The sequence below is a fragment of the Fistularia commersonii genome, chromosome 18 (genome assembly GCF_037954325.1).
Source record: "Fistularia commersonii isolate RoL2024-O1a breed Wild chromosome 18, RoL_Fcom_v1.0, whole genome shotgun sequence".
Classification (NCBI taxonomy): Eukaryota; Metazoa; Chordata; class Actinopteri; order Syngnathiformes; family Fistulariidae; genus Fistularia; species Fistularia commersonii.
The window spans coordinates 2935086-3006127 of NC_141301.1; the positions used below are offsets into that span (position 1 = coordinate 2935086).

At 45.8% G+C, this 71042-nt stretch overlaps 4 protein-coding genes across 5 annotated transcripts in view; 2 read left to right on the plus strand and 2 right to left on the minus strand.

The window, feature by feature from the left end:
* Positions 1-4673: 4673 nt before the first annotated feature.
* foxo1a (forkhead box O1 a) lies at positions 4674-28977 on the minus strand. The gene is made up of 3 exons (XM_086164548.1): positions 28009-28977; positions 7189-7380; positions 4674-7106 (listed from the first exon to the last, which is right to left on the minus strand). The coding sequence occupies exons 1-3, from the start codon at positions 28702-28704 to the stop codon at positions 5916-5918; spliced, it is 2079 nt and encodes a 692-aa protein (XP_086020674.1). The 5' UTR covers positions 28705-28977; the 3' UTR covers positions 4674-5915.
* Positions 28978-34633: 5656 nt separating this feature from the next.
* slc25a15a (solute carrier family 25 member 15a) lies at positions 34634-45206 on the plus strand. Its single transcript, XM_086164826.1, has 6 exons — positions 34634-34720; positions 38425-38683; positions 38801-38941; positions 40352-40527; positions 40596-40754; positions 43239-45206. The coding sequence occupies exons 2-6, from the start codon at positions 38478-38480 to the stop codon at positions 43358-43360; spliced, it is 804 nt and encodes a 267-aa protein (XP_086020952.1). The 5' UTR covers positions 34634-34720; positions 38425-38477; the 3' UTR covers positions 43361-45206.
* On the plus strand, positions 44372-49117 carry stoml3a (stomatin (EPB72)-like 3a). Its single transcript, XM_086164825.1, has 7 exons — positions 44372-44482; positions 45563-45666; positions 45815-45887; positions 46679-46761; positions 46835-47038; positions 48374-48508; positions 48592-49117. The coding sequence occupies exons 1-7, from the start codon at positions 44434-44436 to the stop codon at positions 48781-48783; spliced, it is 840 nt and encodes a 279-aa protein (XP_086020951.1). The 5' UTR covers positions 44372-44433; the 3' UTR covers positions 48784-49117.
* A 346-nt stretch (positions 49118-49463) lies between these two features.
* The window catches only part of mtus2b (microtubule associated tumor suppressor candidate 2b), a 25536-nt gene continuing 3957 nt past the window's right edge, over positions 49464-71042 (minus strand). The window contains exons 2-16 of one of the 2 annotated variants that reach the window (XM_086164522.1): positions 70309-70386; positions 68630-70230; positions 67554-67722; positions 67288-67485; positions 64254-64397; positions 63293-63391; positions 61042-61238; positions 57656-57722; positions 55112-55326; positions 54924-55029; positions 54769-54842; positions 54596-54694; positions 54402-54521; positions 51825-51925; positions 49464-51753 (exon numbers count right to left, since the gene is read on the minus strand). In XM_086164522.1, coding sequence (XP_086020648.1) covers positions 51546-51753; positions 51825-51925; positions 54402-54521; positions 54596-54694; positions 54769-54842; positions 54924-55029; positions 55112-55326; positions 57656-57722; positions 61042-61238; positions 63293-63391; positions 64254-64397; positions 67288-67485; positions 67554-67722; positions 68630-70201 — 3369 coding nt within the window. In that variant the 5' untranslated portion in view covers positions 70202-70230; positions 70309-70386 and the 3' untranslated portion in view covers positions 49464-51545. Of the gene's footprint in view, positions 51754-51824; positions 51926-54401; positions 54522-54595; positions 54695-54768; positions 54843-54923; positions 55030-55111; positions 55327-57655; positions 57723-61041; positions 61239-63292; positions 63392-64253; positions 64398-67287; positions 67486-67553; positions 67723-68629; positions 70499-71042 lie in introns of those variants that run through there. The other variant, XM_086164523.1, reaches the window with a different exon arrangement.

The window sequence follows — 71042 nt, forward strand, 5'->3', positions numbered from 1 at the left end:
TGCAGGAAAATGGCCTTTTTTTTTTTCCCCGCAACGCTTTTACGTCTCGCAAACCTCCTCCGTGAACACACTCCGTTTACAGAACCGAGGCCTTCTCACACTTTATTTGTGTCACCTGTGGGACACACACACACACACACACACACACACACACTGCATTCAGACTTTCTTGCAAGTCGAAACCTCCCTCCCTCCCTCTCTCTCTCCATGGCCCCGATACACAAGATGGAAATTCCGATTGGAAAATTTTTTGATCCGAGTCGCGCGATTTGATTTTTTTTTTTTTTTTTTTTTTTTTATCTGGCGAGGGCCTTCTGTGTGGCGTCAGCAGCCGGGTCGCCGGTAAAAAGAAAAAAAAAAAAAAAAGGCACGGACGGGGGGGGGGGGGAAGTAGGGGATGTGTAATAGCAGTCGGGAGCTTGAACTCAGTGGCTTATTACCGCGTCCTTACGCTGCATCTGCGTCCCGACATGGCCCCGACGCTCTGCCTCCTCTCACCCGGGGGAACATAAGGATCGCATATGGCTTTGGCGGCCTTCCACACCCACATTCCTAAGCTATGCGCTCACACACACACACACACACACACCCGTCCCTTCATCCCCATGACTTTGCCCTGACACCGAAAACCTTGGCCCACATCGCCGCGGAGGAATACAAACACACTATTTCTTCCTGGACATGGTTGGTAGGGTGTGTGTGTGGGAGTGTGTGAAACGCTCCTTGAACTGAGATGAACCCGGCCTTGTCGTGTGTGTGTCGGCGTCCGTGTCGGCTCCCCGCAGGTGGTGATTTACTTTATAGGGAAAATAGTCCCCCTTTCCTCCCCGCACACCCAGGTGGGGTCGACTAGTTAAAGGTTATCTTTCTCCGGGAACTCAAAGTCCGGGTACGGCGAGGGGGTTGGGGGGGGGGAGGCGGCTGCCGCGGCACCGCCGTTTGCTTTTCTGGGGGTGAGTGGGTTCATTGGCGGGGGTGGGGGGTGTGTGTGGGGGGGTTGGGTCGGGGGGGTGCACGGTGAGGAATGTGGCTGTAAGGAAAAGCCAGAAGGAATCATTATAGGGAAGAGAGGAGATGCCAGAACTGAGAGTGCTGAACAAGAGGATTTTCAGCCTTTTATAAGACGAACTCGGCACATGGAATGAATCTTCTGTTCTCTTCCCTTTCTTTATTCCTCCCCTCCTTACCCCCGTCCCCCCCGTCCCGCTCTTGTCCCCTCGTCGCGTCTTTGCGGCGAACCGAACGATCGCCCAGCCCTCCGCCTGAACATCCTCTCCTCCTCGTGTGTTACTACGCTTTTCTGTTTTTGTTTTTGTTTTTGTTTTTGTTTTTGTTTTTGTTTTTCATGGCGGCGGCGGCGGTAGCGGTGGCGCGCTCTCACGTGAGTCAGCTTGACCTGGAAATATCACCAGGGTGTTTTGTTGCTGGAAATAAGACCTCAGGTTAGCTTTTATGGATGGCCGAGGGTGTTCCTGTCGAGACTGAAACACACACACACACACACACACACACACACACACACACACGCGCGCATATACGTGCACTCTCCAGCCAAAATGAGTGTTTTCTCATTTTTAAGCCGGAGTCCCAGAATTGGTAGTTGGGACAGTGGGTGTGGCTAGCTAGACCAGCAGGCACGGCTAGTTGTGACAGTAGGCGTGGCTAGTTTGCGCAGCGGGCGTGGCTAGTTTGGATAGTGGGCGTGGCTAGTTGGCACAGAAACACTGTCATTGTGTGACCCGGCCCGACCTCAACTGCGGCCATCAAACGGTGTTTATCAAACACGTGTTTCTGAGCCAACTCAGCGCTACAGCTAGCTCGTGTCGCTAGCAGCCAATGAGTGAGAGGGGGCGGGACACAGGAAGTAGCCTCAGAGGAAAACAGGAATTATCGTGAATCAATGCGGCGATGGCGACCGGAAAGAGCTACGCTAACAGCAACTGTAATCCGTTTGTCGGCCATGTTTGTTTAAAGTCCGTGCCGTGGCTGTAGACAAGGTTGTCCTCGTGATGCGTTCAAGCGTCTTTACCTGGTTCGACCGATCATGTCATCTAACCAGCGGGTTAAATCTGCAACCATGGTGACAGTTGTGTAGCGTCCTGTCAGAATTTCACGTGGAGAGTTTGGGATCTTGCACGATCACAGCAAGATGTCCTCGGTCAAACTCCACAGGGATGCCTTTCGACGTGGAGTCTCCATGTTCTCCGGGTGTCTTCGTAGGGTTCCTCAGGGTTCTCCGGGTTCCTCCCGCAGTCTAAAAACCTGTATCGGAGACCCTAAATTGCCCAGATGTGTGAATGAAAGTCAGTGGTTTTATGTTTATAGGACTTCTGATTGAGAGGGTGAACGTTTTTATGACGATTTTGATTTTTTGAAGGAGAGGGTGAACGTCTCTATACGTGGCCCTGTGAACGGGGTGAACCCCGCCTCTCGGCCAATCACAGCCGGGACAGCTTCCTGTCCCTGCGTGCAATAGATAATGAATAAATGAAAAACAACAAACCTAGCAAATGAGCTATGCTAGCTGTCGCAATTAGCATCGCACTCAAGAATTACCGTTGGGATTGTATGTGCGGTAAAGTTTATAGACGGTATAATATTTGCAATGATCTTCTCAATGTGTCCGTGTTTTCAATTCAAGAAGCTCCGCCCCCTTTTCCCCGCCATCATCACGACACACACTTCACATACGTTCAACACATAAGTACATTTATTCAGGCCTTAATACATTAATATTGAACAAGTTACATATTCGCGTTGGTCTGCAAATGACACGGCACAGATTGGACACACTCCCGGTGTATAAGTTAAACGTAACAGAGTTCTATTTTCAAAAACAAGCGGGATTTTTTTTTTTTTCCACTTTGTTATAAAACCCTCGGCGAAAGTGCAGTTTATCTACTCGTAGAATTACAAAAAGATGAATTGGTCCAGTATCTGCGTCCTGAGCAGGTCCCCCTCCGACTGACCGCACCTTTTATTTATTCATTTTTAAAAACACAACGTAGCTTCCGCGTTAAAAGTAATCTGATTATCTTTTTTTTTCCGTTTAACTTTCGTTATTTTTCGACGCTCCGTGCTAAAAAAAAAACAAGCTAAATACGAGAAATACGACGTTGTCAGTTTTACGAAAAAAAGCTCAGCGCGTCGATCGCCTAGTTTCTAAATAAACGTATTTCCCCCCCACCCCCCACCCCGGCCGTACGACAATCCCCGACAACGACAACACCATAGTATCTCACAGCGCTATGTTACAATAAAAATCTCTCTATAGGAACTCTGAAAGGAAACCATAGCAACGAGAACCGAAGGAAATACTATGCATAGATCGGATCATTTCAAAATGTCGATATAAGTTAGAGCGAGTCCCCCGTGACGCCCACGACTTGGATTCATTACAGTTTATCCTGACTTGAGTGACCGGCACGAATATATATTTATATTTATATATTTATATATATATATGTGTGTGTTTATCACATGATAAAAACGCTAAACGCTAATGGCGTAAGGCGAACTTGGCTCGATCGCGCCGCCGAGTGTCGCCTCGCACGTGCACTGAAAACACGCCGCGGCGCCAGAGACCAGCAGCAGCTTCCTGGAGGAGCCCCCACTCCCCCCCCCCCCCATCCCTCGCCATCGCCGACCCCCCAATCGTAAGGCCCCCCCCTTTAAGAAACTGTCGATTTCGCCCGTTCAGACCTGCTTCCTTTACCAAGAAATAAGAATAAGAATAATAATAATAAACAATAGTCAGTCTGCGGTGTCAGATCCTGCCCGATCTGGAGTGTGCAAATTAATAATTCAATCAATCCCAACCCCTCAATTGAGTCTCCTTAAGGATATTTCTGTGTTTTGTTTTGTTTTAAAGCCTGACTTAAGGCTATTTTACGCTCACGCTACGTCCGTAAACACGCGATCACTGCCCGCGTACTTCTTGTTTGTGCTTTATGTCGCCACGGTTGTCACGCGGTGCATCCGCTAGAGGGCATGGCAGAGTTCACTCCCGTATTCCTAAACGCCGCCGGTCTGTGCGGCCGCTAAACATCCTTCTCCCCGGTTACGCTAACGGCATGTTCTCTTCTTCTTCTCCGCTACTTTCGCCTCCTACGTCTTCCGGTGGAACCGCTCCATTTTTGCGGTGGTGGGCTACGTGTCCGTGAGCTTCCCAAGAGGGTACAAGATCCCGCAGGAAGTGAAGGCAGAGGTCGGATGCGTATTTCAAGTTGAGCGTGAGTGAGCCCTTGAATTAAAACTCTGGCAACGACCCCATGACCTGGAACCCGCGGTTTTTACTCCCTCTTGGCTAAGCTAACAGCTAACTGCTAACAGCGAACTGCACGGCCGTTTCCGGAAACCCGACGGGACGACCCCGGGCGCTCGTGACACTCATTGGCCCTCTTCGGGGTCGGAATTCTCATCCCAGCCTCGAATCTAATTGGACGCGCTCGGCGAGATTGAAGAAGAATAAACAAGTGGATCACAAGACGCGCCGGTAACCCAGGGACAGACGCGCCAATGGCGGCGGGCGGTGCGACCTCGGACCTCTTTAAACCTGTGGCGGATTGAACGTCGCCGTCTCCCACCGATGAAATGATAAATTTGCGTCTGCAGTTGCAGGGAAACTGAATTAAATATATTTTAAAAACAACACACGCAAAAACCGGGCCGTCGGGAAGCGAAACGAAAGATTATTCCTACGTTGCCGGGGGGGGACGTGAAGATCCAGCGATCGGTTTGAAATACTCAAGGAAGAGGAGGCCGGAACGAGTTTGAATTTTAGTAATCGGCGAGCAATGAGCGGATTCTTCCATGGCGGGCGTTTCTTTCTGGCGCCCGGGAGCCGAATTCACCCGACTCGTTCCCACCCGGGTCATTTCCGTGCAATGCCCCCCACGAACTATGCCCCGAATTTCACCCGAAACGTCCGTTCTTGAACACTCCCTTCTAGAAGAAAAACAAGAACTCCTCAGAGAGGAATAAGAAGAAGAAGAAGAAGAAGAAGAAGAAGCGAAAGCGGGGATAGGGGAACCAATAGGAAACCTCCGGCTCGGGCGACTCCGGGAGCGTTTTTCAAAATAAAAGACCCTCCTGGTTTTACTTTGTCAGGCACGATAAGTAGGCCCCTGTGGTGTTTAAGGTTCAGAGTACAGTTCTGATGGTCTGAGCGCAGGTAACGCACCTGGATAGATCTACATTAACTTCCAATAATTTAGCTCTCAAATATATATATATTTATATATATATATGTACTAAATCTAGTAAACGTGTACTACATTACTTTTTAAAATACATTCTTAATGTATGTACAGGAAACTGAGAGCGGCGCCGGCGGCCGTGAACTACAAAAATACCTTCCATCTTCGATATCGGCTGCCTCCGTTTTAAAATTTCTATTTGTTTTTTGCTTCAGAAAGATGTGATTGGCGGCCCCGTGGAGGGCGAGCGGCGAGACGCGGCCCCATCCCCGTCTCCATCCCCCAAACCCCGCGCCGGCCGCGCGGCGCCGTTATGTACATTCAGACAACCGTCAGAGTGAGTTATTGTGTAACCTCGTCGGCGGGTAACCATGGCGACCACCCGCGGCGGACGAGCCTTGTGGCGGGAACGCGGCGTCGCCGCGTTTCTGCTGGCTGTTTTCTGTTAAGGCAAAGTATTTGGCACTTTTGTTTGTGTAGCTGGATATTTGCAAATATTTCACCTGGAAACCGGCGGCGTCGGGCGGTCCCGTCCGACAGACAGACAGACAGACAGACGCGAGCGGAGAAGAGTTTCTTTAAATAAATATCCCGAACGTAGAAAATCTGCCCTTAATCTCAGAATGAAGATGATCTCTGATTTTGAGTTTCACCGGACGGCCCCGAGAAGGAGCCCTTCCTTCTTCTATGTACAAGGTTCGGCGCGGCCGGCGGCCTCTAGCCCGACACCCAGCTGTGGGTGGTGGTCTTCACCCCGTGGGCGAAGCCCTGCTGGGTCACCATCGGCTCGAAGTTGAAGTCCAGCGAGTCGCCGTCCATCAGCGTGTCGTGGAGGACCGTCTCCATGTCGAACTCGAACTTCTCGATGGACATGTCGTCCAGGTCGCTGGGCAGCTTCTCCAGGTGCGAGGGCGCGGCGAAGCCCTGTCGTCCGTACCCGTTGGTGCTGAGCGGGCAGAAGCCCCCGGGCATTCCCACGCCGCTCAGGTTGCCGGAGAGGCCGTAGGGCATCTGCATGGGGGTTTTGGCGGCGGGCGGCCGCGCGTTGCCCCCGCCGTGGCTGAGGGACATCAGCAAACGGCCGTTCATGGCCAGGGAGGAAGGCGGGGCTTGAACGTGCACGTTGTGGGGGTGCGGGTGGGAGAGGCCGCGCGGGTGACCGTTCCCCGACCCCATGAGTTTGGGCACGTGCTGCCCGCCGCCCCCGTATTGAGGCAACATGCAGCCGCCGGCCGACTGAGACACCACGGTGTCCACGGGAGGGAGGAGATCTCCGTGCTGGTCCGTGTCCGAGGTCAGCAGCTCCTTCAGGAGCCCGGCGGCGCAGCCGTACTGCCCCAGACCGGGGCCGAAGCCCGGCTTGGTCTCCGGCAGCGTCTGCAGCGGCAGGGACGACATGGCGTTCATGGCCGCCTGGCCGTACACGCACTTGCGGTACTCCTGCGGGGGCTGCGGCGCCATGCTGGGGGAGCTGTACGCCGGGTACGCCGGGCTGGGCTGCATCATGGGGGACGGCGAGGACTGAGAGGAACCCGGCGTGGTCGCCCCTCCGCCGACCTGAGAGTTGTTGGGCGACAGCAGGTTCAGATTGTCCAGCAGGTTCTCCATGACGTTCTCGGAGCTGTTCCCCAGCGAGCCGGTCATCTCGGTGAGGCTGGGCAAGGTGGCCGTCATCTTGGGCCCGGGCGCCCCCGGGTAGCCCATGTGCACGTCGCCCTCGCCGAGGTCGTCCTCGGGCATGAACGGCGACAGACGCCCGCTGACGGTGCTGGCGTTGGAGCTGGTCCGCGGCCTGAAGCTGCTCCAGGCGTCAAAGTCGTCGTTGCTGTGGGAGTTGGGGCTCCCGGGCCACTTGGAGTAGGAACCCGGGCTGTCGGCGCCGCCGTCAGGGCCGCCCTGCAGGGACAGCTGTGGTGGGACACACGCGGTTTGACGCACAGTTAGCAACCCGTCGTCTCCGGACAAACCCCGCCCGACCTCGTCCTCCTACCTTTTTCTTGGCGGCCCGTCCTCTGCTCTTGGTGAACTTGCTGTTGTTGTCCATGGACGCCGCCCGGCGCCGCGGGGACTTGCCGCTCTTCCCGCCCTCCGGGTTGAGCATCCACCACGAGCTCTTCCCCGTGCCCTCGTTCTGCACTCGGACGAAGCGGCTGTGCAGCGACAGGTTGTGCCTGATGGAGTTCTGGAACGTCGGGAAAGAAGAGGAGAAAAACCGTGAGGGGAGGCGCCGCCAAACGCTCGGACCGCACGCCAAACGAACGCGCTTTCAGCGGGGGGGGGATTACTGAAAAGCCGGCGTTTAAATATTGGATGTCTGCTGGGAAAGAAAGCAGGAATAGAGACGTCAGTCAGCTCGGTCCTTCAATAAACTACTGTGTGTGTGTGTGTGTGTGTGTGCATGTACGCATGTGTGTGTGTGTGTGTGTGTGCTCTGAACTGTTGTTTGACTGGCGAGCCTCGGTGGGTAATTTACACCGTTGCTGAGTCGCTCTCGTGTTTTCCGGCCCATAACGTGAGGTAATGGGCCTGGGCCAGACGGCGCGGTGCATGCGTGAAGCCTGTTGTTTTGGAAGAATCGCAGGATCTCCCGGCGCTTGCGCGCACAAACACACACACACACACGCACGCACACACGCAGCTCCTGGCGTGCGTAGCAGCTAACATCATCAAGCCTGTTCCTGCAGTGAGTCACTGCCTCACATCTGGTGCGCAGCCCGCCCTCCGCGGCTCGGCTTTCCACCCGCCGGCTTCGCCGCCCTTTACCCGCACCGCAGAAGAAGACAAATAATAACCCCATCGTAGGAAAACGACCTTTTCTCCTATTGGTCTATTCGTCCCCCTGTAGCTGCCGAACGTCTGCCGCCTTCTACCTGCATCCGCCCGTTTCCTTCACCCACTTCCTGGTTCTACTCGTAGCTCCGCCCCCTCGCCCCGGCCTGCAGTTTTTTTTCCCCCTTAAATGAAACGGCCTCTCTGCTTAATTAAGAGCCATCACCTTCAATTTCTCCTCCTCATCTTCTCCTACGACGTCACCGCCCTCGGCCGGCCCTCGGGGGCGCACGAGGCTCCGAATGACAAATGAATGAAATTATCTCAGAATCAAATGATCCGTCTGCCTCGGGCTAATAGTCTCGGGCTAGTTTGCATGATCAGAGGGACGTGACGGCTCTTTCCCCCGATTCGCCGAGCAACCCTCGAACCCCCCCCTTCCTCCTTAAATCTCCCGCACATCAGTTGCTATGACAAAAGATAGGGAGTGGAGTCTGGTCATGAGCCTGGCTTTCCCATGACCGCTGGGAGAGAGACGCTAATTTCAGCCGAGCGGAGACGCCGGGACGTCCCGTCCGTGGCTCTGGGTCGCCACGGCGACGGGGAAGCGAGGGGGTGGAGGAGCGGTGATAACCGAAGGGAAAGCTGCACCGGTGAAGTAAAATAGAAGGTTTTAATAGGAAACATTGGAACTGGGCAGAACTCAGTGTGCTGAGGGTGTCTGGTTGGGCCAGTGGAAAAGACTCATCCCCTGCTTGGTGTGTGTGTGTGATTGTGTGTGTGTGTGTGTGTGTGTGTGTGAGTGCGTGCGAGTCGGCTCATGTTTTCTGCGGAATGGCAGTACGACAAACAGCAGCGGCGCAGTATGGTTTTGATTTTGTTGCATCCAGCGATACGGTGGTTTTTTGAAAAGTCACGCGACCTCAGAGGAAAACACGCACACACACACACACACACACACACACACAATCAGGGACACGTACTTTTCTCATGAGCAACCATAAAAAAGTGGGAAGAAGTAACCGCGGCGTGAGTGTGTTTCAACCCCAGAACACCAGGTGGCGCTGCAGGTCATCTACCCAGAAGGTTTGCACAAGAACAACAAAGGAGTTGTTATTTTCAGATTACATAAGAATTATTTATAAAAAAAAAAAAAGAAAAAAAACACAAAGAGAAAGAAGGGAGGAGCCTGAAATGGAACAAACAAGGAAAATAATAAAATAAAAATGATCTTATATTCATTCATTCATCCTTTATCCATGGTGCGTATCTTTTGCTGGAGCTTAACCCGACTGTGATTGGGCGAGAGGCGGGATGCACCCTTGGCCGGCCAATCACGGGGCCACATATAGAAACACACATCCATTCGCGTCTGATACAGACGTGCAACCACTCACTCTCTCATGCACACCCATATAGAACCACGCAACCATTCATTCACCCATTCACACATCATATGGTAACCAAGCATTCATTCTTTTATTCAGACATATAGTCTTACACTCGTTTACATACAGAGACATGCAACCATTCATTCACTCGTTCACAAATCTTATATTTCATTAGTGTGGGGTTCCTTCTTGTTTTTGGACCGGGGATCTTCTCACTGTGAGGCGATGCAGCGTGATTATTTTATAGAAAATATAGCTCTGCACTTAAACCAAGACTTTTCACGAACCGCGTGACGCCGGTTTTATCTCCGGCCGCCGCAGGAACCCCTGCGTTCCGGCTAATCACAGCGCGCAAAGTTCACGCCGCAATCAGCGCCGACTCCCTGGTATCTCTGAGGAAGCGGCGAGGACGGGAGGACACATTCCTGGGCCGGGTCACGGAACCCGCCGGGGTAAAGCCGGGGTTTCTGAGCCGTCGCTGGGACCTGAGAAGGCCCCCCCCCCCCCCCCCCGCCCCTCCTCCGGCCAGCGTCAACAGAGCGGAGCGGTCGCTGGCAGAACACCAGGAAGTGACCACATGAAAGAAGCCTGTGACAGGAAACGGAGTCGACTTCCTGCCTCGCAGGAAACGCGGCGGTGGTGAGGCCCAGAAAAAAAAAGGCATGGAATGCGAAGCCTCGGCGTCGCGTGCCAAAAAAGCCACAAGTAAGATCCTCACACACACACATACACACACATACACTCCCGGTGCCAGCGAGTTTATGCTCAGCTGCAGGCGTTAATCCACCCCGACGTCACACTTTTGTTTTGCTAAGAGAAAAAAAATGGCGCCGACGCCGTCACGTGACTGAAACTGACGTGATTCACTGCGCGGGCGTGTGTTTTTTTTTTGTTTTTTTTTTGTGAAAAAAGAGAAAAACTTTGCGTAAAGAACACGCCGTGCTGGTTTCCGCTCCTCTTCCCCTGCGCGCCTTCTTTCGGGCCGCCACCTTCTCGCCACTTTTCTCTTCGCCGGGCTTTTTTTTTCCCCCGCCTGCCACCTCCTTCTCACCGCTTCTGTTTCCATTCCCCCCCACGGCTACTTTAATTCATTCACTCCCCTGTTTTCTCTCCCCTCTTCCTCGCCTCTTCGCTTCCTGTCTCCTCTCCTGCTGTCTTTGGACGGACGGTGGCCAAGTGGCGGCGGCGGCGGCGGCGAGCCCCGGTGCCAGACAGATGCTGGCACGCCGACCGACGGGGCTTTTGAGGGAAGGGGGAAGGGGGGGGCGTCTCGAATGTCACCGGGAAAAAAAAAAAAAAAGAAAATCTCGCCGCTCCCAGTCGCCGCCGCCGGCGAAACCTCGACAGGGGGATCTGCGTGTGAAGGCGCCCGCGTGCGAGGCTCCGCCCCCCTTCTCCTCGGCGGCGGCAGGTGCGAACACGCAGCCCTCCGGGCGTGAGAGAAATGTGGTTCCCCCGCATTTCTTGCGCCGAACTCACCCGCGAGTGGCGCGCTTCACCTCCAGTCACCCTCGGCCCAGGAAGGCGGGCGCGTCCTCCGCCTACAACCGACTATTTTGTGTGTCACGTCTGCGGCCGCCGGGGGGGAACCTGATAATTCAGGCCGCCTCCACGCTTTTCTGCTGAGTTTGAGCCGCGCGGTCCAGACTGGAGATCTGCAGAACTGTTATTAGACCGATGGCGGGGGCCCACGTCAGGAGATCGGGGGGAGTTGACGTACTTCGCGGGTGAAACGAGATACTACGACGGCAGTATTCCACCCGGTGGAACTGCTTTTTTAAAACATGCATTTTATTAGCGTCACTGTTTATATTGTTGTTTAGTTCCGGTTGTGTATTCCTTGATGTCGCTCATCGTCATCCCTGATGTTGTCGTTGTCTGCCGTCTATTATTTATTTATTCGTTATTTTTCGTTATTATTCGTTATGACTTCTGCCCTTGCATTTATATTTATAGTCATATTTATTTTCCTTTCTTTTTTTTTTGACATAACTATTACGCTGGTGTGACAAGGGTATTTCCCCTATGGGGATCAATGAAGCTTATCTTATCTTATCTTATCTTATGAGATGAGATGAAAACAACTTTATTTATTCCGAAGGAAATTGTTGTGCCAGAGTTTCAAGTAAAAACATAACAGTAATCGATAATAGTAGAAAGGAGGAAGAATAAGAAATACAATGAAATATAAAGTGTCTTAACTGTTAACTGTTAACTACAAAGATTTGAAGATTCCCTGCGGCTGAGGGAGGAGGAATTAAAAATTTATAAAAAAATTATAAAAATTATCTTATCTTATCTTATCTTATCTTATCTTATCTTATCTTATCTTATCTTATCTTGTCTTATCTTATCTTATTTTTTCCGTGGTGTTCCTGAGGAGGCGCTGTTTGGTTCATTTTAAATGCTGGTTTCCGAGGCTCAAACAGGAAGTCATTCCTTCATTCGTCATGTTACGCGGCGAAGCCTCTACTCAGGGTCGCTTATCTCGGCTGTGATTGGACGAGAGGACATACAAGCGTTCACGCTCTCAGTCTTACGTCACATCGGTAAGAGAGTGACTCCAGAGTGAAAGATTTGAATTTGAAAACTTTGAAAACAGGTATGCGGCCAAAGGTTACACTTAGTTGCTACGTGCGGTCGTCAATAACGACAATTTCCGACTCCGGAGTTCCGCTCTTCACGCTATTCAATCTTTCTTTGGCAAAGATTTCCTGCACCACCCTGTACTTCCTGGTCTATTCATGCTAGCGTTAGCTACGTCTGTTTGAAAGGCCTGCACACTTCTGATGCCTGTTACACGCCGTCTGCTAGAGGGCGGTGTTGAGTTCAGGGTTCTGCTTCAGGACGCGACAAACATGGCGAGGGGAGAAGGCGCCGTTTTGTGCAGCACACTGATTGGGCCGTGTGGCTGGAGAATTTTGATTGGTTGTGCCGATGTCATGTTCTTCTTTCGCACTCGGGCCGCGCGAGACGTCAGAGAACGTCCATGCAGGAAATGAACGCAGAGCCCATGTTTAACACCGATCATAATAATAATACATACAATTTGTATAGCGCTTTTCAAGGTACACAAAGACGCTTTACAAGTTGACGACAGAAAACATAGAACATACACTTAGTAAATGGGAAGAGCTGTAGGTGTTGTAGGTGGACCTACAACCAATAAGACCAATTAGCCAACAAAGCTAATTCAGATGTTAAATCCAAAAAGTTTTACAATGGCGTACAGTTTTTTGAGCTCAAGTGAAACGTCTCTCAATTGTGCCTTAATTGACTGGGTCATGACTCTTTATTGCACACACACACACACACACACACACACACACACACACACACACACACACACAAACAAATGAAAAAAAAACAGAGCAGTACAGCTTCTTATTGCTACACGCGTGAGGCGACCTGAATAGAGCGCGGTGACTTCATGTGTTTGCAGTCTGATAGGTTATCATCGGCGCCAATATTGAACCGGCTGGTGATAAATGGCCGACCTTTCGACTAAAGTCAATACGCGGTGATCGTAAACGGCGGTGGAAATAAAAACAGCGCGGCTGGAAACGTAAAGACCCCTCTGTTTCCGTGAAAAAGGGAAACAGATTATGGTGTTGTTGACGTTGCGTAGCAGCGAGCGCCGCCTCCCTCCGGCCCCCGGGGAGCACAGACGCGTCCCTGTTAACCTACATTATAAAAAGAAACAAACACACACACAAAAAAAAAAAAAGTTTTAAAACGGCGGCGGGTTTAAAAATGGCAGCTGACCCGCGGGGTACGGGCGCGGGACAGAAATAGGCAGCCTTTTTCCTCGCTCTGTATTCCCCGTCCGTCCCGCCGCCGCCGCGACGTGCAGGACCCGGACGATCGCACGCCGGCGTCGGAGCAGAAAGGATCCCTTTTCTCCCGCCGCTGATGTCAACGCCCGGTGATTTAATTTGCCGAGGAGGGACGGGGAGGACAGACTCTGCAGTGTGGGACTCCTTCAATTCACTTACGGGTTCTGTGAACCTCCGGCGGCGGCGGCGGCGGCGGGCCGGGAGGTTCTCCTCTTCCGAGCCTCGGCGAGGAGGTGGGGGGGGGTTAAAGGCAGAAAATGCAAGTCATGCAGAAGCAAATCTGTCTGCAAATGTATTTACTGACCCCCCCACCACCACTCCTCGCCCCTCCCTCCTTGGCAGGATCTCCTTTTCACAATCCTCTGCGAGGAATCTGAGCTCAAGTGACCTCCAGGCACGCTCACACACAAACACACTCCAAACACACTTGACCGGGAGGTGATCGGTTGAGCGCCAGGATTGATCGGCGCTGCCGCTGGCGAATGATAAACACTTAGCAGAGCGGTTCCCCCGCGCTCCGTTCAGAGGAGCTGTATAAACCGCCGGGACGACGAGGGGTGAGCGGCTATTAGCGCACTTCCTGCCGGCGTTGTATCCGCACAGGAAGAGCTGGACGCTCCTGATACCGACCCCGCTGAAACTCCGGGCTTCTCCGTGAAGCGGTGGCGGGTTCAAGAACCGGCGCTTCCTAATCAGAACTGGGCCGTCTGACCGGGCACAAACAAAGGGGAAAGAGGAAAAGGGGGGGGCGTCCAGGTGGATAATTCCCCTCGCCGGGCATCCGAGAAACCGTTGGCCGCTCGGCTTGACCTCGATTACGGATCCAAATGAATTCGGAAAATGACAAATCGTTTCCTTGGGAACGGTTGATTCCAGTTTGCGCCGTTCGAAGACGCGCAAACGTTGAAATAACCTTTAGCTTTTTTTCTGGATGACGTCAATAAAGCATTAAAACAAAACAAAAAATTGAATTCATGTCAGGGTGGTACATTCCTCCACGAAGTTCCACGAAGTTCCTCCAAAAGAAAAGGCACGTGGACTTTATTACCTCCCCTGTCATTCGGGGCTGGGCAATAATTCAATCTCGCCATCAGATAATTTTCATGAGGCATCAGAAAGCAGGAAAAATTTTCGTATTTTCTCGCCAGTAACCCGATGTCTTCGTCAACCTCGCCCGCGACGTTTTCCGAAGTCCCGCACTTCATCGAGACTCCATCCGCGCGGGATATCTCCATCTTCTTCCGCCATTTTTTTTTGTATTTATTATTTATTGTGAATCTGCAGGTTAATGTTCAGGTAAAAAAAAAAAAAACAAAAAAAAACGCGGCGCAGCTGAAAACCCATGTTTTCCACGTTCCCATGCTCCCTTGTGCTCGGCGATTTCCTGACTAAGGCTGGAACAGCGTGCGGCTCATGCGCGCGGACAGGGGCCGTGTTGTGCCGGCTAAGCTTGCCATGCTAAAATATGTGCATGTGTTGCTATATGCAACACAATGCCGGTCTGTGAATGGACAGAGCTGTGTCTGTGGAGCGTGTGGATATTTTTTCGTCTCTGATCGCCGGGGCGACCGGGCTGGGCCGCCGCCCGTCCGCCCCCGGCCCGGGCCCGGATAAAGATGCAGTGTCTGGGCGGCTGCGGGGTGCCTGTGCTGCGGCCTCCGTCCAGAGGCCTGACCCCTGGAGAGGGGCGGAGGAGGCGGCTATATTTATGCGCTCGTTGCCCCAGTTCCACCTTGCAAACGCGGGAATATCCCCGAGAGGTTGATCCGGCTGGACGTCAACCCCCGACCCCCCCCCCCGCCGCCCCCACCGTCCGCCCGCCGCGATAAATCCCAGTTCAAATCCCGAAACCCGAAATCCTTCGGCGCTGCGTTTTCTTCCCCGGGACATTCATGCATTCTTTCTTTCTTTTTTTTTTTTTTTCTTTTTTGTTTTTCCTACAAGTGGGAGTAACCTCCTCGGTTTAATGACAAAACAGAGGAGTCCGTGTCTATAAAAGTGTAAAAATAAAGCACCAACGACGTGAGTCACGTTTACAAGGCCGCGGATAAGATAGTGGCGGCCAACTAGACGACGCCGACGCAACTCCGCCGATAAATCGTGAGTGAGGACACGAGCCCCGATCCCGCATCGACAAAAATAACTTAAACGTCTGTCCCGCGATGTTTTTCAAAGTAAATCCTTTTGTATGAATGTGCAATTTATTCATTTATTGAATGGCGACGGCGTGCGGCGGCTCCCACGCGCTTCCCCCTGACGGACGGGGACATTTGGCCACGGGTTTGCAGGAGAAGCGGTGTGTTTGCTCGCATGTCAGACGAGAAGGAAACTTCAGCAGGGAAGACCGCGAGGGCTTCCTGTTCAGAGTTGACATCTCGTGTCTGTGTGTGTGTGTGTGTGTGTGTGTGTGCTACAAACGCCCCGGTGCGGATTTATGCAACGCTTCATTTACATGGTGCAGGCTCAGGCTGACAGTGTGTCGGATCCTGGGCCTTGAACCCGCTGCTCCGCCACACGCCCTCTGGACGGGTGCACGAAATTATCAGAAAACAAGTTCTCTATTTTTTTTTTTTTTGTCGTCGTCATCTCCCGAAGGTTATTATGAAAAGGAAATAACAACGGCGGTTTGTCGCCGGAGGCTAGGCGCGCACAGAAAAATCAATTTATCGCCAAACACGCCGGGCGAGGATCCAATCCAACGGCACAATGTTGACAGAAACTGTCCGTTTAAACCAGATTCATCGTTTTTATGCTCGTCCAGTCATGTTGTTTGTCCGATCCCAGGGCTTCAGCTCGGTTGCGGGCGTCCTGGACGCCCAGGGAACACGAGCGGAGTCGGGAACTCCGTCGTCTCGTGCTTGAAATTGATCAGCGAGGATCTAGCGATGCTAAGCTAACTTCACAAGCAGGTGGCGGTTGACCGACGTAGACGGGGCACATCGCACCAACCCGCTCCCGACATTTTTTTTTTGAGAAGCCAGCCTAGTCTGTCACGTCACGAAAAGAATCAGGACCGTAAATCGTCTCCAGAAGCGGTATATAGTGGAAACTAAAAATGCTGCTTCAGCAAAAAGCGCTGGGTTATATCACCGATGGTAACAACTTATCTCGGCCGGAGGCGCCTTCAGTAGATTTGTGTGTGTGTGTGTGTGTGTGTGTGTCTTGTATTAAAATGTGTTTCCACAATAGCTGCCCCTTCTTTGTTGCTATGAAAGTGACAGCCAGCGCTTTTAACACGTCTGAATAAAAGCATTTTCCCTCCAAAGTCTGTCCGACAGCGGAGTGTTATCTTTATGAAAGGAGAAATCAGTGTTGTAATTAACACTGAATTACCAAAAGAGGAGCAAGAACTTTTTATGGGGCCGGCGGCGCTTCATTAAGTCGTTTTTTACGTGGACGTGTGAATGACAGCGTGAGATGTTGTTTTTCTCTATGTGACCTGTGAATGAGTGAATGGTTGTGTGTGTTTTTATGATGTATGAGTGAGAGGGTGAATGGTGGTGTGTGTTTACATATGATAAGTCAATGAGTGAATGGTTGTATGTTTTGATATCACACATGAATGAGTGAATGTCTATTTGATGTGAGTGAATGAGTGAGTGAATGGTTGTTTGTCTATGAATGAGTGAATGTCTCTATACGACGTAAAAGTAGGTGAATGGCTTTTTGTCTATATGTATGATTTGTGGATGAATGTATGGTTTTATATATTTATATGGCCCATGAATGAGTGAATGTTGTATGTCTACATGACATGAATGAATGATTGAATGCTTCTATTATATGAGAGTTAGTGAATAGTTGCATGTCTTTATATTGACAACTGAATAAGTGAATGGTTGTATGTTGATATGATGGGTGAATGAGCAAATGGTTGTGTGTGTTTATATGACACATAAATGAGTGAATTTTTGCATGTCTCTATATGTGGCCCTGTGATTGGTCCAGGATGAACTCCGCCTCTTGTCCAATGACAGCTGGGATATATTCCGGCACCCCCCGCTACCCCGGATTGCTAAATAAGCGCTATGGATAATGAAAGAATCAACTTTTTATTGGTTGGACTTGGGATGCCCTTTGGTCACATGTCCAATTATTTTGTTGGTTGTTGTTGTCCAGTGACAAAATGAAAATTGACTTCTTTAGTGGTTCTTGTTGGCGAGATCAAAACGCTTCAACATTGCCGCTGGCGATTTGCGGTATAATCAACTGGAGCTGCTGCACTGACCACGGGAGCCACACGCCTCCACGTGGGATCCGCACCACAGATCTCTATTTTTAAGCGGCTGCTCTATTTTTACCCCCCCACCCCGTTTACGCGTGACCATGTGGCCCCCGCAGGCGCATCAGCGTCGCACACCACTGTACACAGCATACGTTTGTGTTGTGAGCGGCACGGTCGGCCGGCATCGTCGCATCTTCAACATGATGATGGCGGCGTGGAAAAAGGATCGCCATGCATACGATCGGGCCGATCGCGCACCACGGGCTGGGGAAGGGCCGAGGATTAGCTGCATCCTGTTTAAACTCCTCGTTTACATGTTATAATAAAAATTCAAAAATAAGCGTGGAGTTACCACGTGCTTCGGTTCTATCTATGGGTTGCTAGTTCTGACGCTAACGCTAATGCTAACCACACAGCGCTACTCAGAACGCAATGTTCATGCTAAAGGCTCATTTATGCTAATGCTATGTGTTTAAATAGGTACATCCGTTCCTATCCATTTACATCGCCACTGTTGTCAATGAATGCGTCCCCTAGGGGGCAGTGTTGAGTCTGTAGTTAACTTCCAAGTTTGACGTCGCGTTTCAGACAAAAGAAAAACGTTTGGTCTGTGCCGTCATTAAAAAACATGGCGGCATGAGGACGGGATTCCTCTCCCTGATTATTCGGACACCATATTGTCTTCTGCTACTCTGCCCCTGTCGTTGGTTGCACTTTAGCATAACGCCCCGCCCAACCGTGTGGCTACGTACAGAAAACGTGCAGAAATAAGCAGGAAGTGAACGCAGAGGACCGACAGAAGGCTGTCTGTGTATGCTTATTTAGCATTCAGCACAAATTATTGGCTGCATTAACATTAGCGAGCATCTACGTACAGCGGGGGCTGTTGTTGTTGCGACGGTGTTCGCCGTTAGCTGCCGGCCGGCCCCTGGCTTCCCCCGCATGCTGTGTTGTGAGCTAGCGATCTGCTAGCCGACAGCGAGTGTGTGGTGTGAGCTGCTAACAAAGAATTCCATTCACCATGTGGATGTCCCGCGGTCGGGGGAGGGGGGCTTTATCCAAGCCTTAACGTGAATCCATGAAATCAGTTATGTTTTTCGTTAATTCTTATTCTTTTGTAGGTTTGTGCTTGTTTGAATTATCTTTAGACCTCCTCCTCATTGTCAGATTCACACAGGTGGAAGCGCTGTGGCTAGCAAAGATGCAAAAGTTAGCCTCCCTAACTCATCGCTAAGCGACCGACCCGGGGTTAAGCTAGCACCCGCCATCGTCCTTCTCTGTTCGCCCTGAGATTGTGACCACGGCTGAGGTACCGATGCCGCAGTGTACCCATGGTGTGTTGCTAAGCTAAGTGAAGCACCTTGCGTCGTGCGATAAGTAAACTAAAAATTCGTTTTATTTTCAATAAGTCAAATGTTTATGGGGGAAGATCGACATTGTGCGCTACACCAAATCAGGGCGTCGGGACCTGGACTTACCACCCCAGTCTCAGGGTGGGGTCTGGGGTCGTCAACTCGGCATTCGTAAAGTAAGAAGTTAAGCCCGAACCCTCCATTTAGCATTTACTGGCGTTTTTCAAGTCAGGCACGAATCTGAACGCGAGATGGGACAGAAAGGGTGCGGGTGTTAGCAGATTGATGTTTGCGATGCCCGGTTTTGAACGGCACCTTTACCCACCAGATGGTCGCTCCTTTGAATCCGAGAGGGCGACCAAGGCCGAATGAAAAGACCTTGAAACTGAGAGGTGGCGCCTGATGACCGTCGATCCCTCGCAGCAAATCTGCCGGATACAGAGCCATTCCGGGGATACGGGTACATCGACTGATTTCATCCAAGCCTCAGAAGTTGTTTACATCAGCCTCTCGCCAACCCTCCGCTAATCGGCCGCAGCGAAATGCATTCAGGGGCTAATTCTGAGCGAGGCCCAACCCGCCCCCTCCCCAGAAGGCGGTGACGAAGGAGCAGAGATAGATAGTACCCTAGAGTTGCATCGCCAGTGCCAGGCTTATCCCGGTTACCTAGGAGGTCGGGGGTTTGCACCCGTGCAAAAACAGCCATCAGTAACCGTGACAACAGAAAATGAGGAACCCCCCCCCCCCCCAAGTAGAGCAATTTCGAACCGTCCGCCCGTTTGAGCCTTGACATGTGACAGACGGCCGAGAGCATGTGTGATAAAGCCGGGCCAGTCTGACAGGCACCGCGCATAATCGCTTTAGGGCGGGAGCTGCGCAACAATGTGGATCTGGGTACTGCCTGCGGTTTGGGGCCCTCGGCAGTCAGCAGGGGCCATAATAGTGTTACTCAACCCGGTGGCCGGTGTGTTTGCAGCCAGTTCAAACACACACACACACTCTCACACAGCGTGTTAAAGCGATATTAGCAGGGGCGGTTATTGACATAATGCATTCCCAGGCGGGCGTCCCTGCCCGTCGCACCACAACCGCACTTGACCTCCATTCCAATGTGGGACGGTGCCACAAAAACTCCTAATCTCAAGTGTTAAGATATCACACGCAATCACTTTTTTCCAAGTTTAGTAAAGGACGAAATCGTAGCTTAAGTTCAGATAAGGGAATCCCGCGCGCTCCGATTACACGCCGGTAAATAATACCTAGCGACCCGTTCCGATCCCGTCGGACGTACTGTCGACGAGAAGTAAGCCCGTCACCTAGGCAACGAGTAGGGTAAAGATGGCGCCGGCAGAGCTGGAATACACGCGTATGAAAGTATGTAAAATAGGGGGTTACCGTCAGATAAGCAGGAAGCAGAGCATCTCAATCGGCGTTGTGAAAAGTGTCCGTGACCCAAATCTGCATCAGATGCGTAGGAGGGCCGATGAACTTTCCAAAGACAAAAACCTTCTGGTTTCCTGTCGCTGATTTAACTTTTTGAGACGACCGACCTGCCGGGGCGGGATGGGCGGCGCTCGCGCAAACGAGAGGCAACACAAACTCGTCGTTCGGTGGCGATGGTCGCTTGTTTTGCGTAAAAATCTGTTGTTGTCGAGAGCCTTGTAACGGAAATTCACCCTGGATCCGCCGCGTTCATCCGGTTGCTAGGCTAACACTTTTTCCAAATATCCCCGGGACCTTTTAAAACACAACACCGGGCCAAAGATAGCAGCACACACACAAAGTGGGAATTTATAAGAAACCACTTTTTTTTTTTTTTTTATATTTCCACAAATTAAAGAAGCACGGACGATCTTATCGAGCGTCAAACCCGGAGAGCCCGACAGCTTCTCGGCTTCGCCTGTCGTCGCGGCGGCAGACGGAGCAGCGCGGCGTTTTTCTCTTGAAGCAAACTGGCGTGCCCGGGCAAACACACTGCCAAAAACAGCGGGTCACATGGCGCGGGCCTACTACTACCCAGCCCTCGGTCTGAAAGGAAAAAAATAGAAAACCTCTGACTCATCCTGGGTGGCTGTTTATTTACCTGACCAGGAATGTCAACGCCACAGCGGAGCGGCCCGATTGGGCACGTCAGGTTTGAGTGACGCTCCTCTCTTTTTCTCTGCGAGCGTCCGGAGGGCGGCGGCCGCCCCTGACAAACACACCCTTGGCTGAGTGACGCCAGCGGCGGCGGCTGGAAACACCCGGCGATGCGTTCGACGCGAGAACGCTGAGTTCATTAAAGTGAAAGAGCCGCTTTGCAGGGATTTTCCAGGGCATTTTCCCAATTTATGAATAAATAAACAAACAAACAAACGGTCTCGCCGCCTCTGAGGAGCATCTGTTCGTTCGGCTCCGGAGATCCTCTTTACTGATGACGCTCTGAACGTCTCACTTTCATGCAGATGCATGGAGGTTCCCAGCCCGTTAGTCTCTACCGGATTTAATTAATTTCGTGATAACGTCAATATCAATCCCACATTTTATGGAAGGAAAATTGTAGTTTATGACTTATTCATATATATAGCCTGCATATGTATATGCATATGTATATGTATGCGTATATGTGTGTATATCTATATGTATGTACATATTCATTTATATAGGTATATACATAAATAGCCATCCATCCATCCATCCATCCATCCATCGTCTGCAGCTTATCTGCACTCAGGGTCATGGGGATGCTGGAGCCTATTATATATATATGTATATGTATATGTATATGTATATGTATATGTATATGTATATGTATATGTATATAAATAAATCCATCCATCCATCCATCCATCCATCCATCCATCCGTCCATCCATTTTCCGCCTCTTATCCTGCACTCAGGGTAGCAGGTGATGCTGGAGCCTATTATATGTATATGTATATGTATATGTATATGTATATGTATATGTATATGTATATGTATATGTATATGTATATTATATGTATATTATATGTATATGTATAAATCAGGGGTGTCATACTCAAATACACAGTGGGCCAAAATTCAAAGCTGGAACAAAGTCGTGGGCCAACATTGATATTTATTGAAAAAAAATCTTCCTTCAGATATAACGATGAACTCAAACAAGTTTTGCTTAAAAAAGAAATATGGAACAAACATAGCTCAATACTATACAATATATAACTTAATATTGCACACATGCAAAATCCTGTTTTTCTGCCTAAGTAGCAGGTTGCCAGTATTAGCATAAGGTGGCTATGACTACTGTCAACAGAGGAGAGGGCGTTTATGGGTCCTGTTGTGATTTTTATGCCAAAAAAACAGCAGAAAATTCTGGGATTTGTAGAATTAGCGATACATGCACTGTAGACCATACCGTCAGGCCAGCTCTAATCGTCATTTGGTATGGCCAAATATAATTACAGTGCGGGACAAATTTGGGGGCCAGAGTTTGACACCTGTGGTATAGATGAATGGATATATATTGATATATATAGGCTGCAGGCTATTTATTAGCACTGTAGCAGTTAAAATGACCTGTAGTCCCCCCTATCTAAGACATCACCCCTCACTGTTTTCATTCATTCATTCATTCATTCATGCATTCATTCATTCATTCATTTATCATCTTAACTGCTCATCCTGCACTCAGGGTTGCAGGGAAAGTGTCTCGAGCCGGTCCCAGCTGCCACCGGGCGAGAGGTCGCGTTCATCCCGGACCATTTGATCTCAATTCTCGCTCTCATTCGGGATTGAGGCAGAAGCGCTAACCACTGTGCTACCTCACATCCCCCCTTGCTGTTTAAAAGACGTCCCGGGATAAAAAGCTAAAAGTAATAATATAGTGACCTTGAGCAGACAGTCATGAGGTCGGACCCCAAACCGCTACGTCACTTTTTGGACGGATAGTTTTACGGAGGGGGGCCGATTTGGAGACGACGGTGTTTTTTATTTCCCCTCTCCTGCCTCGAGGGGGGGAGGAGGAGGATAGGGTGACACTGGAGGTTGTGAAATAGTCCGCGGAGCTTCTAGTTTCACACTATTGCTCAATTAGATCAGTGGTTGGGAACAGTTACATCACCACCAACATCATATTTGTCGGTCAGCTGTATCACATTTTCTGCGGCCGGCTGAACCGATAGCCTCTTAATTTGCTCGGGCCGCGAATATCCCTGCCAGATCAATTGATTGGCCGGCCCTCCAAGTCACCCGTCGACCCAAAATAGACCGGCGGCCGTCTGTCGTCGCCGACCGAGAGACATCGCGGATTTCTCAGCCTCTGGGTTGGCGGATGTTAAACCGGGTCAGGGGTTAAAAAACATTATTTTGCTTGATTGCTGTCTGTTTGTTTATTTCTATATATTTCGTTATTTATCATATTTATTTTTGATTGATTCATTTAGCTATGTATAGATTAATGTTTTTTTACTTATTTCAATCTATTAATTTATTTATCTAATAATTCATTTTCATCTATTTATCCATTTTAATTTTTTTACTTTTCATTTATTTTTAGTTGTGTATGTATGTATATATTTGCTTATTTTAATCTCTTGATTTATTCATTTTATCTCTTTATTTATCTATTTAGTCATTTTATCTACTTATTGATACATTTATTTGAATCTATTTATTGATTCATTTATTTATTCAATTACTTGTGTATATACATATGTATGTATATATATATATATATTTGATTTGTTACTTTTTTTATTTATTCTACCACAAATCCCTGGTGTGGAACGATAATTGGGAGCGAGCGACTGGAGGCATCTGATTACTTTTCATATTTTGCCATTCTCATTTGTTATTATTATCACGTAATAAAGACGGCGTAAGTTCAGCATCGGCGTGAACAAAGCACTTCGGGAAAAACATTTGAGGGATATTTTAAATCGGCGGTTTACGACGCAGCATGGTTGTGGATTTAATCGGTTTGGGGCGGACGGGGTGGGGAGGGGGCTAAATTTCACACCGCAATTAAAAAGGAAGATATAAAAGCGTGTGCTGGAATGTTCCCTGTCTGTCTGTCTGCCATCATGTCTGTGCATCTGCCAGTAGCAGGGCTTTAATTATGAGGCCCAGGTTTTCTACACACACACACACACACACACACACACACACTTGTGTCCCACATATCTCCACACAGTGCCTCACAGTTCCGCTGACTAACCAGTGGCACCAGACTTTGGCCCGCAGCTCCCTGATTCCAGTAAATGTCTTGTTATGCAACTCCTAACAAGTGTCACCGGGCCTGAGCTGCCCTCCCTTCTCTTCTCCCTCGCCATTTTTTTTCTCCGAAGACGGTCGGCGGCGAAGCCCGGGGTTGGAAGCACCTCCGCCCCTCCGAGTGCGGCCGGCTTTGGAAAGAGTCAGAAGTGAAGGAATGAAGGAGCAGGAAATAGGGAGGAGGGCTGCTCGCCTGAGAAACACAGCTGCCCCTCATGTCCTGGGGCGATGCCAAGGTTGGACTGCCTCGGAGGGGGGTTGAGGTGTGTGTGTGTGCATGTGTGTGTGTGTGTGTGTGTGTGGAAACAGGCGGCATGCTGTTCTGCCCGTCTCCCTGTCCCACTAATATATATTCGGGGCTCCAGGAAACAAGGCTGAGCTGCCTTCCAAATCAGCTTTTAGCGCCGGGCCGGGATTAGCGTGCCTCGGTTCTTAGCTTCTGGGTTTCTTTAAGCTGCACTCCTCGGGTTCCCTCGTGGGAAGTGACTCCGTGGTGGTCGGCGCCGGATGGGACACATCTCGGCTGACCGAATGAACACAGCAATGTTATTATGGGATAGCAGGCTCCTGCAGCTACAGTTACTACGTCGAAACTGCGGTTCTGCGAGCGCTAATGGGAGTCCCGCTCCTGGAGCAGCACTCCATAATAATCACTTGCGTTGCAGACGCCGGGAGGGGAACATCAATTTGCTCCTCCCTGGGTGAGCAACAGTGGCAACGCTCGCATACGCCGACTAGCATCACAGTGTCGTGACAGTCGCTAAAGGTCACGGGGACTGGTTGGCGAACCCAACGACCCCGCTAACAGGACTAGCAGTAGGTAAAATGCCGCGGGCCTCCCGCCGCCTTGTTTGTCTTAGCCGCGTCCGTTGCCCCGCAGAGGCCTCGATCCCCCGGCGGATTATGTTACCCGACCAGACGACAACCGCGGGTTGGCCTTGCAGGGAGGTCAAGGGTTGCGAGGCTAACGCCCGCTACCGAAGAACACCGGATAGCATGGGCCATCGAGGACCGAAGTCGTTCGGTCAAGAATCCGATCGACTCACCAGTTTGCGTCGGGAGTGCACAAAGATGGTCTGCTGGCAAGCTAGCCAGCTATTTAGCATAGCATGCTAACACGCTAACTGGGCAGTGTAACCTCTCTCGGGGTTTGTGCGGACGGCGTGAACGAAACTCAGCCGCCGTCTCGCCCGAGGTCAGTCCAGAAGAGGACAAGGAGCTGTGCATAGTGCCCTCTGGATATTAATGACGGCAAACGCCGCCTGACCTCAGTGACTCTTCCACCTGTCAGTCGGTGTTTGGAGCGGCGCGGTGAAGGCCTCTGCGTCTACGGCCGGCCTCGGACATACATGTTTACCCACCCCAACCCCTGGGTTGTTTTCAGATGCGTGGGAGTGTTGGCTAACAGAGCGGATGGAGGAATTCCAGGCCAGGGGAGCGGCGGGTACAGACCGCAACCTACGATCAAATCGATCCGGACGCCGGCATCAAAGGGAACCTTGGCCGTCAAATATTTATCCTGCGGCAACATGTGAAGGCGGAGGGATACGCCGGAGGCGTGGGCGTGCAAAGCTGCCAGAACGCAACGACCCTGGTTGTTGGACTCGGGGGGGGGGGACACACGCTATCAGCTCCGGAGCGGCGTCTTTTAGGCACGGATCTCCCGTTCCCGTCCGAGGGAACCCGTCCGCGGTCGAGCGGTGGCTATCTTGGCCGACTCGCGGAACACGGGACGTTGCTGACCCGCTGGTATTTATTCAGCTGAGGGTTTGGTCGTCCGGTTGCGTCACTCAGACCTCTGAAGGCTGCCATCTCGGGTTCCGGGCCGCACACCGGCTTGTTCCACAGATTCTGAGAGCTTATATAATTATAAACAAACAAAAAAATGCACGGCTAGCTGGCAAAATGATGCTATGTCATTGTCATTACATAGGTTTTTAACCCATCTGCCGCGCTCGCTGTGCAGAGACAATGCACGCTTGCAGTCCGAGGGTGGGGGGACTCTGTGAATAACTCACTTTCTTTCCCACAGTTTCCCCTCCGCCCACCTCCTCGCTCTCCGAACCGCCAATCACCCGTCACTGGAGGACGCAGAGGTGTGTGTGTGTGTGTCAGTCAACCATCGCGCGTGACGATAGCAAGAACTCGCATGAAACTCCAGGAAATAGACCGCAGCGCCACCACGTCATTATCCCAAAGCTGTTAATTAAGTCAATTAAATTCGGACTCCTTGAATGGAGGGGTGGGTGGGTGAGGGGGTTGGAGGGGGGGGGGCTCTGTCTTGCCGGTCTGACCCGCCGTTGACCTCGATCTCCACTGGTCCGCGATAAAAGGTAGAAGCTCCCGAGGACCAGATTTACTTTTAACAAAGTTCTAATTTTGTGGAAACCAGTTAGACTGCATCTTTGACTCCGATCCAGTGAATGTAGCTCTTCACCGTGTGTGTGTGTGTGTGTGTGTGTGTGTGTGTATGTGTGTGTGTGTGCTATTTCTTTGTGTGCTTGCACGATGCCGCGTGAGGCCTCAGTTATTTGGAATTATTGTTGAGTTTAAACTTAAGTGACTTTAAAACAAAAACGAACGCCGTAGCTACTTCCCTGCAGGCTTAAAAAAAGAAGAAAGAAATGTATAAAAAATATTAACTGCTGTTTAGGGGTCACATTTACTTTAAAAAAATAAAAACATACATATAAAAATATTTATTTTTCTTCCACTTCATCTTAATGAAAAAGACAAAAATAATATAAAATGATATAGCTACTATTGTTCATTGTAAAAAACAAAAACAACAGCAATGATAATATTAATAAATTATTAATCATAACAATTATAAGAAACGTATGATGTAATCAGACATATTTAGGAAAATTTAATAAAATACCAAACTTAAAATGTTATTATTTTCATAATTTTTAAATTAATAAACTGATCACCTTTTAATTAATATTATTATTATTTTAAAAAAAAAATTAATTGGTAGCAAATGATTAAAATAAGGATAAAGCAAATAAGCACATAAGTCTATTTATACCATCATTATTAATGATCATCATTATTGGTCTTGTTGCTCCTACTATGGATTTTTCAAAATAAAATACTGTTACATTGAATTGACAACTATTTTTTTTTATTTTTCATAATTTATCATAGTGGTCATATGGTCACGTGACCTCAGAGGAGACGTCACGTCAGGAAAAGTTCATCATGGGGCCTCCATGAATCCCTCATGGCCTCAAGAATGACTTTCTGTGTGTGTGTGTGTGTGTGTGTGTGTGTGTGTTTCTTCCTCACAATTATTACCAGACTCCAAAAAAAAAAAAAATGGTCAAATGGTCACACCCTTCAGAGTCTCCAGAGGGAGTGGCGTTCCCATCATCACACCCTATTAGAAGGTTGAAGTCCCCCTCTTGAGGACAACTCCACGGGGTCACGGCCCCCCCACAGGAAGCGAACACGCACGAACATCCACGTCACAAAACACACGCACACGCACTTAAAGACAGATTAGCAGCAGAGAGAACACGCCGAACTTTAAAGTAATGGTGACTCAGATTGGTGTGGAGGCTGTGTGTGTGTGTGTGTTGGGGTGAGTGTGTATGTGTGTGTGACTGAACATGGCGTGTCAATACCCTCCTATAAATCACGCACTCCACGGCGAGGAGAAGTCAGATGACTGTCATGGCAGCAGAAGAAGAAGAAGAAGAAACTCCTGCAGAAAGTTTTGCAAGATCTGCCACGAAGCGGTGGCGGGAAGGAGGAAGAGGAGGAGGGGGGGGGGGGGCGCGTTTTTTGCACGGGACTTCAAGTCGCGCACGCACATGTGCACAACGGGGTTCACGCACGGAGGTGTGGGTTGGAGATGATAACGATGAAGATGAAGGTGGTTTATCTCCATCAGTGACAGGAAGTGAGACGTGTAGAATGAAAAGGCGCCGTTGTTTGAACGCACACACACCACACACATACAAAGACACACACACACACACACACATATGTAAGCCTTACCTTCCAGCCGGCGGAGCTGTTGCTGTCTCCCTTATCCTTGAAGTAGGGCACGCTCTTCACCATCCAGTCGTAGATCTGGGAGAGGGTGAGGCGGCTCTCCGGGGAGCTCTCGATGGCCTTGGTGATCAGATCCGCGTACGACATGTTCCCCCAGGCGTTGCGCCGGGACGAGCTGCCCTTCCGCTGCGCGGCGGCGGCGGCGGCTGCGGCGGCTGCTGCGGCGGCTGCAGCGGCCGCCGGGGTCGCTCCGCACACCGGGGAGGAGAGCAGCGGCACCTGCTGCTGCTGCTGGTGGGGGTGCGGGTGCGGCTGCGGGTGGTGATGCTGGAGCTGCGGGTTCGAGTGATGCTGCGGCTGCAGCGGGGGGGTCCCCCCCCGATGGACGCACTTCTCCCGGCACTGGAAGTCCGCGCACAGGACGAGCGGCTCCCCGGGTTCCTCCAGCAAGCTCAGCCCGCTTCCGGTGGCGTACTCTCCGGCCGCGGGCTCCGGCTGTAGCCCCGCGACGCCGGCTGCAGCGGCGGCCGCAGCAGCAGCAGCAGCAGCAGCCGCCGCCGGCGAGGACGCGTCAGAGTCCGCCGGGTTGATGAACTCCGGCCGGGGCAGCGGCCAGGTGCAGGAGCGGGGCCGGGGAAGGGGCTCGAAGTCCGGGTCGATCTCCACCAGGTGTGGCTGCTGTTGCGCCGCTTCCGCCATGGTCGAAGGGGGTGATGGGTGGGAGGGAGGGGGGAGGAGGGACGGGGAGAAGCCTTATAATGTCATGGAAGAGAAAGAAGGAGGAAAAAGAGGGGGAGGAGGAGAGGAAGGAGAGGAGAGGAAAGTTAACCAAGGAAGAGGAAGAGGAGGAGGAGGAGGAAGATGCGTCCGGGAAACAATCACATCCCAAGCCGGCGCGTTAAAAAAAAGTCGGGTCGAGTCCGCGGGCGGAGGCCGCTCACGATGGAATTAAAAAAAAAAAAAAATTCAAAATACGATAAAATCAGAACAGTGATAAAAAAGAAACAAAGAAATAAACAAGTAAACAAAAACAAACACGTGGAGTAACGGGACCCACGGGCCGGTGGCGGGAGAGCGCGCGCGGTTCCGTGTGGCCTCGCGCTCAAGTGACGCCTGTTGACTGTGAGCCGCGGAGGCGCGCGCGGAGGCGCTTTACTGGAACCGGCGCTCGTCACGCGCCAGGCTCCGCCCATCTTTTTGACGGACGGGCCCGATCGGCCAATCAGCGGTGAGAGGGCGAGACGCCGGAGGCTGGCGGTGGGAGGAGCCAAAGGGGGGCGGGACTAAGAGAACAACAACAATAACAAAGATGAAAACACGGTCGCCCGGTTAAAGTAAAACACAGTGATTAAATACAAATGACTCATTTAAAGCGATACAGTTATTCATTATATTATTGACTATTTATTGTCTTTTTCTGTCATCTTAACTTTCACCTGGGTCTTTTATTTATGTTCCTATTCCGGTTAGATATTCGCTTAATACGCATTTTTTTTAAATAAATCTGATTCATCTTTAGCTCTGTCAAAATCAAACTATAAAGAGACTTTTACCCCTAAGTTCAAGGCGCCTGGTGTTTGGTGAGTTATACATGATAAAAGAATTGAACTTAAAAGTTGATCGACATTTTACTAATTTACTTTGGGGGAAAATCCGAGTGACTGAGACATTTATGGCGAAGTAAAACCAATCTGGTGGCTCAACGGACTCGGACAGTGTATAGTGACATCTTGTGGCCAAAATGCAACACTACAGCCATTGAGACCCGCAGCTAATCTCTTCCGCGTTCTGCTCGTTGTTTAGTTCTGCGTCAGGGAGCGGCGAAAAAACATTTCTTTTGTTATAATGTTTGATTTTAAAACATTGCAACCGCGTTTTTTTCTCTTTTGGGTTGACTTGAAATTCTGAAGCGACAAAAGTTAGAATACCAATTTCCTTCATTCCAGCGAAACGACAGCGTCAAGCTAATTAAAGTACATGCGTTCTATACTTCCGGTCCCAATGAGGTATCAGAGAATAATACAGCAAGACAAGAAAATGATAAGATAAAAAGTGAAATGAAATGTTATCAAATTAATGAAAGGATATAATGGGATAAAGTAAAACTAATACTATAAATATAATTTTTGTAAGTCGCTTTGGATAAAAGTGTCTGCCAAACGACTGTAATGCAATGTAATGTAATGTAATGTAATAACTCAAGAACTCAAAATGCCAATAGTGAAAATAACACATAGGTTTATTTTTAATTTACAATTTCTGGTGACTCAATGTCATGTCAAAAATATGTTGTTGAATTTGGCATTTTATGCATACAGTTGTTCTTTAGATGAAATTAGGTCTTTAGATGATGTGGGAATGAGAGGGTGAATTCTAGGTCTTTGTATGATGTAAGGACTTGAATGGTTTTATGTCTGTATTTGACATGAATGAGAGGGTGGATTGTTCAATGTCTCTGTGACGTGTGAATGAATGAGTGAATGGTATTATGTGTCCGAACGTGTCCCTGCGAGGAGGATACAGGATAAGCGGTGAATGAAAGAATGAATATTACAGTGAATCAATAAAAGTAAACTTAACTTAATAAAGTTCATGTAGTGTCTTCTTTTTGAAGGTTTGACTCTCTTAAGGTTTCCATCTAAAATGAATCTAAATTATCCCCGCTTTCTGAACCATAAGACAGACACGCATGTTTTAGATATGTCTTAAACATAATCAATGATAATAATAATGATAATAATGATAATTATTTTTTACAAAGAATGAATACATCAAAAAAACGGATTTGATTACTGAAATGTTTCATTATAAAATCATATAATTAATAAATCATTTTAATTTCTCACATCAGTGAAAAACATATATGTATATATATGTATATATGTTTGTATGTATATATATATATATATATATATATATATATATATATATGTCCAAATAATTATGATTGAAACAAATGTCACTTTGTTTTGTAAAAGGGTTTGAATAGCAAAATTAAATCACATAAAAAAAAATCCTCTTGTCAAAAGTAGAATTTAACACAACTTTGGTAAAATGACTAAAAAAACAACATAATTTCATAAAAACACAAACTACCTTTAGAGATGATATAAAATAGATAAAAAAAATGTATTAATTAAATTATTTTAATTTACCACATTATTGAAAAACATATATATATATATATATATATATATATGTGTAAATATGTGTGTGTGTGTGTGTGTTTGTATATATATATATATATATATATACATATATACATACACACACAAATAATATATATGTGTGTGTATATATATATCCAAATAATTATGATTAAAATAAATGTCATTTTGTTTAAGGAAAGGTTTTGAATAGCAAAATTAAATCACATTAAAACATATCCTTTCGTGTGTTTATATATATATATATATATATACACTCACACACACACACATATATATACACACACACACACACACACACACACACACACACACACACACACATATATACATATATATGTATTCACATATGTATACACACACACACACATATTTATATATATATATATCCAAATAATTATGATTAAAATAAATGTAATTTTGTTTAAGGAAAGGTTTTGAATAGCAAAATTAAATCACATAAAAACAAATCCTTTTGTCAAAAGTGGAATTTAAAACAACTTTGGTAAAATTACTAAAAACAACATAGTTTCGTAAAAACACAAACTACCTTTAGAGATTATATAAGATAGATAAAATCACACATTTTATAAAAACATAACATAAACAAAAAAAAAAAAAAATTAAATAGTGAAATTTAATTAAACCAGAAATAATTCAACTGACCAAAATTTCAATTTAACATTACAAAAAATGAAAAAAAAAAGATTAAACATATTGGATCAAATTATAAAAAATATATATATTTCCAAAATAACAACTAATATAAATAAACAATATTTCAAAAACACTATACGAATTAGAATGAAAATAAAAAAAATCTAATTTAACTGTATCACATGATTGTCTTCCAAAAAATAAAAATAAAAATGTAAACATTAAAAAAACGAATTTGATTACATTCATTATAAAACCATGTAAAAATAAAATGCCATTCGAGTAATGAAATAACAAAATAATCAAATTTGTTGTTAGAAAATGTAGCTACAGTTGGAACATATAAATTAATATGAATATATACTGTATGACAACATAAATATGAAAAGAAGACAACACGGGGTAAAACACACCAAACGTTAAAATACATAAGAAATTAATGAAAAGAAAAGATATATGTGTGTGTGTATATATATATATCCAAATAATTATGATTAAAATAAATGTCATTTTGTTTAAGGAAAGGTTTTGAATAGCAAAATTAAATCACATTAAAACATATCCTTTCGTGTGTTTATATATATATATATATATACACTCACACACACACACATATATATACACACACACACACACACACACACACACACACACACACACACATATATACATATATATGTATTCACATATATATACACACACACACACATATTTATATATATATATATATATCCAAATAATTATGATTAAAATAAATGTAATTTTGTTTAAGGAAAGGTTTTGAATAGCAAAATTAAATCACATAAAAACAAATCCTTTTGTCAAAAGTGGAATTTAAAACAACTTTGGTAAAATTACTAAAAACAACATAGTTTCGTAAAAACACAAACTACCTTTAGAGATTATATAAGATAGATAAAATCACACATTTTATAAAAACATAACATAAACAAAAAAAAAAAAAAATAAATAGTGAAATTTAATTAAACCAGAAATAATTCAACTGACCAAATTTTCAATTTAACATTACAAAAAATGAAAAAAAAAGATTAAACATATTGGATCAAATTATAAAAAATATATATATTTCCAAAATAACAACTAATATAAATAAACAATATTTCAAAAACACTATACGAATTAGAATGAAAATAAAAAAAATCTAATTTAACTGTATCACATGATTGTCTTCCAAAAAATAAAAATAAAAATGTAAACATTAAAAAAACGAATTTGATTACATTCATTATAAAACCATGTAAAAATAAAATGCCATTCGAGTAATGAAATAACAAAATAATCAAATTTGTTGTTAGAAAATGTAGCTACAGTTGGAACATATAAATTAATATGAATATATACTGTATGACAACATAAATATGAAAAGAAGACAACACGGGGTAAAACACATCAAACGTTAAAATACATAAGAAATTAATGAAAAGAAAAGAGACTTAAGTCTTTTAGTATATATTTTGTATATCCAAATAATTAGGATTAAAATAAATGTAATTTTGTTTTAGGAAAGGTTTTGAAAAGCAAAATTAAATCACATAAAAACAAATCGTTTTGTCAAAAGTGGAATTTAAAACGACTTTGGTAAAATTACTAAAAACAACATAATTTCGTAAAAACACAAACTACCTTTAGAGATTATATAAGATAGATAAAATCACACATTTTATAGAAACATTACATAAAAAAATTAATAAAAAAATAATTAAATAGTGAAATTTTATTGAACCAGAAATAATTCAAAGGACCAAAAATTCAATTTCAATTTTTTTCAATTTCAAAAAAAAATTATATATATATATATATATATATATATATATATATATAAAATATATATTTAATACAAAAAATATATTTTCCAAAATGACAACTAATATAAATAAACATTTTTTTAAAAGCACTATACGATCAAGAATGAAATAAAGAAAATCTAATTTAACTCAATCACATGATTGCCTTCCAAAAAATAAAAATAAAAATGAAAACAAAATGAAAGTTAAATTTTTTTTATAAAATTAAATCTTGTAATGAAATGAAATTACAATTTTAACAAAAACACAATCCAAAAAAATAATGGAATAAAAACCAACACAAAAAAACAATAAAAAGAATCATATAATTTAGTAAAAATCACAAACAAATAAAATTTCAAAAATCTTTAGTGTGAAATTAACCAAATCAATCACATTGAAGTCATTTTTTAAGATCAATACAAAAAAAGTTACATATTTAATTTAAATGAAAACAAATACACTTTCGAAATAAAAAATGTTAAGCAAAGACTGTAATATCATGTTAATGTTATACATAAATCATATATATATTTCATTTTTGCAATCATATTAATAATATATATTTACTTTTGAAATGAAATATTCAAATATAGAGGTTTTTTTCACTATTTGTGGTTTTCGGGATTATTTCCCCTCAGGCTTTTATTGTGAAAGGATCACGCAAGTGTTTCCGGTGTTGTGCCGTCACTTGCTTTGGATACTTGACGCGTCGGGCCCCGCACGCTCCGCAACGCGCCTGACGAGCTTGCGCTCCACGCAACACATCCCTTCAGATGGAATCCACGAGAAGTTGGAACAGGCGGAAGTCTGCGTGACGTGGAGACCTTTTGAAATTCGTGGACGTCGCCGATCTTTGCGGGAGAACGCGGTAGGGGGAATATAATCCCGCAAGTCTACGCGCGCGGAAACTCACGGATTTTCTGTTACACACACGCGGAAACGAGAACTTGTAGTTTCCTTGTTCGACTAAACCCCTTTCGCCTCCACGCACGGATCCGACGTGAGTGGACACGTCGGACACGTGACGGGATGCCACGCATCCCGTCACGCAAGCGCTGATCGACTTCTCGGCCGGAGCCATAGGTAACCCTACTGTCCTTATTATTGTTACTAATCAATAAAATCGATCACCTTGACCTTGACTTTGGTCCTTCTCAGACAGGCAGACAATAACAATAATAATAATATCGTTATTACAACTGTAACACACTCATTCCACGTGTAATAACGCAGTAATTAATCATATAAGTTAATATGCACTCGTTTGGATTAAGTATTATTATTAAGTATAATATACAGAATATTTTCCATTTTTCCTGCACTCTCTCTGCTCTTCTTAAAATCCCAAACACATGCTAAACAGTATCTCCCCGGTGTTTGGTGTATAAAGTACTGCAGCCTCATAAAAGTACTGCAATAAATACTCCTTAATCTGAACAATTGCAATATACGTGTGTTTCTGCAGTTTTTCCCAACCTTTTTTTAGTCACGGCACATATTTTACTTCAGAAAAATGACACAACACGCCACCAAATGAATAGGTCAATAACATTTTTCATGAAATAGAAGTGTCTAAATTTACGTACTCAGTGTGAAATCTAACATATCTAATTCGCAGAGTTTTTCAAGTTGCAATGCAAATTTCCCACATATGTGCATTTTTTTTCCAAAACACTCATTTCAACATCTGAAGACATGTCATCAATACTTGGGCTATTTTTTAACGCCACAGGGGAAATTATTTAAATTATGTTATATATAATATAATCAGCCGCAGGGAATCTTCAATCTTTGTAGTTACTGCTAACAGTTAGACAATTCATATTTCATTATATTTCTTATTCTTCCTCCTTTCTACTATTATCTATTACTGTTATGTTTTTGTACTTGAAACTCTGGCACAACAATTTCCTTCGGGATTAATAAAGTTGTTCTCATCTCTCATCTCTCATCATCTCATATCATATAATTCATATTATATATTAAATTAAATTATTTTTTAAATATTTTTCACAGTAGCACAACAATGAAAAAAAATATGAATAAATATAGTTATAATATATGATATATATTAAGTATAATTTAAATGAGAGAGAAAAGATAAAAAGATAGCAAATGAGATCCGGAAATAAATAGACTGCAGAGTGAAAAACAACAACAAGGATAGGAATAGACATCAGAATGAACCAAATAAAAAGCGATGAGTTCAGCAACTTCCAGAGCTTTCTCTCTTATCTTGGTGGTTTTCTTCAACGCCGATGAACACAACAGTCTGCGTTCTTATCTCGAGGTGAAGGGCGTTTGGTTTGGAGGTGGCGTTTAAGTTCACGTGGAACCGCGGCGCTGTTGGACAGCTTTTCCCCGAGTCGGTTCGGTCGGTTCTCCGGTAAAAGTGAATCCAAACGCAATCTAACTTTTTTTTACTTTTCTTCTGACCGCTACTCTATGCTTGGGCGTTCATCTGGATCAGAACGTTCTGACCCAGGTAGACTCACAGGTTCACTTAGTCCCCTAACTGGGCTAAATCAGAAACCACAGGACAGAAGGGAGATAAGAGATAAGGGAGATATCTACTTGTATCTTCGGCTTGTATCTACTCGCCGAAGGAAGTGAGACCCAGGAAAGCCTGGAGATCCCGTTGCTACCTTGAGTGCAGTGTTTCCCAACCACAGTGAGAGATCATCAGGTGCGCCGTGGAAAAATGCCCACTTTCACCTGATTGGTCCGAAAATTATTTATCCAACGCAAATAATGTGTCTTCCTATGTCTATGTGGGCAGCGTGCCCATTCCATGGCAACGGGTAGTGAATTAACCTGTGCATCTTGTGTATCAGAGTGATTAGTGACGCTTTGCGTGATACATTTTTAAAATAAAAAGTACTTGTATCTGCGTAAACAAACAGGCAGCATCGTTGAAAACTACCAAGACCAGTGAGAAAGCAGTGAAAGCTGCTATAAAGTTGCTGAACTCGTCTCTAAATCCAAACAGCCACACATCGTAGCAAAACATTAATACTACCTGCCGGCAGAATCATTGTAGAAGAAATGCTCGGCTCTGGCGTTGATAAAGAAATAGCCAAAGTTCTCTAAAATAATATCATTTCCAGACATATTGATGACATGTCTTCGGACATTGCAAAAAAGTGTTCTGGAAAAGTTGCACATCAGTGGGAAATTTGCATTGCAACTTGACGAATCTACAGATATTAGATATATTCGATTTCACACTAACTAAATTGAGACCACGGTTTCATTCTAATTCGTTAAAAAATGTTTTTGACATGTTTATTTGGTGGTGCGCCGTGTGATTTTTCTAATGTAAAATATGTGCCGCGGCTCAAAAAAGGTGGGGAAACACTGCTTTAGTGGGCCTTCGCCAAATCAGAAACCACCAGTTGAGGAACGTAGAACGGGAGGAAGACGACGACAAATGCAAGAATTACGTCACACCGTACGATGCTGGTGTTTCGGAGAAACTCCGAAGGGTGTTTCAAACCCAAAACACATTTAGGAAAAAAACCGGTGCACCCTAAGGACTAAACTAGGATTGTGATGACGTCTACGTCGGAGAAACCAAACAACCTCCGCGCAAACGGATGGTTCGACACAGAGGAGCCGCCACCTCAGGACTCCTCGGTCCACCGAAGGACGAGGCGCATTTTGTAATAACAGTGCATTTTGTAATAAACGTCCAAAATGTAATAACTTTTTCATTTCATTTTGTAATAAAGCCGCTTTTTGTAATAAACCGCCCCAACGCATTTTGTAATAAATTTTGCCGCATTATGTAATATGTTATTACATTTTGAGAAGATTATTACAAAATGCACTTTTTTATTCTCCAGGAAATGTAGTTACATGGAATTTATAGAATATTCTCTGTTAATGCAACCTTTTAATAGTGTACTGATAGTAATTGCTAAGTACCGCTACTAGGCTAATACAGTGATACTAATAATAGGCCTAGCTTTTACAAATACTTTAAAGTAAAATAAGATACAATTAACAAATAAACTATGCTTTAGAATTGTTATTACATAATGCACCATGTTGTTACATTTCCTAAAGAATAAAAAAGTTGCAAGCGCAATGCGGCAAAATTTATTACAAAATGCGTTGGGGCAGTTTATTACAAAATGCTTCTTTATTACAAAATGAAATGAAAAAGTTATTATATTTTGGACGTTTGTTACAAAATGCACCGTTATTACAAAATGCGGCTCAACAAGACGTCTTGGTCAAAACAGAAAAACATCTCTGAACAGACGCGATGTGTCACAAACGTCCGGATTGATACAAAAATGGATTTGCAAACACGGACCAGGACCTTCTGCAAAGATCCACCACCAGAAGCAGCCCTTGGAAACTTCTACATGAGCCTCAGTTCATGTGATCCGACGGGTTTCACCGCTTTGTTTAGCTTTACCTATTCAGATTGTGATCCGGGTCGTCCAAAAAACTTGCTCTTTTGTTCCAGCGAACGACACCACCGTTAGCAAAACAATCATTTTTCGACCAATCGGGTGAAAGTGGGCATTTTTCCCAAAACACACCTGATCATTTTATCATTAGCTTTAGCGCCTTTCTCTGTTTGCTTTGCTTTTATTCATTTTTCATTATCTCCCAAAAGGTGGATGAATAAAAAAAAAATCACTTTACATATTGATTTAATTCACGCAAATATGAGAGGTGTTAAATAATTCGCCGTCGTGTTTTCCCTCCCGATCTCACCTGCGGCTTTTGCTCCCAAACGGCGGTGGTGTTCCTTTGGCTCCGCCCCCTTTCAGGCGGCACCGCCTGCGTCCTGAGCGGCCAGCCCTTCGACACGGCCAAGGTGAAGATGCAGACGTTCCCCGGGATGTACCGCGGCTTCGTGCACTGCCTGGCGTCCACCTTCCGCCAGGTTGGTGCGCGGGGCCTCTACCAGGGCACCACGCCGGCCCTCGCCGCCAACATCAGCGAGAACGCCGTGCTCTTCCTCAGCTACGGCCTCTGCCAGGACGCCGTGCGGTTCCTGGCCGGCCTGGAAAAGGGAACCCAGCTCAGGTGTGTCTCTGACAACCGTGTTTTTTTATGTGTCGACTCAGGTTTTGTGTTATTACTATGTAATAGCGTGATAATACACCTCGGTTCTTTGTTGCGGTGGTTTGCGTCCTCGACCAGCGACCTCCAGAAGGCGTGCGCCGGCTCGCTGGCTTCTATTTTCTCCTCGCTGGTGCTTTGCCCCACCGAGCTGGTGAAGTGCCGACTGCAAGCCATGCATGAGATGGAAGCGTCTGGAAAAATCGCCGTCGGCCAAAGGAGGTCGGTGGCAACCTTTTTTTTTTTTTTTTGTTTTGTTTTTTTTCAAGGTTTGAGATGACCTCCAGGAATATTCCTCCAAATTCTCTCCCAATAATCCTGATTTAAATCTACTTGCCATGGCAACTGGACGTGAATTCAAGAAGTTGAACAGCAGGGGCGCTAACAGCTACCGTAATATTAATGAATGGGTGTATTTTCATACATATAATGTGATAAAAAACATGGTATATAAAGTGAAACCTCATTAATTTTGCTTCGTTTCCTCGGAAACTCTTACTTGGTCCTCTTTACTGGGGGTCTTCACATACACAAATGTCCAGTAATATTATGTTGAAGCGCAGTATGTACCGGTATTACATAATTAGTTATCTAATGTTGCAACCCATATTCGACCAAGAACCGACTTTAGTCCGACAATCAATCAAGCGAAGCGGCTTCGCTGTTTACCAAAGTCGCCCTAAAACATTTTGACAGATGTTTGAGCGCAGTGTGCCACATAAAATTGGTTGGAGGTCAGTAAGCACAAGAATTCATACATAAGGCGCACTGGATTATAAGGCGCATGGACGATTTTTGAGAAAATGTAAGGATTTTAAGTGTGCCTTATAGTGCGAAAATGCTAAAATGCTAATACTGAGAATGCTACATGTTAACAGCTAAAAAGATACAATAGTAGCTTGAATATTCATGCAAGCAATAATAACGGTGGCTCTCAGACTGCAAGTGGTTCCACAGAAGACCAGCTCGGTGACTGTTAATGCACTGTTAGATGTTGATAGCACATTAATAGTAATGTTAACAACTACCGTAAATGCCAGACTATTCAGCGTACCTTTAGCTGTACCCACTAAAAAAAAAAAGTACATATATAGGCCGCACTTGCCTATAAGCTGCAGGTGACATTTACGCAGAAATATTTTTACTTTAAATAAATAAATACTGCTAACATCCACAAGTATGTACTGGAAATGCTTTTTTCCAAACAGTGCCTGTAACACAGCCAATGAAAAATGAAAAAAAAAAGATAAATAATAACAAGGAAATCCATCATTCAATTTTCAATCCCTGCTTTCCTGGACTTCCTCCTGCACGATAAAACCATTGAAGTCGTCTTCTTCGAAATTGAACGCTCAGAATTTCACAATAATTTAATCACCCTGATGTGACAGGGCTAACTGTTTTGGCAGCGTGACGCTCTTTAGCCCCCCAAAATCCATAAATAAGTAAAAAAGTAGCGGCTTATTGTCTGTAAATAACCAGCTAACTTTTTAAATCACCTTGTTTTGATATGATAAGACTTTTCGGGATGGTCTCCTATAACATCCGAAGAGCTCCGTGATCACGGGAGCCGCTCAGTGTCGTCGCCGGGACGAGCGGCGTCCGACGTTGCGGACATTTTTCCCCCTCCAGCACGGCATGGACGGTGGTGAAGACGGTGCTGGAGAGGAACGGACCTCTGGGCTTCTACCAGGGCCTGACGTCCACCGTCGTCAGGGAGATCCCGGGATACTTCTGCTTTTTCGGCGCCTACGAGCTCAGCCGGACCACGTTTGCGCGCTACATGGGCACGGACAAGGAGGGCATAGGTAGGGGTTCAAATCCCGTGGATTCTGTTTGTCTTCCCGCTCTGATGCCACCTTACCGACGTCTGCAGGCGTCCTCCCACTCATGTTCAGCGGGGGTTTCGGGGGGGCGTGCCTCTGGCTGGTGGTCTACCCCATCGACTGCGTGAAGTCCAGGATCCAGGTGCACTCCCTGGCCGGGAGGCAGCAGGGATTCACCAAGACGCTGACGGCCCTCGTTCGCTCCGAAGGTGAGCCGCCGCCGTATCTAACGCCTAAAAGTTATCCCAGTTGGTTATTAACTACACTGCTCAAAAAAAATAAAGGGAACACTTAAAAAACACATCCTAGATCTAAATGAATGAAATATTCTTATGAAATACTTTGCTCTTCACACAGTTGAATGTGCTGACAACAAAATCACACAAAAATGATCAATGGAAATCAATGTATCAACCCATGGAGGTCTGGATTAGGAATCCCACTCAAAATTAAAGTGTAAAAACAAACTCCAGGCTGATCCAACTTTGATGTAATGTCCTTAAAACAAGTCAAAATGAATCTGTGTTGCTTCCTGAGTGGACACTATGATTTCACACAAGTGTGATTGACTTGGAGTTACATTGTGTTGTTCAAGTGTTCCTTTTATTTTTTTGAGCAGTATATTTCATGAGCTCAGATTCTAGGAGGAATAAAGTGTGTGTGTGTGTGTGTGTGTGTGTGGTGGGGCTGTTCTTGTTGAAAATGTGTGGAAAAAAAGTCCATTCATTCAGTCATTATTAATTGTGCACCGCTTATGTTGCGTTCAAGGTTATTGGATGACAACTGGGATTCAATTTGGACCGGTTGACGGTCAATCATAGATGTAAAACCATTCATTCATTCATTCATTCATTCATGCATTCATTCATTCATTCATTCATATATCATATAAAGACACGCAACCATTCACACTGTAATTCCCTTGTCATAAATATACAACAGCGGTCGGGAACCTGTGGCTCTTCCGGTGATGGCATGTGGCTCCCAGACATTTTTGAGACGAAAAAGAAAAAATCAAGTTTGGAACTGATTTTAAAATACTTGTGATATTTCTTTGTAATCATGTGTCATTTTAAAGTTAACAGAAATGAGTTTTGAAGATAAATTTCACCCGTCGGTCGGGTCGAGAGCCGATGGCTTCCGGTCGTTGTAAAGGTGAAGAAATTAATTTTATCAGATAGCCAACTAGTTTGTCCACGTAAAAGATGGCAAAAAAGAATTTGCATTTGGATCTGCGGTATGTCTAATATGCTATGATAAAATTGCAACGATGAAACGGTCGAATATAAAGCGGCACTTCGAACAAATCCATGCAGCACTAAAAGTCGCATTAAAAGTAAGACATATTGAATTTATTATACGTTAAAAATACAATATGGCTCTGGATGGAATATATTTAGAAATATTTGGCTTTTATGGCTCTCCTGGTCAAAAAGGTTCCCAACCCGTGATATATAACATTCACCCTTTCATACGGAACACATACAACTATTCACTCATTCATTCACTTCATATATATATATATACCATATTTTTACAACCATAAGGTGCACCACTAAAAGGCACAGTCTCAGTTATGTGTGCCATTATTTTATTTAACACACACATAAGGCGTACCTGATTATAAGGTGCAGGTTTTATATACAATCCACACACACACTTCCCCCTTTAACGTTCTCATGGTGTCCTCTATTACATCCGCCTTACAACAACAACAACACAAGGTGCACTGCACTATAGGGCGCGCTGCACTATAGGGCGCGCTGCACTATAGGGCGCGCTGCACTATAGGGCGCGCCACACATTTTGAAGAAAGTTTTAGACTTTTATGTGCGCCCTATAGTCGTGAAAATACGTTATATATATGACATTCACCTTCTCATTCACAAATCATAGATGTATAACATTCACTCATTCATTCATTCATGCAAGCAACCACACACCCTGTAATTCCCACGTCACAAATATATAACATTCACCCTTTCATTGCAATGTCACATTCACTCTCACATCATAAAGAGACATACAATGATTCACCCTCTTATTCACAAATCATAGATGTATAACTATTCATACATTCAAACGTCATAAATACATAACATTCACCCTTTCATTCACATGTCATATCATTGACGTGCAACCAGTCACACGTATAGTAACATATTACATAAATTTACAACAATTCACCCTCTCATTCCCACATCTGGGCACTTTAGGGTCTCCAGAGAACCTCCTGCATGTTTTTGGACTGCAGGAGGAACCCGGAGAAATTATACAAAATATCAAAATCTGACCTGTCTTTGGGTGAATGTGAGTCATAGCCTTCTGCTTCGCCGCCTGCAGGTCAGGTGACAGAGCCAGGAGGTCAGCGGAGACGGAGGTTTTGTTAAATTAAACATAAATATAAAATAAAAAAGTCAAATAATGGGACCTGGAAATGATGTCACGGTATCATCAGCTGTAATAACACAGTTGTAACATAGCTACAAGCGGTAACTCCAGCTTGGAAATGAATGGTTAGCATCAAAACACAAGACAGGAAGTGTGGAGTTTCAGATGATTTTTAAAAAAGAAAGGGAATCTGCAGAGTAGGAAATAAAACAAACCATAGGTGGATGCCTTGGTGACGGGTGGAGGCAGCAGAAGGCAAGGTTTGGACTTTTATTTCCAGACCCTTTTTTCCGGTTCCGCAGGTTTCGGAGCTCTGTATTCCGGCCTGACGCCCACCATGATACGGACCTTCCCCGCCAACGGCGCCCTCTTCCTGGCCTACGAGCTGAGCCGCAAGATGATGATGGATGCGGTGGCTGCTTGACAAAAGACCACCTGAAACTGTTAATTTTTTTTTTTTTTAGAAGTCGGCAATGTGATGCAGAAACGGAACTTTGAAATTCTAATAAAACTCAAATAAGGTTCAGAGGTTCTGAACCTTTTACACGGTTGTTACTATGTAATAGCACATGAATAAACGCTTACGAGGTCAAATTCTGAAAAAAAAAAAAAAAAAAAAAGACTTTTTATCTTCATTTGGTCTTTACTGTTTGAAAAGTGGAGACTAGAATGCATAAATGGAAAATAAAATTGAATTGAAGTCAGATTCAAAAGCTCTAATATCAATTTAAATTGAATTTTTTTTGTAAGGGTGCAGCTTTTTAATTGTCCTATTGTGTAATTTTGAAAGGGTCCCATCATGATTAACACTAAGTTGAATGACAAAGTATTTTGGTTCTGGGCACAGTTTTTTTTTAATTTTATTTTGTTTTCTATGTTATTTATTTATCCAACAGGTTGAAAAAATAATAATAATTATTATTTTTTTCTAATTATTATTGGATTCAAGACAAGATTGCATTTTTTTTTTTTTTTTCATAAATCACTAAAGAAATAGGTGCTATCAATGCTAAAGTGTATCGTCTATAAAACACTGACTTTTCTTTAATAAACGTTACAGCTGCTTGAACATCTATACGCCTGGAGAGCATTTGTAATGCAATTACTTTTCGGTAATCACATTACATTTCTGCATTACATAGAAACTATAATGTGATTACAACAGAAACAGCGTGACCGACCATGGGCAACCTGGTAATAACACACTAATAACACAATGCTGCAAGTAACTTTCTTAGAAGGACTCAGTAAGGATGAGTAATCAGATTACTCTTACTCAGCTCATACTTTGAATAAAATGAAAGTCTTTCCTCCCGTGGCGTCTGCAACCCAATGTTCCTGGAAACTCATGGGTCATGAATGAGCCGCTGTGCGCGGGTGTTTATGTTGTCAGCCGTCGTCGTCATGGCGATAAGGTGAGCTCCGTGGGGTTGCTGGCGAGCAGGAAAGAAGGTGAGAAGGTTCCTGGAGTCGCCCGGGTTCTTCACCAGCTCCAGCATGGTGACGCAGGGGAAGATGCAGGTCAGCACGCCGGACACCATCGAAGGTAAATAACTGTTTACTTCTTCTGCTGGAACACACACACACACACACACACACACACACACACACACACATCAGTGTGTTTGTTGAGGCCCTTGGAGATCAGTTACATCACCGGGACACTAATGGGACGCTAATGAGATCTGCCTATCCATCCATCTATCTATCTTATAATAACTTGCTCAGATATACATATATGTATATGTATTTGAATGTATATATTCTTGTTTGTGCATGTGTGTGTGCATTTGAAGATAACATAAGTGTGTGTGCATGTTAAGATTCTGCCCTTGTATCAATTACTGTATCATCGTTACTGGATGGTGTCCCTTTATAAAAATAATAATAATACACTAACACTGCAATTACCTCTAAAAGAAATCATTATTATTGACAGTAATAACTGTTATTATCAAGCAATAATAACAATGATAATAGTTAGTAATTCACCGACACTGCTACTACTAATAGTAGAAATCATTATAATTGACAATAATAACTATTATCATTAAGAAAATAATAACAACAACGATAATAATAGTACACTAACAGAGATGCTACTATTACTATAACTATCATTATTACGCAAATAATAACAATAATAAAAATTAGTAATACACCAACACTGCTACTACTACTAATGGAAATAATTATTATTGACAATAATAACTATTATCATGAAGTAAATAATTACAATAATATAAATAATAATATATAATCCGCCAACACTGCGATTACTACTAGTAGAACCATTATTATTGAAAATAATAACTATTATAGTTATTAAGAAAATAATAAAAACAACAATAGTAAAAATACACTAACAGTGCTACTACTACTACTACTAATAGGAATAACTATTGACAATAACACCAAATACTACTAATAAAGTAACTGTAGTGATAATAGAAATATTATCATATTAACAACAATAATAATAAAAATGATAATTTGTTAATTTTAGTGTCTCTTTAAACATGTATGAAGTAAATGTAGTCTGGTGAAGACGGTGTTTGAACCCTGACCCCCTTTGCTTCCTCTCCTTCCTCTCCTTCCCCTTCTTCCTCCTGTCGGTCCCCTGCAGACAAAGGCTCGGGGAAGCAGGCCTGCTTCGGCTGGATTCTGGTCGCCATCTCCCTCCTCTTCATCCTGGGGACGTTCCCCCTGGCGATATTCATGTGTGTGAAGGTGAAGCCCGCCGTCCGACATTCGACACCCGCGCCGCCACCCGACACCCGAGTCGTACGCTTACGAGGGCGAGGCCTCGGAGCCGCGGCCACCCGCCCTCACAGATTTATCTTTTCTTTTCCAACTCGTGTGACTGACCTATGCGCAGATCGTCAAGGAGTACGAGCGCGCCGTCATCTTCAGGCTGGGCCGAATCGCCGACAGGAAACCCAAGGGGCCAGGTACGGCTCGGGCACTGGAAAATACATGAATTAAAACATACAAATATATTGATTTTATTTACATTAAAATATCAATATATAAATATTAATATTATATTAAATTATCCATACTCAGAGCATTTAAAACAACCGAATAAATATATTAATAGTATTGAGTTATTACATGTTATTATCAGTTAATAATATGCTAATAACAACAGTACTGTATTTTGCGGACTATAAGGCGTTATAAGGCACGGTGATCTTGTTCTTGCAGTAGGTGCAGGGGATGGCGAGTGTTTCTTTGTAACCTTTGGGGGTCCTCGTACACACAAATTTACAGTAATATTATGTTGAAGCACAGTACGTTATCACAGATCCACTATTACAAAAACTGGCAGAGATAAGCCTACTAAGTATGGTTTTCTGATTGGTTTATTGTTGCCAGCGATAGTGAACACCTGAAGCTAGAGTGAGGTTGGAACAATGTTGTCGTCCAGCACTACATAATTAGTTATCTAACGTCGTCTGACGTTGAGGACCGACTTCGGTCCAACAATCAATCGAGCGGAACGGCTTCGTCGCTTACCAAAGTCACACTAAAATATTTTGACAGATGTTTGAGCGCAGTGTACCTTGTGAAATTGGTTGGAGGCCATTAAGCACAACACGAATTCATACATAAGGCGCACTGGATTATAAGGCGCATGGCCAATTTTTGAGGAAATGTAAGGATCTTACGTGCGCCTTATAGTGCGAAAAATACGGTAATTAAATTGGAATTTAACTCGAAGTGACACTTTCTCCCCCAGGACTCTTCTTCGTCGTCCCCTGTACCGACACATTTGTCAAAGTGGACCTGAGGACGGTGTCTTTCGACATCCCGCCGCAGGAAGTGAGTTTGGTGATTTCTTTTGAAACAAGATAAACAGGCATTTCAAAAGCGGGATCCCAATTCTGCACCGCAGATCCTCACCAAGGACTCCGTGACGGTGTCCGTGGACGGCGTGGTCTACTTCCGCATCGACTGCCCCATCTCCTCGGTGGCCAACGTGTCCAACGCGCACTCGTCCACCCGGCTGCTGGCGCAGACCACCCTCAGGAACGTGCTGGGGACCAAGAACCTCGCCGAGCTTCTGTCCGACAGGGAGGGGATCTCGCTCAGCATGCAGGTGAGCTCGCCGCCCCCGATCTTCAAACATGGCCGACCTCCGTCCCTCACGACCACCTGTCGTTCCAGCTCTTCGTCTTGACTTTATCTTCTACGCTGATGTGCATGATGGCTAACACGTGCTAACAATAGTTGCGGGTTATGCTGGCAACAAGTAAGAGGCGGTGGCTAGCTGTTAGCTCAAGTTGTTGGCAACATTATTCTATTAAAAACATTTATTCAAAAAAGAAATGAAAATTATTTTCAAAAATTGTTTTATTATTTACTTCTACTTTCCCTCTTTCACCTCATCTGCGGATCGTTTTCATATGAAATAAGAAGTGCTGTTTACACATAAATTGACTGAAAAAATACACTAAAGTATGAATTATTTACTTCTGATTTCCCTCTTTCACCTGCATCACCCGATCAGTCGCTTAGTTTCATATGAAATAAAAAAAAATGTTTAAAAAGAAATGATTGACAGGAACATAATAAAAAGATCAATTGAAATTATTTTTATGAAAATTATTTACTTCTACTTTCCCTCTGTCACCAGAGCATCACCTGATTTGTGTCACATTTTCATAGAAAATGGAAGAAAACTTTTGGTGTTTACACATAAAATGATAGACAAAAAAAAAATTGTAAATAAAAAATATTTTTATCTAAGTTATTAATTATTTACTTCTGCTTTACCTCCTTCACCCGTATCACCTGATCTGTGAATCGTTTTCATGTAAAATAAGAAGTGCTGTTTACACATAAACTGACTGAAAACATACATTAAATGATGAATTATTTACTTTACACCCAATCGGTTGCTTAAGTTTCATATAAAAAAAAAGATGTTTAAAAAAAAAATGATCGACAGGAAAATTGAAAGAAAAAAAAAAAAATTGACATTAAATTTAGGATAATTAGTTGCTTTTACGTTGTCTGCTGGCAATTGCTAATTGCTGCTTCGAAAAAGAAACGATTGATAGCAAAAATAAAATACAAATCATATTTTTTTACTCACTTCTGCTCTGTCACCTAATCTGTGGCTTATTTATATATAGAATGGAAAGAAGTACTTCTTATTCATTGACTGCAAAATTGTAAAAAAAAAAAAAAAAAAGGATTTTTTTATGAAAATCATTGGCTCATTTACATAAATGATAAGAAAAAAGTAAAGCTGTTCAGACTTAAAATTAGACAGCATCACATAGTCGGTGTGTGTGCTTGTGTGTGTGTGTGTGTGTGTGTGTGTTCTTCACCTTCAAACCAGAAGAATGACCATTAATCCAGCTTTTCTGAGCGAGCTGCAATTCCCCTTCTGGCCACAAGGGGGCGACAACTGGTTGTGTTTTCGCAGGGGTCCCTGGACGAGGCCACGGACCCGTGGGGCATCAAGGTGGAGCGCGTGGAGATCAAGGACGTCAAGTTGCCCCAACAGCTGCAGAGAGCCATGGCGGCCGAGGCCGAGGCCAGCAGGGAAGCCAGGGCCAAGGTGAGGCCGGCGGCGGGGAGCCTCCGCGGCGGGTAGCCACTCGAGGAGCTCACCGGAGATGCTAACCGCCGTTTTCGTTCTAGATCATCGCCGCCGAGGGCGAGATGAAGGCGTCGCGGGCGCTGAAGGAGGCCTCGCTGGTGATCGCTGAGTCGCCCTCCGCCCTGCAGCTGCGCTACCTGCAGACCCTCAACGCCATTGCGGCGGAAAAGAACTCCACCATCGTCTTCCCGCTCCCCATCGACATGATGCAGAGCTTCATGCAGAGGAAGTGAGACGTTCAAGGGAGGGGTTGTCGTTTCCGATGCTCTTGTCGATCTTCTCATTAGCTTCATTAGCCGCTTGGGTCCCTACGTGTTTATTACCGCGTAATTACAGTCATAAGCGCTTATTAACGTGTCGTGCACAGGAGCCGTGACATCACACTCACCACATTAACTGTCTCTGCAATCGGCAATTAAAGGCGTCACGTGACGCGTCAATCATTTATGAGCCTCTTATATATCGTCGGCTTCTTTAAATAAGTCATTATTGTTCCCAGACGTAAAAGTTGAAGTCATTTTTAAATGAGAAACTGAGCCGATAGTGAAATAATAAAACACTTGTCAAAAAATGCCTTTTTTTAAGAAGGTGACGATGTGTTTTCTGGTTAGATGAAAAAAAACCTATATATTTCTAATTATATATAAAGTGTATTGCTCTCTTTTTGATTCCCTTCTTAATAACTGTCATCAATCAGATATCTGCGGGTTATTATGGGATGAAATAAATGAATAAATATGAATTAAAACAATGTGCACAGTGGTTACTTCCATGTTTTCCTGCCTGGGTTCCTAGAATGGTCTCCAGAGTTCACAAAGAGAAATGCAGTTCTACATGCATGTATGTATATATATATGTATATATATATATACATACTCAGCTATACCTATTTCTCCACAATAACAGTCAACAGTTGTTTCTTATTGTGATTTAATACTTAAATACAAAGTGCGTCTTACAGGTGGGCGTCTGCTCACGGACCAGGACACCTGAGACAGCGACAGGTAACGCACGGTAATGGAAAACGGACAGCGACGACGACGCAAATTACGAAAAAAAAAGAAAAGAAAAATGAGAAATGAACCCGCAGACATGCTTTGACAAGAACCTGCGCGGGGGTCGGGGTCGAGGTCAGGGGTCAGGGGTCAGGGGTCGGTAAATATTTGGATACAATCTTCACCGCGTGAACGGGAAATAGTCTTCAGTCGGACGGACATTCGGCGAGCGGAGGTGATGTCCACGGGACACAGAGGCGATCAGTGCAATTGGGATTACCTGATGGCGGGCCGAGTGGCGCCTCGCCGTCGCCACGGCGACCAGCTTCCGCGCCTTTTACCATCGCCGAGGGGCCTGTTTTTCTTTCAAAAAAAGAACTAAAAACAAAAATATTTCTCCGCTCCAGAGATCCACACCTGCATTGCCCTTAAGAGTACTCATACTACTACACCCGGGTACTTGTACACAGGAGGTGGAGATGGTCATGTAAACATCGGCGAATAAATAAACTGAGATAGAAAATGAAATAAGCAGCTGCTGCGTCCCTCCCGTGAATTGCAATTTGCCTGAGTTGATTCTCTGCACGAGAAATGAGGTAACCGAACGCCGGGAGCGTTCGCCAATCGCAAATCCGCCAATCGGAAATTTGGAGAGGTCTCGGGAGACGACGGACAAATCCATGAGGTACGATGAAGATGGACTGCATCGGCGGAGATGTAAATACTGTACGAATGAAAAATGATTATTACAAAAAATAAATAAACCCGAAAAAATAATGCATAAAAGTTACAGCGCTTGGTTTTGAACGAGAGCTGCCACGTTTTTACGGCCGAGTCACCAGGAATTAGCCGGACACGGGAACTTAAAGACACAAGGTTCTTTCTCTTTCCTGCAGTTCCAAGAATCTTTCCCGGAACATGAACTTTGCCGGGCCGTGTCTCGGCACATTCGGACAGCGGAGGAACCGGGGACCTCATCTCCTCGGACAGTCTGAGCTCCTTCTCCGCGAGGTCTTTTTAGGGTTCCATGGGAACTATGAGAAGTAGGTGATTGGTTGAACTCATAAGCCATTACCAGATACCTGTTGAGGTCTGCGGTATCACCACCTGTCAGCTGTTCTTGGGACAAAACGGACAAAACCACAGAGAATGGAGCGACGATGACGTCCGAGGTCTTCTGGCCCGAAGGACCGACGAGGGGTTTCCGGAGCTCGTGGACGAGCATCAACATGTTGGCTAAAATAGGTACGGAGTTAGCAAACGCCGGGGTTCTTCAACCCATCTGATAGTTCATGGTTATCATTCGCGCAATGCACTTGGCTCTCCTTGTCGTCGTTTTCGTCTTTTTCGGATGTGGCGCTGAAGATGCACCCTACCGTGGTCCCTTACTGCCTGCGGAAATGCAAAACTAAAAGGAGGCCCCCGGTGGAGGCTACTTCCTGGAATGAAATTCGAGCCGGACAGTTCTTAGACCCGTTCCGCCTGAGAGCGTCGGTGATTGCGAGATCTCGACCCGCCGCTTTTCCTTTTTCGTCTTTTACCAGATTTATCAATTCTTATTTATCAAAAACTAAAAAGGCCAGTCGCGTTCGGCCCTTGGGAAAAAAACTCGAGTCTTATCAAATCTCCCTAAAAAGTAGGAAGGACTGCGTTGAACATTTTAATAAATCCCGCCATCTGGGGTCGGAAACCGGAGGTCACTTGGTGTCACCGAAAAAATCTGGAAGAAGCTTTGAGCGCCGGGGCGTCTAGGTAGTCGGAGCGGTCGGTTTGCTCGGGGGGTTAAAAAGGACGGAAATGGCATATTTTCCTCGACGGACGTTGCGGGTGGGGGTAAAAAGATGGAGGTTCAAGGACGACGCCCGGGAGATGACTCCTCTTCGGTCACGAGGAGGCGACACGTCCTTCTTTTGGATTGGACGGAAAGGAAACTACCTGTGGATCTCTACGGGACGCTGGAAAAGGCGGCGGTGGGGGGCGGCGGTGGATAGGGGGCGGAGTCACTGGTGGTAGGAGTGGGGACGGGCGGGGGAACCCGGCATCGAGGGCGGCCGGTGGACGGGGGAGCCGCTGGGGGACATGCGGGGACTGAGCTCGCCGGTCTGGAGGCGCCAAAGCAGCTCCTCGTTGGTGCGACTCAGACGCTTCTTCTCGTTGCTCTCCTTCTCCACGTGCACCTGCAGGTTGGCGTTCTCCTCTGAGAGTTGCCTGGAGACGAGAAACGGCCGATGAGACCGCCGAATTTACTCATCTCGCCCCCGAAAAACCCCGACACCGACCTGGACACGGCGAGGTTCTTGTCTATTCGCTCTCGCAGGTCCTCGTTCTGCTGCTGCAGCACCTGCACCCGCTCCTCCAGGTGCACGTTCTTTTCAGCCTGCTCGGAGGCACAGAGTGGGAGGGCGGGAAAAACTTTAAATTCTTCTAATGACAAGGCGGAAATGTGATTCTAAATGTGTAATAAACGGTTAGCTAACGTGTTATTACTCCTCATTCAGTCGCCTCTTTGCAAGTCGGGCTAAAAAAAACTGCGTCGTCATCGGTTGCCAAAAAAATATAAACATGATCATCGATTTCAATGATCAATTATTCATTTCCAATATTCACACGAGTGAATTCATCTAAAAAAATCTGAAATGTAATTCAAAATGTGTAATAATCCATTAACTAACGTGTTATTACTCCTCATTCAGTCGCCTCTTTGCAAGTCAGGCTAAAAAAAAACTGCGTCGTCATTGATTGCCAAAAAAAATAAACATGATAATCAATTTCAGTGATCAATTATTCATTTCCAATAGTCACACAATGAGTGAATTCATCTAAAAATATTTAAAATGTAATTCTAAATGTGTGATATTCCGTAACTAACGTGTTATTACTCATCATTCAGTCGCCTCTTTGCAAGTCAGGCTAAAAAAAACTGCGTCGTCATCGATCGCCAAAAAAAATAAACATGATAATCAATTTCAATGATCAATTATTCATTTCCAATATTCACCCTGTGAGTGAATATATCTCAAAAAAAAATCTTGAAATGTGATTCTACATGTGTAATAACAGGTTAGCTAGCGTGTTATTACTCCTTATTCAGTCGCCTCTTTACAAGTCGGGCTAAAAAAAACTGCGTCGTCATTGATTGCCCAAAAAAAAAAACATAAACATGATAATCAATTTCAATGTTCAATTTTACATTTCCAATATTCATCAGTGAATATATCTAAAAAAAAATCTCAAATTTCCCCAATGCGAATCAATAAAGTATTATCTTCTCTATGAGATAATATAAGCAGTCAAATATCTGTTGATGTTAATTATTGATTAAAAATTTCATATTTATATATATATATTGATTGATTTGTTATCTGTACCACTTCGGGGTGCTGGAGCCGTCCAGTCATTGGGCGAGAGACGGTTTTCACCCTGGATCGATAGCCGCAAATAGAAACGTACAACTCATTCACGAGACATTCAGCCATTCATCCTCTCATTCATACGTCATTGAGAGAAATACGATCATTCACTCTTTCATTCACATGTTATTAAGGGACGCACAAAAACGTGCCTTCCCGGTTGTAGCGTAGCGGCGGTCTTGTGTGCTAATTTGCGTTGTTCACATCATTTATTGTTGTGTTCTGTTAAAATGTCATTTTCAGTAAGCTGGCCCTCATTATGGCTCTCAGAAAAGTTAAGAGCGCTGGTGGTTTTAAGAAGAAGGTGAAGAGTTTTAGTCGATCTGAAGAGGAAAATTATAGCTAATGTCTAGCTAAATGCTAAATGATCTTGCCAAGCACGACAACATGGCTAAGACAACCATCTGTACAATCCTGAGGAACAAAGATGCTAAAGACGACTGGTTTGACCAAAGGGGCGACGACGCTAACAAAGCAAAGGTCTCATGTCTTAGAAGAAGTAGAAAAGTTAGTTAGTTTGGATTAATGACAGACAGCTAGCTTGAGATAGCGTTAGCCAGGGCCTCAGAGGCTTCACTTTGATGATTCAGTGAAGGAAAACGACGAGCACATGTGCTGGCAAGAAGGAAAACGGTGATAATTACAATTAATTTTAATTCCTTTCTTTATTTTTGCCAGATAAACCTATAGACACTTTATAAACAACGCTAAAAACACTTTATAGTTTTCACTTGTTACTTAAGACACTTTATAGTTTATTTGTATTTCTCATTCTCCCTTTTTCTCTTATTTTTTACTGTTTATACAATTTTTCTGATATTATTTATTATTCTTATATTTTTCTCATAACTCCAGCACAACAATTTCCTCGGGATAAATAAAATTGTTCTTATTCTTATCTTATTCTTATTCTTATTCTTATAAAAAAAATTCAGAAGAGCGGTATGTTTTGGGGGCTGGAGAACGGATCAATGGGATTGATATTGATCCCGATGAGAAAAGTTGATTTGGTTCAGAACGGAGTCAACGAACAAATTAAATCCGTAAACTGAGGATCGACCGCATAAATATACAAACACATTCTCACCCCCGATGTGTCAACAGCCTGACGAATGGGGAAGCTTCCCTTAGACTGGATTAGAACCCCTTCATTTTTTGACCAAACTGGAGCGTCACGTCAACATCGACATCGGTATCTACATCAAACTAAACCCGGATAAAAGAGGAGTTTGTATTTTCTACATCGATGAGAAATTGCGTTCCTCTACTGACGCTGCACCCGAAAATAGGCGCTTCGGGTTCGGGTTCGTCCGAAAATGACGAAGGGGGCCGACCCACCATTTGTCAGGCGGTTGACGCACGGAGTCAGAATGTGCACATGTAGAGGACGGTTTTTCCTTTAGAACCTATAAAAAAAACAATATAAAGCAGGAATTTAAAGCCTACTATTTTCTCCAGCTCCGAGATCTTCAGCTCCTGCTGATGGATTTGTTGATTCTTCATCTCCAGGACATCCTTGAGGCTCCTCAGATCCTCCTCGATGTGCTTGTACGGCGCCAGGGCGTCCTGCGGAACAGCAGACGGCGTCAGCCAGGAAACGAACGGCGGAGAACGTCTCCGCGCCCTCCTCCACGCCGTACCACGATCTGGTCGTCGGTGCTCTTGCGGAGAGCCTCCTCGAAGCGTTTGGCCCGATCCCTCAGACTCCGGTTCTGGAAGGTCAGCGTGTCCACCTGGTCCTGGTTGGGGACGGAACGGCGGGTTTTAGCTCCGCAAAACCCGACGCCACATTACAAACGGCGGCGAGGAGAACCTGCAAGGACAGCCTGATCTTCTCGAACTCCTCCTCCAGACTCTTCCTCTGCTGCTCGTGGGCCATCTTCAGATCTGAGGCGACAAAGGACAAACCAAGGTGAAGCGGAGATGTTTCTTCTCCTTCCACTTCTTCTCGGCGGCGGCGGCGCGTACTCTTCACGGTCCTGGCGTGCTCCTCCTGCAGGGTGGCCAGCGTGTCGTTGTGCGCCGTCTCCATCTCCATCAGGGACGCCTCGTGGTCCTCGCTCATGGTCTCGATCTGGACCGGGAGACAAAAGGGGTCAGGGGACGGTCGGGGGGGGGGTTTTCCCGTCTCTGCGTTGCCGGCGGCGACGCCTCACCCGCTCCTGCTGCCGTAGCCTGAGATCCTCCAGCTGGCGCCGCTGCCGCGCCCGCAGGCCCGCCGCCTCGGCCGCGTGCTCCTCCTTCAGCCGCTCCTCCAGCGCCCCCTGCTGGCGGCGCTGCTGAGCCCGCAGAGCCTGCAGCTCCTCCTGGAAGCGGCGCTCCAGCTCCTCCTTCTCCTGCTGCAGATGCTCCCAGTGCGCCACGCTGAAGGCTGGAGGACGGGGAGCGGGAGAAAAGCGGCTTCAAGAATCCACACCTTGTCCCACGTTAGCGTTATTTTGCTGGTTTCCGTTGAAACAACTCTATCGGTATCATTATCGGTGACCAGGAGGCGGGGCTTAACCCGGACCGCTCACCTGTCAATCACAATCAGAGACGTCCAATCTTCTAATTCACGCCAACGGACAATGTGAGACTTTTGAGACACAATTTGTGTTTGGGCTGGAGGAAGAATTTGGAGAAAACACTGGAAGGAGAATATAGAGCAGCGGTCGGGAAGCTATGGCTCGCGAGCCATATTTGGCTCTTCCGGTGACGGTATGTGGCTCCCAGACAATTTTGAGTTGAAAAAACAATAGGGTTTGGAACTGATTTTAAAATACGTGTGATATTTCTTCATAATACCGTGTCATTTTAAAGTAAACAGAAATTAGTTTTGAAGATCCATTTCACGGGTCGGGAACCAATGGCTTCCGAACATGTCCGGGTCGTTGTAAAGGTGAAGAAATCAATTTTATCAGCTAGCCAACTAGTTTATCCGTTTCAACCTTGGTAACGGAACAGATGGCGAAAAGAAAAGAAAACAAAACGACGATTACGGTGCATTCCAGGCTGAGGAATTTACATTTGGATCTACGGTATGACTAATATGCCAAAATTGAATCGATGAAACGGTAAGCACAGAGGTCGCATTAAAAGTAAGACATATTTAATTTATGATATGTTAAAAATACTATTAGGCTCTCAATAAAATATATTTTGAAATATTTGGCTTTTATGCCAGTCAAAAACGTTCCTGACCCCTGATATAGAGAGAACCCAGGGAGGAGAACATCGTAGGAACCCTGGCAGATGAACCCAGATGGAGGACATGGAGACACTAGATGAAGAGAACTCAGTCATCCTGAGGGTGCTGACGCAATCCGAAATATCGCGTAGGGCCTTAATGGAGCTCAGAGCTGCTGGATGACAGCGAGAGAACGAAGATGCCCTCCATCCCCGCCAGGTTTGTGTGTGTGAGAGCTTGTAGCGCCGTCAGCATATATCCTTAATGCGATAAAACCGTTAAATTGAATTTCCACATATGGTTAAAATACCTCGAACCACCCGGCTGGTTCTGCAGAACTTGGACTTTCTTCCATTTCGAGTGTGTGTGTGTGTGTGGTCCTAAAACATCTCAGACAGCACAATCCCCGCTCACGAACTTTCCCGGACACTTTCATATCGACTGAACCCACCGGGATTAACGGAGGAGGCGGGATTAATGCAGACATGATGCCGCTAAGGGATGGAGCAACGGTGGCTAATGCTAACACAGCTAACAAATTCAAATATCACTGAACCATATTCTAACCTATTGATCACTGATCACTTCTTGGATCAAAATTGAAAAAATTGTAAAAATAAGAATTTGCTATTCAAATCAAGTGATAAGATAAATTTTGTGGCTGGTCATGGACCTGTAACATGGATGCTAAATGCTAATAAGACCTTAAAACACTTTATAGCCTTGACTTTGACACTTTATAGTTTTATTTGTATTTCTTATTCCCCCCCGCCCCCCTTTTTTTTACTGTTTATACAATTTCCTACTATTATTTATCATTGTTATGTTTTACTTGAAAATCTGGCACAACAATTTCCTTCATCATAAATAAAGTTGTAATATTCTTATTCTTATTCTTATTCTTAGTACGTAAAGAAGTGAATATCTTTATTCATCCATTCTTGATGTGGTTTTGGTTTCCAATAAAGAAAATCTGGAATTTACAGAATATTCTCTGTTAATGCAACTTTTCGATAGTGTACTGATAGTAATTGGTAAGTAGTGCTACTTAGCTAATACAGTGATACTAATAATAGGCCTTGCTTTTACAAATACTTGAAAGTAAAATAAAATACAATTAACAAACAAATAAAGTATGCTTTAGAATTGTTATTACATGATACACCATGTTATTACATTTCCTTGAGAATAAGAAAGTTGCGAGTGCATTTTGTAATAATCTTCTCAAAATGTAATAACTTATTACATGACGCGGCAAAATCTACTACAAAATGCGTTGGGGCAGTTTATTACAAAATGCGGTTTTATTACATAATGAAATGAAAAAGTTATTACATTTTGGACGTTTATTACAAAATGCACTATTATTACAAAATGCAGCTCAACACAGCCTCTCATTCAACGGGTAAAAATGATTTTACAACTTTATTCAAAATCTGGGGATAAAGACTGTGTTTGCAGCATCTGGTATCTTGGACACCCAACCCACACACACAGACACACACACACACACACACACATATATGCCACTTACCCACTTCATCCCTGATCCTGGCGAGCTCCAGGGAAAGCTCCCTCTCCTTCGCCGCCGCTCGCTCACTCTGACAGGCAAAGACACAAAAAACACCAATATTGAACATTTGGGTGCAAACCTACACCCTTTTTTTCTGGAAGCCCCCAATGGAGCTGTGACGGGGAGAATGTGTGTGTGTGTGTGTGTGGCTTCAAGCCATACACCCATATCTCCATGCTTTTATAGCGATCCGATTACAAAATTTACCTCGAAATGTGTTTCCAGGACTTGCACAAATGCAGTTTCACTTCTATGTCACTTCAAGTTTTATCGAATTATTTAGGATTTCTTTTTTTTTTTTAATCTCTGGAACCCCTCGTCTGATTTTGGAGCCCCGAGAAGCCGGCCTGAAGTCCAGGAAGGCTGGTGAAGCTCCTCTTACGGGTTGACGAGATGGTCCCGGCGGTAATGATGTCACCGTCGACTGGGAATGAAGGATGGTCAGCAGCTTATTTTTTATCACTGACTCCTCACACACACACTCACACAGACAAACACACACACACACACTGTCCTGGCGCCATCCAGCTAATTTCTCAAAGCTACCATCCAATCAAAACGGCATGTAGTCGACAAGAGGAACCTGCGGAAAATAGCGATTCGATAAAAACCCTGCACCATCTGCACGGCAAAACTGACGAGCCCCGGCGCTTCTACGCCTGTTATTATTCTTTTTTTGTTTTTAACCCCTTTTAAACAAACTAAAAAAAGATGGAGCAGCTCAGCTCACACAGGACGGGGAAAGTTCATCAAGCTAACAAGGCTACATGTAGGAAGCAGATGCAGGATGCAGAAATACAAGTACAGGAAACACAGCAGCAATTCCATCTATTTTCATATATATGTATATATATATATAAAAATATATACACGTATATATAGATACACTGAGACGGGAACAGTGCGACAGACATCCTCGCTTTGACTCAGCAGATTCTGCACAGCTCTCCTCTCTCCCCCAACCCGCTTTGTCACCGGGAAACAAGTGAACACAACATTCACAGACACACACACACACACACACACACATAAATGCATCGAAGCCGCACATACATAAAGGAATCCTCGGCGGCGAGGCGAGCCCGCTCCCCCGCTCCCCCGCTGAAGATGCCCGCTTTACCATTTGATCCAGGCGGAGCATGGAGAGGAAATGGAGCCGACAGCAGCAGTGGCCCATTCTACGCTACCGGAGTGCTGCATTCCGGGGCTGGACTGGGGTGGTGGTGGTGGTGGTGGGGGGATGGAGGCGGCGCGGATAGAGGCGATCGCCAAGACGACACGGGAGGAGGGAGGCAGGGAAGGAGGGAGGAGAGACGGAGGGGGGTTGGGGAGAGGCGGGGATGACGCCCTCGCCTCCTCTCCTGGTTTGCCATCAGTGTTCATCTCTGATGGAACAAAGACCCGGCCCTGCCCTGCAGCTCCCCCTCCTCTACCCTATCACTTATATGGCCGATCACACACACACACACACACACACACACACACATATGCACGTATGTTACAGCATCCTTGAAGGGGGGGGGGATTAATCAATAAGCAGTGCAATTACCTTTTACACGGGAAAAACTACGTGTTTGGAGTATTTCAGTCCGGCCGGTTGACCAGAAGTGAAATACAAATAAACAAAGTATTCAAAGATGCACAATTTTTAAATGCAAAAAAATAAAAAATAAACCTGGGGAGTACATGTCTGCATAAATACAGCTTGCAACTAAAACGCTCAAAACCAAATTACGGCATTCGTGTTCCACTTTCCCTATTAAATAGACGCTAATATGGAAAGCGAGCCTGACGTGGTGTTCTGCCTGCCTCTGCAGATCTAATTTGAAAGCGCAGCCCTGGACAAGGCGTGCAGCTGTAACCTTATAAATCAGCCCCCCCCACGCCGCCGGAGTGCACGTGGGGCAACGTGAACCGCACACACGTGCACGTCACATCCACGTATTGATTCCCCCTGTTGAAGGACGAAACCACCTATTACATTTTTGTCATTCGACCCCTTTAAAAGTGTTTCTCCACAAAAATCCCACTCACACACACACACACACACACTCATACACACACGGAACAGGCATCGCTTCCTCTCGTAAAAGCTTTGCTGTGGTTTCAGCAGGTCTACGTGGAATAAACGCTTGATAACCCCTCGGTCGACGCGCAGTTCGCGGCCGGAAAGAATTTCCGTTTTGGGCTTTGGAGGACGCCCACGTTCTTACGTCCAAACGTCGGCCGTTGCTAAGCAACCTCCAGATGCTGTCTTTGGGGAATGATAGGATGGATCGCACCGTGTTCCCCACCGGGCCGACCGTATCGCCGTCGTGCTCTTATTTTGGACGACGCTGCTCTTTCGCACGAGACTTTTTTGCCCATTTCTCACAAACGAATGTCACCTGGTGACCCGCAGGGATCGATTCCGGGTTCTCGTTTTATCTTATATTTAATCAGCGCAAACTATCACGCGCTCCTGCGGCCTCTCCTACTGCCTTTGTGCCGATGTAATGCAGGTACCTTGTCATTTTAAGCCAAATCCTGACGAGGACGCGCACATTTTCGGGGGAAAAGCTCCTGCTAACCCGACCGCAGACATGTTTCATCCAGATCAGAAACATGACGACAACAAGCTTCTTCAAGGTCAAGATGGAAGACGGACATTCAGACTTTCATTGCGTTTCAGTTTGCATCCATATTAAGATTCCGGTGCCGGTGCAGCGTCAGAAACCCAAGTCAAGTCAGCTTTTATTGTCAATTCCTTTGACATGCGTGAACAGACATTAAAATGCAAGACAGAACAACATATGCAGGACCGTCTCAGAAAATTTGAATATTGTGATAAAGCTCTTAACATACATTCTGGATTCATTATAAATCAATTGAAATATTGCAAGCCTTTTATTATTTTAATATTGCTGATTATGGCTTACATCCTAAGAAAACTCAAAAATCCTATCTCAAAATATTAGAATATCATGAAAAAGTAATTTTTGTTTTTTTTCAATTGCATTACAAAAGATAAAGAACTTTATCACAATATTCCAATTTTCGTACGTATTGTGTTTTGACCTAACCTAAGTGTGACAAATTTAGCAATTGTAACAAGAGTAATAAATAACATTTATACCTAGTTAGTACTGTAACCGGAAATAAGTTAAGTCTGACAACTAAACGGAGAAATGCTGGTGTGCAACATTTCCTCTCTTCCCCCGAGCGCCCAATCAGACGCCAAGGTCATCTAATTAATAACTAGCAGCCGTCGCTCAAAACCGGAGTCAAAACCGCAGAGGCTGATGTCCTTCAACACTCAAGTTAGTCACCTCTGCGAAGGCGTCCAGAGGCGTCAGCGCTGGGCTTACCTTCTGACCGAAGTGCTGGGTGGTGACGGCGAAGGCGCTCACGCACAAGGACGCCGTCTTTAACTGGGCCTGCAGGCCCTGCAGCTGGCGCGCCTGGTTCTCGCAGCGTTCCCGCAGCTGCTGGATCAGGGCCCGGTCCAGCTCCTGTGCCCGGACGGCGGGCGCCGCCGCAGCAGCAGCAGCAGCCCGCCCGCGAACTGCAGAAAACAGTGAGACTATAAACACACTTCTAGTGATGTGAACTTTGTTTTCAACTAGCTTGCAATGTCGAACCTCCTGAATATCTGGGAACGGTGGTTTAGATCCTATGCTGGAGTGAGTTTCACTGTCACAGACTTAAAACTTAAAGTGGCAAGGAAATCTTACAGTCTTACTGGAGTCATAGTAGTCATAGTCATAGTTTTTTTTTTTTTTTTGGCAAGATGGCGGGCGGGAAGACGCTGGCGTGTTTGGCTGCAGCTTCCCGCTCTCCAACCAATTAACCAAACCAAAGACAAAGGCTCACCTGGACAATCTCCAGCAAGCTACCAAACTAGCTTGCCAACCTGAGCAGGCTGGCTGGCTAGCTAGCTAGCCTCTCAAAACTCCAGATCCCAACGGCGAACTGAGCAGGCCGGCTGGCTGGCTGGCTAGCTAGCCGGCCAGCCTCTCGAAACTCCGGATCCCGATGACGCCTAGCAAGACGGCATTTCCATCTGCCGAAATCTTCTTGCTCCTCCTGCTCCACCATCTCTCCCTCCGCCAAAAATCCATCTCCGACATCCAGCTCCAACACTTGCCTCCTCACAGAAGCACGACACTCAGCTGCACACCGGCGAAACTCCTCTAGCTTGTCCCTGGACTGGCACTCATCGCCACACTCTGCAATTGTGGACTTCTTCCCAATAATTCTGTGTATGTTCTGTTCCTTCTGTTTTTTACTTGAGAAGCGTCTTTGAGTGTCATGAAAAGCGCTATAAAAATCCCATGTATTATTAGTATTATTATTATTATTGTTATAGTGGAGTTGTAGAACAGTCCCGTTTTCTCGAATGTAAAATGTAAGCTAGTAGTCTTAAGTCTAAGCGCAGTCGTAGATCAGGCTTTACCTAGCCTTGGGATTTACAATTAGTCTTAGTGTCCGTCGCCGTAAAGACTTAATCAAAAACCAATAGATGAGCTCCGACAAAACCGTAAAAGCGAACCCGTAAGACAACCAATGGGATATTTGTTGGCGGTATGGGTGAACAAACAGTGAAAGACGTCCCCGATCATTATGGAACGCCAAGAAAGTGGAGTGGTTGACAGAGCAGCCCGCCGTGGACGATGTTAGCTGTCCGATGTATCTCAACCCAGAGAAGGTGGACTGTGATAGCAGGATCCCTGCAAATACATCACATGGTGGAAAAAAATTGCCAAAAGAATCTAGTCGCAGTTTTCCGCGCTGTGTGAGACGCACAGTTGCGGTCTTACCATCCTTAAACTCTAAAAAGTAGCCTTTAGATGCGAGCTGATGTGAGTTGGAAGTTTTTAAAAAAAATCTTTCGAAGTCCGAAGCCCAGCATCAGACGGAGAAGTTGTTTCCCGATCGAAGACGTGAAGCGGTGAGTGCAGAGAACTGGCTTCGGAAAGCAGAGCGAGCCTATATTTCCGTTGCTCACCTTTTATCGACAGCAGAGGAACCTGAGCTCACGTCACCGCAAACAATGCTAGAATCCCTTGTTTACATCTGCTCTGTGCTAATGCTAACGTTATTTCAATGTTATTTCACGCTCTCTTAGGAGTTCACCTGAAAGTCCCTGCAGGCCACCATAGGTCCCACTGAAGGCTCTACAGTCTGCTTTGCTTCTCCCGCTACCTTTTTGACATGATTCTCGTCCTTCTCGGGTCAGTTGAGAGTGTTTGCCTCTCGCATCCCATAATAATCCCGCATCCCCTGCTGTGAGACCATAACAATACGGGAAACATCGGAGCGGGCCTCTCTCTTGAAGAAGACGACGTGTGCTGCTGATGTTGCCCGGCGAGCCCGTCGCTAGTCGTGCTCGCTGGAGGCGGTTGCCATGGCGACCGCATGGAGTGGCTCTTTATGGGAGTTCTGGGTTGAGACGGAGCCCGGTCGTAAAAATGTGCAATAGATTCTGAGCGACAGCGACCGGCGTGTTCCTCCCACCGCTTATGTGTCAAGGCGCACAAACACACACATGCATACAAACGCACACACACACACACACACACACACGGGCTACAATATGTATTATTTGGGGGAGCTCACCGGGAGATTGAGGCTTGGGTGAAACCACTGCGAACCGTTTAGGGGAGGACTTGGCTGGGGGCGGAGCCTCGGGTTCTTTTTGCATCTCTTTTCTGGAAGCTGTTCAAATAAAAAAAAAAATCACAATATTATCATTTTCTTTTTACCATTATTATAATTTTTTTTATTTTTTAGTATTATAAATTTTTGTTATGTAAGTGCTTCTCCTCGTTGCACATCATGTGCACCTAGAAGAATCCCTTTTTTCAACTCAGCCCTTTTTAAGATTTTTATCGAAAAAGGCGGAATAATTCTCCGATTGAAAAACACTGATCACTAGTTGCCGCCGCTCCTTTTTCCCTCCTCCGATTGGAGATCGAGTGTAAATTCAAGAAACAGGTAAAAACGTTTCTCTTTCAGGACTTTTTATTGGGCTGATGCCCCAGATCAGGTTGGCAGCAAGTTAGGCTATACAGTGTGTGTGTGTGTGTGTGTGTGTACGTTTGTGTGTCTCTGTCCAACAAAAAAAAAAAAAAAAAAAAAACCCTCACTAACCCAAGCTTACTGTTCTGTATATTTCCTGTGCATCGTGTATTTGCAAGTGTATCTGCAGTCCCTATGTCCTCTATTATAAGTCGCTTTGGATAAAAGCGTCTGCCAAATGCAATGTAATGTAATGTAATGTAAAATCGGGTGGATGTAACACCGTCCACGGCCACTGAGCGGTGCTACAAGACGCCAACGCTCGGAACGTGAACCGCACAAAAGCGGGCAGGGTCACATGACCAAGCTGACGCAATGGCGGGCACATTGCAAAAGATTTATTGCATCACATCAAAAATATTATTAATAATGGGGTGATATCTTCTACAGTAATGGACTCCCTGGTCCATGTGGCGCTTTGTAAATCACACACACACACACACACACACACAGAGTGTGACCTTGAGTCCACGCTGTGTGCCTGCTGGAAGGTTCATACCGAGGGGGGAGCAGCGCTGCGGGGGCAGAGGGCGGCGCTGCAGGCTGGGTGCGTTGGGAGGCTGGGGTCGGCCCTGAGCAGAAGGGGGGTCCCCGGGGGCCGGAGCTTTGTGGGGCGGCGTCTCTCCGCCGCCATGGCTGCCATCTGAGGGGAACACGAGTGGGAAGACGCGGGTTTTGTGAAAAATATAAACAGCAGTGGATTTACTGGAAGCAACTGATATTTCCTTGTGAACGGAAAGTTATATCCAACTCTTATATTCATATGAGTCACCGAAGAGAATCCTGTTTTTGAGTCATTTGAGTCACTGAGTCATTTGAGTCATTACAGCAGGGCGGCTACTCTGAGCTACTGAGTGATTCGTTCGCTGAGTTAGTGAGTGAGTAGTTCATTTTGCAAGTGGGGAGAGCTACTCTGAGCTATTTAGTGATTTGTTTTCTTCAGTTAGTGAATGAGTCCTTCATTTTGTGAGTGGGGTGTGCGACTCTAAGCAGCTGAGAGATTCATTTGTTCAGTTACTGAGTGAATCGTTTGTCAGTGACTCGACAGAGCTACTCTGAGCTACTAAGTGATTCGTTCGCTGAGTTAGTACGCGAGTCGTTCATTTTGCAAGTGGGGAGATTAACTCCGAGCTATTTAGTGATTTGTTTTCTTCAGTTACTGGATGAATCTTTCATTTTGTGAGTGGGGAGCGCGACTCTGAGCAGCTGGGCGATTCGTTTGTTCAGTTACTGAGTGAATCGTTTTAGTCTGTGACTCGGCAGAGCTACTGAGTGATTTGTTTGTTGAGTTACTGACTCAACTGAGTCATTCCTTTTGCAAGTGGGGAGGGCAAGTATGAGCTACTTAGTGAATCATTTTATTCAGTTACTGAGTTAGTCTTTTGTTTGCGAATGCGGGGGGACATCTGAGAGATTCGTTTTTTAAGCTACTGAGTGAGTCGATTGTTTAGCAAGGAGGAGAACAAGACCTATTGCTACTCCCCAAGAACTAATACAGTGATTAACCCTATATTTTTAGACAAAAGCAGTTAGACTAGCAGTCATATGATAGAAACGTACTGTCTTGTCGACAGTTTCAAGGAAGAGATAGCGAACGAGTCAACAGCGACCAGGAATCATGACTCACGAGTCAGTTAAATGAATCAGGAGCTCTGAACGATTCGCTTACAACTCACACATCAGGAATATTTTCTTCCATGCGTTATATCTAAACTAAGTGACAGCAGTCAGGACTCATGTTTTTGATTTAACGATTTAGTGATTTAATTCGCTGGAATTTTCTTTACATAACAACCTGAGCGATTAAGATGATATTAATTCCTCCTCTGTGGATCTTCTCTCTCTCTTTCTTGTAATCAGGTTTGAAACAAAGACCAGCGGCGGGAAAAAAAAAAAGCAAACACTGAATCTAAATTATTCATAACAAGCGCCGTAATGGCTGTGAGAGTTGAGTGAGAAAGACAGAGACAAAGCGAAGCATGAGAAAGGACAACCCCCCTTTTCACCCGCGCTACAATTTAACAGAGGAGTTGACCAGTGAGCAATTTAGACAATTTAGGAAAAAAAACACACAATTAAAATATGCGCAGAATGAGGTGACGTGTTAATTACACATTAAACTAGAGCAGCGGTTCTTAACCTGGGTTCCATCGAACCCCAGGGGTTCGGCGGGTCAGTCTCAGGGGTTCGGCGGAGGTCAAGACACACATTGGTGATGACATCACTGGCCGCAGGTGATCACGCTACATAGCTCGGCCGATCCGTGCTGCGGGGATTTTGGCGCGCTCAGTTGTAGTAACTTGTGACTGTCGTGATGGTACGTCATGTGATTTCTTTCTTAATATTTGAATCCCTTCATACTAATTATGTCGGGCAAAAAAAGAAAGCGGTCGGAAGAATACGTACAATACGGATTCACATGTATGACGGAACGTGATTGGAATCGATGTCCTAACTGCATGATTTGCAAACACAAGATGAGCAATTCTAGTCCGGCACCGGCAAAACTAAGGGAAGGCTTCCTTCAGCTGCATGGAGATGGGAACTACAAGAACATAGCGCTTGTTGAATTCAAGGTGAAGGGAGCCAGATTTCATGAAAAGGCTACTCTGCCTGTTCTTTGTACCCATCAACGAACCGATCCTCGATCCAATAAAGAAGGGTTCGGTGAATGCGCATGTAAAACAGGTGGGGTTCAGTACCTCCGACAAGGTTAAGAACCCCTGAACTAGAGAGAGAAACTAGAAAACTAGAGAAAAAAAAAAATATATATAATAAATATCTAAACATATATAAATATAAATATACAGATATGAATATATTATATGAATATATATAATATATATAAAATTTATTTATATATTTAATAAATAATATTATAAATATATATAATATATAATAAATATACAAACATCTATATGTGTGTGTGTGTGTATAAAAGGTTGGATGTGCTGGTTGGATTATAAAATAAGATTAATAAGAAAACACTGAATCATTAATGGATGCAAAACGCCCGAGGTAAGGTAAGGCTTCGTGAGAATCCAGCGGGAAAACCGGAACGCTCGCGCCTCCGCCCCTCGCCGCATCGCAGCGGAAATCACCTGGGAGAGGCAGCGGCCGCTCCCGCTCGGTCCTCCTCCCCTGTGCGTGCAGGGGGATTAGAAGTGTGTCACGGATCGGGAAGAAATTAAATCGCTGAGAATCTGAGAAATATCCAAAGGCTGCACGCACAGCTGCTCCTTGGACCGCTAACTTTGAGCCATAATTCTAATAAATATTGACTATTATTTCCATTTGGACCATTCGAGGATAGATAATAAATGTATTTAAATAAACAATAAATTTGTTGTGAAATTCTCCGCGGTGCCGCAGCTCTTCTGAGCCCGAAGAAACACGGTCGGTGTTGCTATAGTAACAGGATAGGAGGAGTTGCCGCGGCTGCCGGGGACGGAACAACGAGATGGAAAACCCTCCGGGGTGAACTGCCGTCTGTCAATCAAACTCGAGACGTGTTCCGGCGATGTCTGACTTACGCGGCGAAGGCCGGCAGGGGTCGGCGTCGCCCGGCGGGCGTCCCGACACCGACGAGACGCTCAGGCTCCGGACGAAGCCGAAGGCGGCCAGACGAGCGGCCGGCAGGGTGGAGAAGCCCGGAGGCCGGAGACCCGACTGACCCGGTTTGAGGATGAGGTTCTTGGGCGACGCCGGCGGACCAGATCTTCTCTGCTCTCCTGGGAAAACATCGGAAGATCGACGATTTTTACGGCTCCGCCGACGCCCCTCCCCGGAGCTAACTCACCCGCGGGGTCCTGGTGGCCGTGAGCGGGCTGGCCGAGCCCCGGCGCCGACCTCTGACCCGTCTGCGGCGGCCGGGCCTTGGCGGCGGGCTGCCGGGTGACGGCGCCCAGACCCAGCTGAGGCCTCAGGGATCGGGGCGAGCGGAACACGTTGCCGCCATCTTGGTAAACCTGTCGGCGAAATTAGGGTCATCCTTGCGCCTTTTCTATCTATCTCGGGGACTTTTGTATGTGATGTCATAATAACAGTGAACGCCGCCTTCTTATTGGCCGCCGCTTTACAACGTGGTGTATCTGCCGTTAGCTTGGCTCACTGATAATTTAGATTAGCGGTCCCCAACCTATTTTTTGCGCCACAGACCAGTTTAACATCAGACAATATTTTCACGGACAAGTCGGATAAAAGAAAAAATATTCATGCTTTTTTTCTTTCAAAATACTCCAAAGGCTTTTTTTTTAATGCAAGGTGCTTGATCTCCAAGTGGCGGAGCGGTTTTGAAGGCTTCATTGGAGAGCCGCTCGCCGCATATTATGCAGAGTGCGTTTAGTGCGTGGGAATCACCTGTCACGACAAATCCATATTTTAAGTAGGTCTCCTAGTATTGTGTGTTAAAATGCAGCTTTCTTTTTCTCAGTGGTCATAAGCTCTTCTTCTGTTTCCTCACTGAGCCTGTTCCCTTTTGCAGAGAAACTTTCCATTGACGTCCGTTTTTCACTCATTTTGCTAGCTTGTGGTTTTAACATTAATGTTGATGTATCACGTGACCGAAACGAGCATCTTGACATGCGTCAAGAGCATGTATTTTTCAAAATAAAATGATAAATAAAACGGAAATGATGTAAGTTGCTTGTTCTTTCTGTGCGGCTTGGGGACCGCTGATCTAGATGTATGTAAACATGGATGAAGACGGTGCGCACAGGTAGGCCAATTCAGCTGCTAGTTAGCATTTAGCATCAAGCACTGTAGTGTTATTTACCGTCAGTTAGCATCAATTACAAGCTAGCAGCAGGCTCCTGAATGACCTTCCAAGGTCGAAATTCTTACCAGACTAGACCACATCAATGTGAAAATTCTTACTTCCTGTGGATGTTTCTCCAGCAGCTCTTCCTGGAGGGGGTCGGCCCTCACACAGCTGGCGGCGGCGGCCGCCGCCGCGGGAGGCTTCGCCCCCGGATGGTGGCATCCGGACTTCTGCATCTCCTGTCGGTACTTGTCGAAGAGCGGGTTGGAGGAACCCGGCGCCGCCGCTTTGGCATGAGGGCCAACCCTGGCGTCCTGGGGGGCCGGCGGGCTGGAGTACGGCGACAGCCTCAGCGGGTGCGGCGAGGCCTCGGGAACGCCGTCCGACGACTTGGCCAGGGGATTCTTACGCACGCAGGTGATGATTTTTGGTCTTACATTTTTGGGCTTCTGCGGAGGGGAGCCCCTCCCGGTGTCGGGCTCTTTCTGCTGGTGGGGCACGGGTTTGGGGATCCCGCTTGTCGAACCAATCTTACTCTGGGTTTTGACTCCCTGGCTTCTCTGAGGGGAGCTTCCGCGCTCCAGCGTCTGCGCTCTGATTCCCGCCACCTTCGCCGGAGAACCAGGAGGCTTCTTCTTGGGCGAAGCCGAGGCGGAGGTACTTTTAGGGGAAGCCGGCGCGACGCATCGACTCGGGCTCCCCCAAGGCTTCCTCCTCTCCAGGCTGGAGGAGCCGCAGGTGTTCTCAAAGGAGCCCTGCTTCTTCAAGCTCCTCTCAAAGGACGGCTGCTTCTTCAACGTGCCGTCGGATGATCCATGCCTCTTCATAGCTCTGGAGTCGGCTCCCCGCTGAGCTGATTTTGAGGGGCTGAAGTTCACCGCAGGCTCCTCGTCCGCTTGTGTGCTTTTGTCCATCATGGTGTTGCTTTCTTCTTGTAGTTTTATTGCCGTGCTTTTTCCGCTCCCTGCGTTATTCCTCCGATTATTGTTGTTCCTGTGCTTGTCGAGGTGACGCCGGGCCGGTGGTTCGCCGCCCATTTGTGCTTTGAGATCCTCTGAACCGACTGTCGAGTTCAAGTTCACGTCCACGTCCCTTGTCGTCGCCGCTGCCGCCGCGCTGTTGTCGGAGACGCTGCAAGTCTGAGAAGCCAGAGTCGGGTCTTCTGAGATGGAATACGGGCCGGGGGCCGCGTGCCAAGAGTCGGTCGCCCGCGTCTTCCCCGTCGCCGTCGCCAAGCTGGAAATGGTCGACAGACACGACACGAAGCAATCTGTCTTGGAGGTGGGGTCGGCCCTGGACGCCTGCTGACTCGACCCGCTTCCCCCCGTGCTCTTGGCGTCTCCCGCCGATTCGGCCGCGCTTCCCGAGCAGGTCCGACTGCCAAACTCTCCGCGTTCGGCGAGACCCACGAAATCCTCGCCCTCCTCCACCAGGTAGGCCTCCAGCTCTTGGCACTCCAGCATCTCAAACTCGGCCAGCTCGGGGTCGTCGCACTGGGAGTCCGTCCCCCAGATGATGACCTTGTCCTGCTCCGTCGGTTCGGACGCCAGAGTCCGCGGTTCGCCCGTCCTCCCGCCGTCCTCCGCCCTGATTTCGTTGGCGTTGGCGTCGCCATCCGCCAGCACGCCGTCCTGCTGGTTGTCGTTCCCCATCTCCCCCCGACCGAACCGCTCGCCTCTCTCGCACATCTTGGTCCCGGCTCTGGCTTCACAGTGCCCTGAAGAGCACCTCAAAGGTCATCCGTGACATCAAATATCAAACAAACGGAATATCTGCCCCAGAGTCGCCTTCTCACTTTGGCATGCTGGTCACCAGACCGTTGAGCACCAGGTGGGTCTTGGATGGAAGACCCTTCATGACAGGGTTGGTTTTTCTGCATGAAGAAGATCAAAAAAAAAAAAAAAAGAAGAAGAAAAACATCAACGGGAGGTTTTTCCCCAGTCCGACTCTTTCGGTCTCTGGTACCTGCGATACATCGAAACCAATCATCTCCTCACCGGTAACCTCCGCCTACCAGCAGGAACGCCGTGAAGGTGTCGTTGAAGCTAAGAAAGGGATCCGCGACGACTGCACAGGAAGGATATACTTAAGTCAGTGTTTCCCAACCGCTGTGCCGCGGCACATTAGTGTGCCGTGAGAGATCATCAGGTGTGCCGTGGAAAAATGCCCACTTTCACCTGATTGGTCCGAAAATTATTTATCCAACGCAAATAATGTGTCTTCCTATGTCTATGTGGGCAGCGTGCCCATTCCATGGCAACGGGTAGTGAATTAACCTGTGCATCTGTGTATCAGAGTGATTAGTGACGCTTTGCGTGATACATTTTTAAAATAAAAAGTACTTGTATCTGCGTAAACAAACAGTGTTGTTGAAAACTACCAAGACGAGTGAGAAAGCAGTGAAAGCTGCTATAAAGTTGCTGAGCTCGTCTCTAAATCCAAACAGCCACACACCGTAGCAAAACATCAATACTACCTGCCGGCAAAATCATTGGAAAAGAAATGCTCGGCTCTGGCGTTGATAAAGAA

Coding starts and splice junctions, on each gene's coding strand:
- foxo1a (XM_086164548.1), bottom strand. CDS start 28,704: ATGGCGGAAGCGGCGCAACAGCAGCCACACCTGGTGGAGATCGACCCG. Junction 7,381..28,008: donor ACAGCTCCGCCGGCTGGAAG/GTAAGGCTTACA, acceptor CCGACGTTCCAG/AACTCCATCAGGCACAACCT. Junction 7,107..7,188: donor GACGGGCCGCCAAGAAAAAG/GTAGGAGGACGA, acceptor GTCCCACCACAG/CTGTCCCTGCAGGGCGGCCC.
- slc25a15a (XM_086164826.1), top strand. CDS start 38,478: ATGCAGACGTTCCCCGGGATGTACCGCGGCTTCGTGCACTGCCTGGCG. Junction 38,942..40,351: donor ATCGCCGTCGGCCAAAGGAG/GTCGGTGGCAAC, acceptor TTCCCCCTCCAG/CACGGCATGGACGGTGGTGA. Junction 40,528..40,595: donor CACGGACAAGGAGGGCATAG/GTAGGGGTTCAA, acceptor CGACGTCTGCAG/GCGTCCTCCCACTCATGTTC.
- stoml3a (XM_086164825.1), top strand. CDS start 44,434: ATGGTGACGCAGGGGAAGATGCAGGTCAGCACGCCGGACACCATCGAA. Junction 44,483..45,562: donor CACGCCGGACACCATCGAAG/GTAAATAACTGT, acceptor GGTCCCCTGCAG/ACAAAGGCTCGGGGAAGCAG. Junction 45,667..45,814: donor CGATATTCATGTGTGTGAAG/GTGAAGCCCGCC, acceptor ACCTATGCGCAG/ATCGTCAAGGAGTACGAGCG.